At 45.3% G+C, this 72,089-nt stretch overlaps 1 protein-coding gene across 2 annotated transcripts; it reads left to right on the forward strand.

Annotated features, from left to right (window-relative positions):
- The first annotated feature begins 20,367 nt into the window (after positions 1–20,367).
- Positions 20,368–58,046, forward strand: rpusd1 (RNA pseudouridine synthase domain containing 1). 2 transcript variants are annotated; one of them, XM_084329354.1, is made up of 6 exons: positions 20,368–20,456; positions 21,140–21,330; positions 27,992–28,115; positions 42,579–42,681; positions 51,967–52,068; positions 56,626–58,046. In XM_084329354.1, exons 1-6 carry the CDS (start codon positions 20,382–20,384, stop codon positions 57,036–57,038), a joined length of 1,008 nt encoding a protein of 335 aa, XP_084185480.1. In that variant the 5' UTR covers positions 20,368–20,381; the 3' UTR covers positions 57,039–58,046. The 2 variants fall into 2 exon arrangements, with proteins under 2 accessions (XP_084185480.1, XP_084185479.1); XM_084329353.1 differs by having other exon boundaries at positions 20,371–20,456; positions 21,098–21,330.
- Positions 58,047–72,089: the final 14,043 nt, after the last annotated feature.

The following is a 72,089-nucleotide window of genomic DNA, read 5'->3' on the forward strand; positions in this document are numbered from 1 at the left end:
ATTCCAAATTTAAAATAGGTTTGTCATTTGAATGAAATATGCCTGCGTCTGCGAGATCTGTGGCCACACACTGTACATAGGACTTCATGCAGTTTTTTATTTTTATTTTTATTTTTATTTTTTTTATCAAGTCAAGTCCTGAGAGGTTGGAGTCCTGAAAGAGGGGTTAGAGTCCCCGGGTTAAAGTTCCCTGGTTAGGGGGGTTAGAGTCCCCGGGTTAAAGTTCCCTGGTTAGGGGGGTTAGAGTCCCCGGGTTAAAGTTCCCTGGTTAGGGGTTAGAGTCCCCGGGTTAAAGTCCCTGGTTAGGGGTTAGCACCTTTCCAACGTGGCCCCCGTCGTCACGGTCACTATTAGTTAGAAGGAAAGTGGTACGAAAAAGTTCTGATATGTGTGTTGAATTAATAATGTGTAACACATGTATGAAGTTCCATATGATGAGTGAAGCCATGTCTCCAGTCGAGTCAAGTGGATATATGAATATTCATCACGGGATACAAAACCGGTGCGTTATGTTGTTGATAAGGAGGCCATTATCATTATATTATAATGAATAGTGGTAGGGAGGCCAACCTATTATTATTAGAATAAATAACCTATTATTATTAGAATAAATATCGTCCATATTGCATTAGTGTGCTGCTCTGTGGTAGAGGGATGCGGCCGCGGCGCGAGGGAACAGGTCTCTCTCCACATTGCAGTTTCAGACTATGCATTGACAACCTAGTTGATTAAAAATAGGTGGGTATATATGCTCCGGGTCTGAGAAGGAGCGGGTGTTATATTATATTATATTATATGTATTATGTGGTGCTATATATGCAGTTGTGGTTAGTTTATAACCGCTCTGAACACCGCCGTGCGCTCTGCGGTGGGACCGGCGCTTTGCTTTCGCTCGCGCGGCTTGAGGGGTGGAAGCGCTTCAGAGACGTGCATGTTCACAGAAATACACTCGATATCTGCGTTGTTACCACAAATATGGATATTGGTAGAGGCAGAGCATGTTCACAGAAATATGGTTATAGTGCTGTTAAGGGGATGCGGACCAGTGATGGAGCTTTCGTCATCAGGGTCCCCGTTTTCATTTCCACATAATCATCACCATTATCATTATTATTTCGTTGGTGCCGCTTTGCTGTAAACGGTGCGGGACCACACGTAATATCACATGGGTCTGCACTCTGCATTGCTAAAGACACTTCACATTGATACAACACTGTCTTGGAGCGACGCGCGCCTCGGCCCGAATTCTACTCCCTCCTCGAGGACTACAACAACACGGCTGAACACTCTCTCTCTCTCTCTGTCTCTCTCTCTCACTCTCTCGTTCTCTACCCATTCAGAGTGTTCTCCCCCACTCGCACGCTCTCTCCCTCCCTCTCCCTCTCTCGCTCCCTTTTCTCTCTCTCTCTCGTTCTCTCTCTCTCTCTCCTTCTCTTTCTCACCCTCTCTCTCGTTCCTTCTCTCTCTCTTTCTCTCTCTCTCTCTTTCGCGTTCCCCCCTCTCTCTCTCTCTGATAGGTTTTTCAGTTCATTGATGACGAATATCCTCTATATATCTAAAGGCCTTAATGAAGAATATGCCTAGAAGTCTGTGTCTCTCCTCCCCCTACATCATGTAGCAGAACATGCAAAATCCTAGTTCACTCTCTCTCTCTGGCAGTTATACATGCAAAATCCTTCCTTTCAGCACACACACACACACACACACACACACACACACACACACACACACACGCGCACACACACACACACACACACACACACACACACACACACACACACACACACACACCCCCCTCCCCTTTCTAAGAGTGTATAAAGTGACATGTAATATGGACATTCTGTTCTTTTTTGTCGCCTGCTCTCTTTTGTCTACTGGTCGTTTTTTTTTTTCTTCTTTTTTCTCTCTCTCTCTCTCTCTCTCTTTCAAGGTAAAAGTGGCTATGGAGAGTCCGATGGCTCCTGATAGCAGTGCCGAGGGACTACTCGACGCGTACACCCGATGGGCGTTACACCCGATAGCCCCACTGGGGGCTATGGGCCTTACGTCTAGGTCAGGCATTATAGCTCAGCTACAATCAATGGGCGCAGAGAGATTTGTGTCGATGTCAATCCGTGACGTAGCATTTTTTAAAGAAGGTATGTTGCGAAATGGGGCAGGAGAAGGAAGGGTGATTACGTTTCCCCCCCTCAATCCCCATTAATCTATCTTGTGTTCCCTCTCTCTTAGGCCTAAGGGGGAGTGGGTGTAGACTGGATGTAGACTGGAATTAGCTGAGATTAGGGGTAGAAAGGGAGGAAGCCCTGCGTATTAGGCACTGTTTGTTTGCCTAATACGATACTAAATTCCAACTAAAACATGTGTGTGTGTTGGTACCGGTGTGAAAGGTTGTTGTATTTGAGTGATAGGTTTTGTTTGTCATGGTTCCTGGAGTATGGGTGTGAAGCGTATATATTTTATGTTTTTTTTTTATGATACTTCATAACCAAAGATATTTTTGAAAATATAAGTATATTGTATTTAAAATACCCGCAGGGGGAGTTTTATTTCTAAAGATTTCTAATTTTATTTCCTCTCAATTTGTTGTTTCTATGGCGTTCCCCACATGGACCGTCTGGTCGGTCACGACTCTAAAAAATCATAATCTCCATCATCACTTTAATCATGATGTAATTAGACGATACCAAAATACATAACAAAGTTGTTTTGTTACAGAGACTACATACACTGCAAGGGGAAGAGAATCCTCAACGTTCTCATGGTGTAACTAATAACAACTCTGACCAGGAAATATAATACAATTATATAAATGATACTGTCACGGTGTCCAATGAGCAGACTAGTATGAATGGAATCCAAGTGTGTTTCAAGTTGTTCGCATATTATTGTCTAATTACACTGTAAATACAGAAATGGAGGGGATGCTGGGTACCAGATGATGGTGAATGGAGGGGAGGCTGGGTGTGTAGGTGATGGAGAGGGTGGTATGTATGGTATGGACGAGTTGGAGGCCCTGTTGGGGGATGGAGAGGATGCCCACGAGACGAGTGCAGGATCCGTGCTCAAGGCACCGGCCTATGAGGAGCCCTTGGAGGATGCGCCGGCCGGCTCTCCTCCCCGTCTCTTTCCTGTCCAGCTGGGGTCCCCCGTGTCTGAGCCACCGGACTCTGCTGACATGATGGCATCCGGGGATGAGGATGTGGGGGAACCAACTGCAAGTTTCTATGAGGTCGTGGTAGGGTTGTGAGAATGGGGACAAGATTTTTTTTTTTTCTTTTCTTTTTATTATATACTCATTAGAATATTGTCTACTCATGGAATATTGTATACTCTGATGTGGGACAATGTGTGTTTTGTTTTGATTTGGTTTATGTGAATTTTAGTCTGATTTTCTAATGATCCTTCGGCATAGAGATTGCAACCATTGGAAATCATTGCATTTTTTTTTTTATGTATCTCTGATTATATCCTCTTTTTCATTTGTGATTTGGGTGATGGTGACGGAATATGACGCTGATATGCCCCAACTGTGAATCTGAAATTGAGTGGTTCTTTACGCATTTTTTATGTATTTCAATCAATGGGTGTTCTCATTAATAAGTCTGGATGCATTGTACTGGTTGTTGAGTAAGCTGTGTGGTGTTCTGTGTGCTTTGAATCTGAAAGCTGTCGGGTTGGGGAGAGGCTGAGCGACCATGGACGCGATGGGGAACGGTCAGCTGTCATCCACTTCCTTGGGGACGCTGTGGTCATGCTGAGAACCGTACCGAGGCCCTTCTCCGCCGGTGGTGGGGTGGAAATACAACCCCGACGATGTCACGAGCTGTTGCTCGCTGCTCGCCTGAAAATATATGGGCTGGTGCCGGATTGAGGGGGAGGGGCCGGCAACAGGACTTCGGCCTGAATTCAGTATGATGCAGTGTCCTCTGGGGGGGTGATGGCTGACTGACGAGGAGCGCTCTCTGCCTGATGGCCTGCGGGGGATGGTGTTGAGACTGTGAGATTCACAGTCTCAAAGGGGGATTGTGTGAACTGTGTGGACTCCACACAGCAACTGAATAGTGGACTCAACAACTGAATAAATTACTGAATTTAAATAATTAATTGAAATAAGAATATTAGAATAATAGATGAGAAAGTGTAAATTGATTGAAATTATGCAAAATGTGACTGAACTAAAACTGGACTGTCTTAAAATATGAGTGATATTGTGCAAAATAAGACTGAACTGTCTGAGCTGTCTTACATAGTATTTCAGGCATGTACATTATGCGAGAGCGGTCAAGCATCATTTCCAATATTTTACAGGTCCTGGTTAAGGTTAAATCAACGTCAGTTTATTGTTATTTTTTGTGTTTTCATTCCTCTATGAATATACAGTGAATCTTGATGAGTATATTGGGTGATTGTAATTAGTATTTCACGGGTTGATCTATGGCCTGCCTTGGATTAAGTGCAGGTCTGGTGTATTGATGACAGTGTTGGTGGTCATCCGATATGTAGGTATATGTCCGGAGATGTACTCTATTTGTTCCTGACCTTGGCCTTTTAACAGGTCCATGCTTAGTGTATGTCTTGATGAGTGATGGTTGTGTCATATTGTTGGGTGCACAATGAATTGTTGTGTTGACATATAGATTTATATGTCAAAAGGGGGATTGATAGTTTTAATTCATTGATCTGTTGTCAATATCTTCTTCAGGCTGTACACTGACGTCAGATGTCTCTGTGTAGACACAGGCCGCCCCATGAAACGGTCTCTGTGTAAACATAGGGCTCCATGAAACAGTTCTAGACACAGGTGCATGATGATATCAGAAGCATGCAAAAGCCCACACACACACCAACACATACACTTTAACACACACACAAGCACACATCACGCAGACACCAATGCACACACATAGAGAGAGATACACACCCCCCCCCCCTTTTTTGTTCAGCTAAACATGCAAACTCATGTCTCTCACTTTAACACACACACAAGCGCACATCACATAGACATCAATGCATAACACACCGAGAGACATACACACACCATCTGATAAGGAGAGCGGAGGAATCAGCCCCTCCTTTCCCCCATCTAAGCAAACACCAGCACACACACACACACACACACACACACACACCACACAGACATCAATGCATACACACCGAGAGAAATACACACACCATCTGATAAGGAGAGCGGGAGAAATACAGCCCCTCCTCTTCCCCATCTAAGCAAACACCAGCACACACACACACACACACGGACACACCACACAGACATTCATGGATACACACAGAGAGGGATACACACACCATTCTGACGAGAAATGTATTAAATGATGTGACGATGTATTGACGAAACCACCACTTGGCACTGGCTCGCTCGGTGTGCGGAGGTGCGTGGTCCGGATTGTGGTCTACTTGTGCTGTGACGGTTCAGTAAAACTCTGCAGACTGCCATCTGACTCTGTCTCGTCTCTCTGTTCGCCTCGCCGACATTCAATAAAAGAACTATGAGGGAATTCCTTTCAGTTCCCTTTTATACGTTTCAGCTGGGACAACGGCGCTGTGGCTTGCTTGGCGCTGCCCACGGTGCTGAACTAAACAGCAGAGAGGCAATTGAAAAATCTAATTTCTCTCTATCTTAAGAACATTCACTTATACAAAAACAGACTGAACGGATATATATAACAGACCTGCTGGGGCAGCGGACTGAGAGCAGGGGACACAAACAGGCTGGATAAGATGGTCAGGAAGGCCAGTAGCGTGGTTGGGGTGGAGCTGGACTCTAGCAGATAGGAGGAACCTTGCTAAGCTCCAGGCCATCAGGGAAAACCCCTCCCACCCACTATGCACAGACTTGGCTGACAGGAGGAGCATGTTATAGGCTCACACTACCTAAATGCAGCACTGAACGGCACAGGAAGTCCTTCATTCCGACAGCCATCAGACTATACAATGCATCACTGTGCCTCACTGCATCACTGAGCACAGAGTGACAGTTACCATCTTCCTGGACTCTTACTTTTTAAACAGCACTGTGCAATATTACACCTACTGTAGACTTCAGTATATTTTTACTTCATTTATTTACTGTATTTTTTATTCTATTTCATTTTATTCTATTCTTAGGCCATTTGTTATTCTTATTCGTGACTTGTTCTGTCTAAATGTTTAATGTTGAGTGATTTGCAGTGTCAAATTTCCCTCAGGATAATACATTTCTATTCTATTCTATTCTATATCTTTGAAAAGTCTCCATTTATTCAACACTTCTGAATTCACTGAAAACTGAACTGAACTGACAAAAATAAGGTGCATAAAAAAGCAAACAAAATTCCTCCACAGGCTACTCACCATCATTAGTAGAGCGGCAAGCGGCGTTTGGGGACAGAGTGAAATCTTCTTAAAACACTGCCCCTCCACTCATTCCTGAACTTTTTTATTAAGTCCTTCTCAAATGCCAACTGAATTAAATTGGCCTTGCGTCAATGAAGCATACTAAGGCGATGTTCTGTAAAGACGTTCTTGAGGGTAGAAAACTAATTCTCACAGAGTGCCGTGCTAGCTTCAGTAGTGTTGTTGTTGACATCAGTGCCCACTAGGGCTGTCCCCGACTAAGGATTTGGATAGTTGACTTTGATTGACAATTTTTATTTTATTTATTTTTTTACCAGGGTGGGCACAGCTGACTCTGTGGGCGGGCCCGGCCCCCTAATGCCCGCCCATGGCACCGGGTCTGCACACTGCCATGAGAGAGTAGAGCTGTTTCTATTATATCCTTTCTACAAGATATTAGTTAATTTTCGCAAATTGTTTTAAAGCAACAATTAACTTTCATTACGCTACTCTGCTAAAACGGTGGGGTTATAATTATCTTGGGCAGGATGTGACAATTGCATACAGGTCATTAAAAATGTCTTACGGTCTCAGGAGTTCATCTCTTGCAGCCAAAGTTCCCTCATCATCCAAACCAGTCGCCACTGTCCTGCCCTTTCCATGGGAAGTGCTACATTTTTATTGTATAGCGCTTTTCAATGTATTCAAGTACACTTTACATAATTTAGAATACATATTACAAATATTATATATTAATATATTGCGGTCACCAACCCCGGAGATGCTAGGATTCGCCTGTTCGAATCCAGCTCACAGCTCCGGGGTTGTCACCAGCTTGGCTGGCCGTTCACACTAATACAATTGGCAGTATTAGAGGGTGGGAGAAGCTGGCGGGGTGGGTCCGGGTCGTTGTAAAGCGCTAAGCGCGGATAGGATCTAAGTGGGATAGTGTGATCCTTCCACACGCTACGCCCTCTCGGTGAGAATCCGCACTGCCAGGTGAAAAGAAGCGGTTGATTGGCTGGACGTGTGTCGGAGGAAGCACGTGATAGCCTCCACTCTCCCAGACCGACTGTGGGGGGTTAGTGCGCAGCGACCAGGAAGGGGATTGGGAATTGGCATAACGACTAACATTGGGATGGGAGAAAAATCGGAGGAAAAAGGAGGGGGGAAAAGATAAAAAAAAAAAAAAAAATTACAATATAGGCATTCAATTATAAAAACTGCACAATATACAGAACTTAGATACCGTAAAGCAACACAATATTATTACTGCGTAGAATGTAGTGGAATCGCGTTCCAGTTAACTGGTCCACAATAAAAACGCGTAACCACCCCCTACCCAACCCCCCTCCACCCCACCTACCCAACCTCCTCCAATGTACAGTTTCTATGTCAAATGTATACTCTCTTTTCTGGACTCTTTTCGTATCACAAACAGTACTGTATTTGTAAATCTGGTATGTCATAAATGTATAGATGTAGCAGTAGGCCTACTGTCTATCTGTATGTCGCGTGTGTCATATATGTTATGATGAATTGAAAATGGGGGACCCTGATGTAAACAAGACGAAAGTCTTTCTCTGGTCTGCATCCCCTTAAAAATTGTGTATTGAGCTGTACTGTACTGTACCATTCTGCAATCTGTTAATAAAGTTTTCAACCAATCAATCAATCAAACCCTAGTTATTCTATGTTGACAGGGTTTGAATGAATGAATGAATGAAAACTTTATTTATTACATTTGTGACATATACGATATTCAAATATACAGTATTGTTACCCATAGATCCTGACAGAGTATATACATGGGGAGGGCACTGTACATTAGGAGGGGGTGGGTGGGTGGGTGGGAGAGAAATATACATACGGTGGGGAGGAGACTGTACATTTGGAGGGGGTGAGTGGGTGGGAGAGAAATATACATACGGCGGGGAGAGAATATATACATGCGGTGGGGAGGAGACTGTCTATTAGGAGGGGGTGGGGGGTTTGGACATTTACGGTGGCCAGTTTCGAATTGCAGCCTCCCGTAGGTGCTCTTTAAGAGCGGTTTTGAATGTGGGTAGGGATTCACATTCCTTTACAGCTTTGGGTAGGGCGTTCCACATTGATGTGGCATAATTGCGAAACGTGTTTAGTCCCTTGTTTGAGCCGAATATGGGTTTAACATGATTTGTTGAGCTTCCTCTGGTGTTGTGGTCGTGGTATTCACTGACCTTTGGGAAGTATTTTGACATGTACATGGGTACCTTAGTCGTATAGTGTATCTTGTAGACCAGGCCCATTGCAAGTTGCTGTACTCTGTCGTCTACTCTAAGGCTTGCCATCCTAGGTTGTCAAAGTGGGCAGGGGTGAGGTGGGTTCTAGGGGTAAAGTCAAGTAGAAGTCTGACCAGTTTGTTTTGTGATGTTTGTAATCTTGTTTTTAGCGCCTTTGAGGTGCTTTGGTACCATGAGGTGCAAGCATAGTCGTAGTACCCTTGAATGAGTGCTCCTGCCAGAGTCTTCAGGGTATTCTTTGTTAAAGTTAGAGGTTCTATGTAGGATTGCAAGTAACTGTCTAACTGTATTTAACTGTTTCCACTGTCTGTACATAACTGTTTCCACTAGAGGGCGCTATAGGCGGAGCCACTAATGCTACCACCAGGTGGAGAGTATTTAAGGAGATGTCTCCTCCCTCTCTACCTCTTTCCCACCTGCCTCTCACGGAGAGGAGAACTCATGTACTGCTGCCTTACCATGCAAATAATAAACCACGCTGATTAATGGCTGAAGGTAGAAACCATGCCTCTTGACCACATTATTGTCGCCCCATAGCCAGACTGTCAACAGGTTATGGGCCCAGATCACACAAGGGCGAAATAATAAGGTTAGCGTGGCTAGAAGCTAGGCCAACAAGAGCTAAAGCTACACCTACCATCAAACAAGAGGATGGCGACCAAGGGAAGGAGCAAATGGCCCTCATTCAATGGAAAGGCAGAGGACTACGAGCTCTGGGAAGAGCGCATGTTATGCTGCATGCACGGTGTGGGACTGAAGACGACGTTCTTGACGGCCCCCACAGGAGACCTGACGGCGGAAACACAAGCCCTGGACGACAAACGTAATGCAGACGTATACTGTGAGTTAGCGCCACTGCTCGATGACAAGCTTGGGGCTGATATTCCGCGAGACTAAAGACAAAGGCAGAGAAAGCCTGGGGGTGCTGAGAGAACATTATATCGGGCAAGGAAGACCCCGAGTCGTGGCCCTCTACATAACACTAACAGCACTGAAGAAGGGGCAGATCATGACGGCATTGAAGAGTGCAGGAGAAGCACAAAGCGATGGGCTATTGATGGCGATGGTGATGAGGGGGCTACCGGAGCTATACAAACCGTTCACACTCCTGGTAACACACGGTTCAGCGGACATGACGCTGGGAAAGTTCAAGGCCAAGTTACGAAACTTCGAGGCCTCAGAAGATACCCACCCAGCCGTTGCGGAGGCGGGAGAGAGGGTGCTGAAGGCCCAAGCGACGCCAAGGGAGAAGACCAGGCCCACGACGGAGCTGGCGTGTTGGCGATGCGGAGAGAAAGGCCATCGGAGATGTAACTGCACAAGGACTGTCTGGTGTGGCTTCTGCAAATCCACGAGGCACACAGACAGAGCGTGCATGAAGAAACGCGACCAGAGCGCGCGATACGTGCATGGACAAGATGACGGCCATGGACGAGACGGCGGCTATAGACAAGATGGCGGCTGTGGACAAGATGGCGGCAGCGGACAAGATGGCGGCGACGGTCGACGTGAGACGAATCGAGACGACGCCCGTAGAGTAACGGGACAAGAAGACTTCGCCTTCGGGGCGCGGACAGCGTTCGTCGCCAGGCCGGCGCAGCTGCAGCGGGCCCAGAGGAAGGGACTGATCATGGACACAGGTGCGTCGTCACACGTCATCAACGACAGGAGTCGGTTCAAGAACTTTGACAACACTTTCCACCCGGAGAGACACAGCATGGAGCTGGCAGACGGGAAGCGCACCTACGGGTTGGCGCAAGAGAGAGGAGACGCACAGCTATGCCTCACAGACAGTGAGGGGCGCCAGTGTACAGTGACGTTAAAGAACGCTCTCTACGTACCATCGTTCCCACAAGGACTATTCTCTGTAATAGCTGCTACTGCGAACGGTGCCAAAGTATTCTTCGATAAAGGTAAAAATGTTCTTGTAGAGCCTGACGGTACACGATTTAACATAAAGATGTACCAGAGAATGTATTATCTGCAAACAGAGTGTAATGACAACGACAAGTGTAATGATAATAATGATATGTGTAGCGTGACTGTCAGTCACGATATGCAGACATGGCATGAGATTATGGGTCATTGTAATTACGAGGATTTACTGAAACTGCAAGCAGTGACAGAAGGCATGCACATTGGGGGGATTGAGGGAAATCTGTGGTTTTTCAATGTATGTGATGTATAGATTGGGGGGAGATGACCACATCTAACGGTGCCGGGTCAGAGAGATCGAAATGTGCATGGTTTGCCTTAGAAGAGGGTGGTGGAAGAGGTGGTTCAGAGCAAGCAGGAGTCACTGAATAGCAGCACACTGAGCAGGGGATGTTGACATTCCAATCTGGAATACAGTGATAACAGTGAGTGTGGACGCAGGCGATGGAGGTTTTGACAGTAATGAAACGTTTAAAATGTGTGAAAGGTTATTAGCAGTTGTCATGACAGCACGTCGCATGACAACCAGAAGAGGGGCGGGCTATCGTTGCTATGACGAAGATCCTATAAAGCGGACAGTGGTTCCGGGTGTAAGCCAGACCAAGAGCGGCTAAGGGCAGACTACAATCTGACTAGGACTGAGAGACTCTCTCCTCTCATCACGGAGAGGGGGGGGGGGAGGAGGAGGAATGACACATCATCATTAGCTTCAGCTAACGGGAGAAGGGTTCTGGCTACGACCAGGCCTGACCACCATTGGACTGAATAGACGATAGACTGAACACACCAAAAGATCATTAGAATAGATTTTACAAGGACAATACGAATTGGTTCCCATCTGATTATGAGGTTTCTGTTTATGAAAATAAACAATGCTTTTCCTTGTAAGGTAGTACGTTGTCGAAGTGTCGAATTCTTACGAAGGTGGAGGATTATTATGGTTTGCGGATCGCAATAACGGGGAGAGATAAGGATTGTATCAGCCAGTATATGAGACGTCAGGACCATTCAAATTACACAACGCAGAAGAGTGGATGGAGAGCCAAACAGACGAAGACGTGATACTGGCCAGATTGATCAGAATCTAACAACATTGAAGGTGAAAAGCGTAGACCTGACAAAGAATGTGTAGTGTGCATAAGGGGGAAGTTTACTCAATCGAGAAACAGAAATCCCACAGGAAAAGTAAAGGTACCACTTGCGCTAGTTAACACAGATCTAGCCGGTCCAGTAAGCAACGAGTCCATAGGAGGCTTTAGATATGTACAGTCTTTTACAGATGTGTGCACAGGGGCAGTGTTTGTTTACTTTCTCAAAGCAAAGAGTGACACACTCCAGGCCACAGAGAAATTCCTGGCAGACGTAGCCCCTTATGGTAACGTAACATGCTTGAGGTCCGACAACGGAACCGAGTTCACAAACAGAGTTCCAATCACTGTTGAGAAGGAAAAAGATAAGACACGAGACGTCATGTCCATATTCCCCACACCAGAACGGAGTGGCAGAGAGGGAATGGCACACTCTTTTCGAAATGGCTAGGTGTAAGCTAGTAGACAGCAACTTACCTAAGAGTCTATGCCCATTATGCGGTGCAAGAAGCCGCTTACACCAGAAACAGGTGCTTTAATAAGCACACGGGCACCACCCCGTATACAGCACTGACAGGAAAGAAGTGTAATCTAGCTAGAATGCACCAATTTGGATCAGTGTGATTGATTGATTGATTGAAAAGTTTATTAACAGATTGCAGAATGGGTACAGTACAGTACAGCTCAATACATACAATTGTTAAGGGGATGCAGACCAGAGAAAGACTTTCGTCTTGTTTACATCAGGGTCCCCCATTTTCAATTCATCATAACATATATGACATACATGACATACAGATAGACAGTACTGCTACATCTACACATTTATGACATATCAGATTTGCAAATACAGTACTGTTTGTGATACAAAAGTGTCCAGAAAAGGAGTGTATATACATTTGGCGTAGAAACTGTACATTGGAGGAGGTTGGTTGGGTGGGGTGGGGTTGGGTGGGTTGGGTGAGGGCTGTACATTGGAGGTGGGGGGGGGGGGGGGGGGGGGGGGGGTTGGGTAGGGGACACACACACATTTTACACTGTACATTGGAATATTGACAAAGCCTTACTTGGTCATTTACTGTACAACTAGGTTAGGACATTTGTAGGGGCCAGTTTCGAATTGCAGTCTCACGTAGGTGTTTTTTGAGAGTGTTTTTGAAGGTGGGTAGTGATTCACATTCCTTTACAGCTTTAGGCAGGGCGTTCCACATTGATGTGGCATAATTGCGAAACGTGTTTAGTCCCTTGTTTGAGCCGAATCTGGGTTTTACATGATTTGTGGAGCTCCCTCTGGTGTTGTGATCATGGTATTCACTGACCTTTGGGAAGTATTTTGACATGTACATGGGTACCTTGGTTGCGTAGTGTATCTTGTAGACCAGGCCCATTGCAAGTTGCTGTACTCTGTCGTGTGTCATGCTTACCTGCAGGACAGAGGAAAGCTCGAGTCCAGATGTGAAAAAGGGCTCTTTGTAGGACACGACAAAGGAAGCCCCGCTTTCCTAGTTTATCATCCCGGTAAAGGGAGAGTGCAGAAACACAGGCTAGTCAAGTTTGTCACAAAGACAACATGTGAGAGCGAGACACAGACAGAGGAGCCAGAGCTGGACTCCAGAGTAAGGTGTGAAGAAACAGAGACACCTCAGCCCAGTGTACTTAGCACGGTCGTGCAGACAGACAGTCAGCAACCCCCAGAGGGCGATGACGAGGAGCACCCGAGGGTGAAAATGATGCAAATAATAAACCACGCTGATTAATGGCTGAAGGTAGAAACCATGCCTCTTGACCACATTATTGTCGCCCCATAGCCAGACTCTGTCAACATTCTTGTTTACCAGAGAGGATATCCGGTACAAGAATCTAGTTTGTTGGTTGACTTTCTTTATTACATTGGATGCCATTTTGTCACAGGAAAGATTTGCCTCTAGGATGGAACCCAGGTAGGTAATTTCATCTTTCCTTGTGACAATATTGTCACCCACTGTAACTGAGAAGCCGTCGGTCTTGCTGAGTTTGTTATTTGAACCGTTTCAGTTTGAGATGCGCGATCGATTCGTGTTCGTCTTGTTAATGCACCTATATCCTATGGGATAAATGTAATAGCTGATCTGCCTGCAACAGTTTGCAATTGTTTTTAGTATTTTCCTCCATTATTCTGCACTTTATCTGTCTCTATATTTGATTATGTCTTATGTTTACCGTGTAAAATGATTATATATCAATGTTTATTATATTTTTTTTGTTGTTGATAATTTGTCATTTCGACGACATTGGAAATGAGGGTGACTTCAATTATCGTTTCGAGAATAAATAAAGGTTTGAATTGAAAAATAAATATTTTAATAATTGCAACTGAAGCTTTAGCTCCCAAATGCAAAATGCGCATGCGCGTCTTCCGGGTTGGCAAACGCCAATGCAGCGTTATTTCTTTCCGTAGCTGCTCTCTGATTGGCCACTGACATGTGCGCCCAATCGCGTGACGAGCTGTGTCTTTGCCCATTTCCGGGTCTAACAGCCTGCAAACTACCTAACGCCTAGTTTATCACTGGTTAAGCTTAGGCGACTCTTTCGAAGTTGGTTAAGGTTAGAGTTTGGAATCAGGGCTGGTGTTCTATCGCCCTGCTCTAAGACAAACTCTAACCTTAACCAACTTCGAAAGAGTGCCTAAACTGCGTGATTACCAAACCTAGCCGCATTTCTGGCAAACGCTCTCAGATTGGCAAACGCCAGTTTCTACACTGGTTAAGCTTAGGCACTCTTTCGAAGTTGATTAAGGTTAGAGTTTGTCTTAGAGCATGGCGATAGAACGCCTAAAACCTAAACCTAAAAACCAAATTACAAACATCTCAAAACAAACTAGTCAGAAGTGGCGGACTGGCCATCGGGACGTTCGGGACGAATCCCGATGGGCCGGGACCAAAGTGGGCTGGTCCAAAAAAAAAAAAAAAAAAAAATTATATATTTTTTTTTTTTACTTTTTTACTTTTTTTTTTGGGCCAGTGTGTGGGCCAGTGTGTGGGCCACTAATGTGGGCCGATGTGTGGGCCAGTGTGTGGGCCAGTGTGTGGGCCAGTGTGTGAGTCGGTGTGTGGGCCACTAATGTGGGCCAGTGTGTGGGCCGGTGTGTGGGCCAGTGTGTGAGTCGGTGTGTGGGCCACTAATGTGGGCCAGTGTGTGGGCCAGTGTGTGGGCCGGTGTGTGGGCCAGTATGTGGGCCGGTGTGTGGGCCGGTGTGTGGGCCAGTGTGTGAGTCGGTGTGTGGGCCACTAATGTGGGCCAGTGTGTGGGCTGGTGTGTGGGCCAGTATGTGGGCCGGTGTGTGGGCCGGTGTGTGGGCCAGTATGTGGGCCAGTGTGTGGGCCGGTGTGTGGGCCAGTGTGTGGGCCAGTGTGTGGGCCACTAATGTGGGCCGGTGTGTGGGCCGGTGTAGTGTGTGGGCCGGTGTAGTGTGTGGGCCAGTGTGTGGGCCATATGTGGGCCGGTGTGTGGGCCATTATGTGGGCCGGTGTGTGGGCCAGTGTGTGGGCCGGCAATAAAACAATAAACAAGTTGCATAAACTAAATCAGATTAAAAATGATCACAGTTCTGGTTTGCCTTAAGATGCAGTTTAAGATGGGTCTTGAACATGGAATATGTAACGAAAAGGCACCTTACAGTCCCCTCTACTGATGGCCCTGGTGGTAATGCCAGTGTCTGCTTTCTGTTGGATGAACTCATTCAATGGGGGAGGGGCAAGTCCATGCAGAACCATGTACATGAAGCAAGTATATTTGAAAACTTGGAAATTCTCGAAAATTAGCATGTTATGTTTTTCTAAAACATTACAGTGATGAAATGAAATTGGTTTCCTATCAAATACTTTTATGGCTTTTTTGTAGAGTAATTATATTGGTGTAAGAGTAGTGACATATAAAAGAGACCAGTTGATAAAACAGTAGGCCTACTCGATGTGTGATAAAATCATTGAATGCAGAAACATCCTTGCAGCATTAACTGGCAGGCAGGGCCTGATCTGCCTGAAGTTTTCGATGTTAAACTTGACTGTTTGTCACTTTCTTCACATGACTTTTTGAAGGTCAATGTAGAGTCCAATGTGACCCCAAGATACTTGAATTAATGTACAATGTCCAGCTCCGCCTCTCCCAGAAACACATTAGAGTGAGTGACCTCTACTGGTGACTTTGTGAACATCATACACACTGTTTTATTGGTGTTAAGTGAAAGACATGCTTTTGTTAGCCAGTCTTGAATGAGACATGAGACATCAGTGAATGAGATTCACGTTTCCTCCCAACCGCGAGTAGGCCTAGAAGCGCAGAAATGGAGAATGCAAAAAAAGAAAGGGTGGAGCTGAAAAAGCTAGAATTAAATGTTTACCCGCTGCTGCTGCTAATGATGATGAAGTTCAAGTGGAAGGAACCAACAGTAACATGACAGGTGCATGCAGTAGCCTAGTGCATATTCTACTGTTGGTGTCTGCCGGTTCATGAGGGCTAGCTAGCCTATACTAGCTCTTGCAGTGATTTCAGTCATTCTATTACAAGACAATGTGCTTTCCGTATTCCTGATTCCTTACAGCACGTGGACGTAAGTAGTTGTGACTCGTGACGTTTTTTCTCTGACTAAAAGTTTAGTTAGCAATGTTAGGACTAGTGCCCACCACAGCATCAGAAGCTAAAGTGCTAACCTAGAGAGCCAATCAGAACCTAGGACGGGCTGCAAATTAATCGGCTACTAATATTATAATAGTAAATACTAAAATAAAATACTATTATGTTCCCTTCCAAATTTTCATGTTGATATAATATTGGTAATCTAATTGATTGAATTGATTAGTTGCCATTTTACATGCTTAAATAAGATGTACCTTAGAATTCCCAACTGTTAGCCATGTTCTCGATCTGTATATGATTAGTCTCATCTACATGTTTGTAAATAACCACAGCTAACTAGCTTAAGCTAACAACTAGGTCAACTACTACCCCGTAGTTAAACATATGTGATTGCATATAACAGCTAACTGCTACAGCTAAGTTGGTAGTTAGCCTATTCCATTAATGTTGAATGTATTTATGAAGGTTGTTGATGGTGGTTGGCGCTGATTAGCAGACATGATTCCGTCAGTCTGCCACAGGGCAGCTGTGTTTGCTGATGCTGCTCACAACCACCAGTAGTGTATGACTGTGTGAGTGTGAATGCTTGATGGTTTCTGTGAAGCGCTTTGTGGAACAATGCTGATATACAGTTAAGAATGAGTAATTCGCTTTTGGTTTTTAAGAAAAATTTGTAAAGCTATTTTTGAAAACTACAGGGGTGAATAATACTGTTTTCTTTTGCTATTTTCTTTTTAGAATACTGTTTTGGAGTCTTAATTTTTTTAATTTTTGTTTTTTTTGTCCACTTTTTCTCCCATTTTCTACATTTTCTCCCATCCCAATTTCGTATCATCCAATTCAACCCTCCCCTGTCACGAACGCTGTTTCTTGCCTCCCACAAGCCGGCTGCAATGTGGACTAAGTCATACATAGCACAAGTCCCCTCCGGTACTTGAGGTAACAGCAGTCGCATCTTTTCACCTGCGCAGCTCGATCTCTCAGTGGCGAGGGAGTAACGCGTGGGAGGCTCACGCTGCCCCCGACACTTCCTGATTCTACTGCGCAGGCACACCAACCGACCTGTAGGAGTCGCTGTCCACAACGCCCAATCCCCACCCATCAGTTTCCCACCCCCCTAATACGGCCAATGTGTATTAGTATGAATGACCAGGCTAAACTGAAAGCAATGTGGAGCGTTGGGCTCGAACAGGCGAGCCCAGCGTCTCCAGTATTTGTGGCGAGCGCCTTGCCCACTACGCCACGTAGCCGCCAATTTTTTTTAATATTTGTTAAGAATATAGGACAGGCATATATAAGCATTATGCTTCAGTCTGTACCTTTTCAGTCACTGTAAAATCAAATATTGTTAAATGATGGGGTATATTGTATTGTGTGAGATGATGACTGAATAAACTACTACTACTACTACTACTACTACTTTGGGTGTTTTCAAAAGGCTGAAAAACGCTGTATGAATTCAAGCCATTATTATTGATTGCTGATGTTCTTCTTATGCAGTTGACTCTGAGGAAAGAGAGAGCGCCCAATCCAGCACAGCTGACCCTGAGGGGAGAGAGAGCGCCCAGTCCAGCACAGCTGACCCTGAGGGGAGAGAGAGAGCCCAGTCCAGACAGACAGACAGACACACAGAGAGAGAGACAGAGAGAGAGAGAGACACAGAGAGAGAGACACACAGAGAGAGACAGAGAGAGACGAGAGAGAGACACACACACAGAGAGACACATGACATAGAGAGAGAGAGAGAGAGAGAGAGAGAGAGAGAGAGAGAGAGAGGAGAGAGAGAGAGAGAGAGAGAGAGAGAGAGAGAGAGAGAGAGGAGAGGAGAGGAGAGAGAGAGAGAGAGAGAGAGAGAGAGAGAGAGAGAGAGAAAACAGGCTCTTGGAATGGGGTGTCTGGGAGGAAGTGGGGGGTCTTTCAATGTTGATTAAACGGCAAGCAACTAATGTCATGAGTGCCAAATTAAAGGACAATAAATCCAATCTAACTGAAATTGTGTAGCACAGACCTTTCTATTAGGGGATGCTCGATATTGGCTTTTTTACCGATACCGATATACCGATATTGTCCAACTCTTAATTTCCGATACCGATATCAACCGATATCAACCAATACCGATATATGCAGGGTTTCCCGCCCCAAGAAATGGAATAATTTCAGGTAATTAACATTACATATCTCTTGTTGTGGAATTAACACAACATTATGCATACTTTTGACAATAAATAAAATCAGATTGGTTCTTACTTGCTTGCCTGGGTAAATAAAGGTTATAGAAATGTAAATAAAATATTATTTCTTTAAAACCGATACCGATATTTTTTCGATATCACATTTTAATGCCGATATCGGCCGATAATATCGGTTAGGCCGATAATATCGGACATCCCTACTTTCTATGGATCAAAACCTCAATATTATTATGGTGTAGTTAATACTTCATGTATCCTTAATCCCTAGGCTAATGAAGGCACTAAGATGTTAGTAAAAAAAAAACATATGCCAATGACGGGAAGTAACGGTATATGTATGTGTGTGTCTGTGTGTGTGTGTGTGTGCACTGTGCATGAGTGCACATCTAGGGGGCGGTGTGTAGATTTGGTCTCCCTGATGTTGACTCCTTAGCCACAGCCTTGGGTTGTTTAATACTGGACTGAAGTGTTTCATAACGCCTGTTGTGTGGGCCGGTTTCGGGGCCGGTGCGTGGGCAGGTGCGTGGGCCGGTGTTGTGGGCTGGTGCGTCTGAATGTCCCGGCTGAATTTGTGTCCCAGTCCGCCACTGAGTCAGACTACTGCTTGACCTGACTCCTAGAACCCACCTCACCCCTGCCCACTTTGACAACCTAGGATGGCTTAGAGTAGACGACAGAGTACAGCAACTTGCAATGGGCCTGGTCTACAAGATACACTACACTACACGACCAAGGAACCGTATGTATATGTCAAAATACTTCCCAAAGGTCAGTGAATACCACGATCACAACACCAGAGGGAGCTCCACAAATCATGTTAAACCCAGATTCTCCTCAAACAAGGGACTAAACACGTTTAGCAATTATGCCCACATCAATGTGGAACGCCCTACCCAAAGCTGTAAAGGGATGTGAATCACTACCCACTTTCAAAAACACTGTCAAAAAACACCTACGGGAGACTGCAATTGTTGTAAACTTGTACAGTAATGACCAAGTATGGCTTTGTCAGTATTCCAATGTACAGTGTCCCCCCCCCCCTACCCAACCCCCCCCCCCCCCCCACCTCCAATGTACAGCCCCCCCCCCCCCCCCCCCCACCCCCCCCCCCCCCCCCCCCCCCCCCCCCACCCAACCCCACCCCACCTACCCAACCTCCTCCAATGTACAGTTTCTACGTCAAATGTATATACACTCTTTTTCTGGACACTTTTTGTATCACAAACAGTACTGTATTTGCAAATCTGGTATGTCATAAATGTATAGATGTAGCAGTGTCTATCTGTATGTCGTGTGTGTCATATTATGAATTGAAAATGGGGGACCCTGATGTAAACAAGACGAAAGTCTTTCTCTGGTCTGCATCCCCTTAACAATTGTGTGTATTGAGCTGTACTGTATTGTACCCATTCTGCAATCTGTTAATAAAGTTTTCAATCAAGCAATCAATCAAACCCTGATGTAAACAAGACGAAAGTCTTTCTCTGGTCTGCATCCCCTTAACAATTGTATGTATTGAGCTGTACTGTACTGTACCCATTCTGCAATCTGTTAATAAACTTTTCAATCAATCAATCAATTAATCAATCAATCAATCAATCAATCAATCAATCAATCAATCAATCAATCAATCAATCAATCAATCAATCAATCAATCAGGTAGTTTGCAGGCTGTTCGACGCGGAAATGAGCAAAGACACAGCTCGTCACGCGATTGGGCAAACATGTCAGTGGCCAATCAGAGAGCGTCAGTCAGTGCCAATCAGAGAGCGTCTGCCAGAAATGCGGCTAGGTTTGGTAATCAGTGTACTGTTCACGCGCCTAAGCCTACGCGGTCTGCGTCGAAACAGGCGTCACACGATTGGGCGCACATGTCACATGAAGTGGCCAATCAGAGAGCGTCTCCGCAAAATGCGGCTACGGAAAGAAATAACGCCACCATGCGACCCATTCATCGCAGTTGGGTGGTTTGTTTACATCTGTATACACATGCCCGTGTTTTCATCGTCTTTAAGGTAAACTGCTTAAACGTAAACCGTATGTTGTGGTCGTCATGGTAGCTACAGGAGTTTGTCTGGCTAGTTAGATACATTTAGGACTGAGGCAATGTTAATGCATGATAGCTAGTAGGCTAACTGCGCTAGCATGCTAGTTGTGTCACCGCGTTTCTGTGTGTGTGGCATAGTGTGGTGGGTCTGTCTCCCTAACAGTTTCCTAGCTACACCAAAAACTATTTAAGGAAAGATCTCCAACTCCCTATTCTCTGATTATTAGAGCGCCCTCTAGCACCAGTAAGAGTGGTAAAGTAAAAGTGGGATGTCATGCATGAATAGGAGTGAGTGAGGCTCAAGACTGAAAGGCCACCAATTCACACTATGCAGAGTAAGTGTAGGATATCCCAAGATATTACATTGTCCCCTATTGGATCTCCCAGCGATGACCGATATCATATTATGGATCTAGTCTTCCTGGGTGTAAAGCACATCTCATCTAGACTCTGATCAGTCTTAAATTCTCTAATATTATGGGGGGAAATGCAGATATTGCATGATCTCCAATTGCGATATCAATGTGAATTGATATAATGGTGGTAGAGAGAGAGAGGCTTGAACGAGACTATTTGATGTTGAGAAGACGGACAACCTTCTTTCTCCAGGGCTGTGTTTGTGTGAGCTGTGTGTGTCTCTTTTCGGTGAAGATGGCAGCACCAGAGCCGGCTAGCCTGGACGGTCTACAGGTGCTGCACCAAAGTGACGACTACATTGTGGTGAACAAGCACTGGGACGTCCGCATCGACAGCAAGATGTGGTACGAGAAGCTCACGGTGCAGGCACAGCTTAAACACCACTTCCCCCTGCTAGCTGACCCCAACACCTACTATGGATTCAGGTGAGAGAGAGAGGGAGGGAGTGTTTTTTTTTCTTTTTTTTTAAGTGTCTTATTCAGTCATCTGTAAGCTTAAAGGACTCTCTCTTGCTCCTACTGTTGTACCAGAGCATTATTCATCTCCTACGGTTGTACCAGAGCATTATTCATCTACTACTGTTGTACCAGAGTGTTATTCATCTACTACTGTTGTACCAGAGCATTATTCATCTCCTACTGTTGTACCAGAACATTATTCATCTACTACTGTTATACCAGATCATTATTCATCTACTACTGTTGTACCAGAGCATTATTAATCTCCTCCTATTGATGTACCAGAGCATTATTTATTATTACCGTCCGTTACTAACGGGGCCAAACACACGCGCGTAACCAGCAGCACCTCTAACAATATGGCCATTGCACGCATTGCAACCTCAATATAACAGGACATCAAACTTCCACTCAATCACTACTTCACCGGGCTAAGATACAGAACACTGGGGTAGAGAACGGCTCGCTTTGTGAAAAGCCTGATCGCTGCAGACAGAAGGCCTCGCTGAACAGGACTGAGTGTGTCCTGCTGTCTGTTATTGTATGTTGTTACTGTGTGCTGTAACTGTATGTATTGTTTGATATGATGTTGTTTGTACTGTTGTTGTTTTAATTTTTTTTTTTATATATTTATATTTGTTTAAACATTGTTTAAGCCACCAACATTTACAAATGATATGTACTTGAAAGTTATCCATTAGGAACACAGAACGGAATACCAAGGACGACAGACATCAAAATAAAGTGACAGACAGACAGACAGACAAACACCCCCTCCGCAAAATAATTATTATATACATACAAATAAGGAAATTCATTTAAAAAAGTGAATACAGTGATTCATAGGTCAACCAACTCTGGTATTGATTTGAGATGTCGTGCTCATACCGAGCCTCTTGCATTGGCAGGTGCATCAAGGGAGATAATTTAAAGGGGAGGAAGGAGTGGAGAATGTACCACAGATATTATGTGGGTAAATATCAGTCTGGGACTACGGGGACTGTTGTCTGATGAGTACACAGTGATATGAAAAGGAATCCCCCCTGGCACAATAAAGTCTATGTCTATTCTGTCTCTAAATATATGAGACTCGTGTGTGTTTGGGTGAGTGGTGGCGGAGGGGGAATTTAGTAGCTAGTGGAGAGCCCAAGTGTCTCATTCTGTCTATAAATACATGCGATTCAGTCTGTGTGTGAGAGAGATCGGGTGGCAACAAACACTGCAGTACTGCAGTAATGGGAAGACCACTGCAGTGTTGGGCACAATACCACCATAATCCTTGATGTTTGATTCTACTTTATTTTAAATTTAGATTTTTTTTAGTTGAGTTAAGTGGAACCTTATATAATCCCCTTGGAGAAAACCGCCCTAACTATTTAGGAGCAGTGGGCAGCCACTAGGGGTGGGAATCACCAGTTTCATCATGATACGATATCGATTCTTTGGACAACGATACGATATTTGCCGATATCACAAAGTCTCTCACGATACAATACGATACGATTAGATTCAGGTGCCTGCAATCGATATGAGATGATATCATATGCCCATTTAACACAATCAGTAACATTTAGATTAACAAAAAAAAGGTAATGAAAATATCATTTGACATTTGTATTTTTGAGCTCTTCCAGACATTTAAAGGAAAATCAATCTATTGTTTTTAATACAAATAGACCTCCTGTTCACTGTAAAGTGCCACGTTTTTATATATTGAGCTTTAAACTTTAAGCTACATTTTTTGGAACTCAAAACTCACAACCTCCCTCTCCCAAACCGTTCCTACAACAATTTGTTGATGTTGCATGATCATGCATAGGCCTACATTTATTATGTATTATATTGTTTATGTTTAAATAACATTTAAACATCAAACTCCTCTGACCTCATCTGGTCTTTCCAAAGACGTGCGCACACACACACAGAAAGGGAGAATGCTATGCTGTAACGTCTACACACACGGAGCTACTGCTGTTGTTCTTGGGCGGATATGAGACTCGCCACAGGATTTTCAAAATAAGAGTATCGATATGAATCGATCTTATTACATCGCATCGATCCGATTCGATTGTTGATAATTACATCGATGTATCGATCTGGATCGATGTATTGTCCCACCCCTAGCAGCCACACAGTGCGGCGCCCGGGGACCAACTCTAATTGTAATGCCAGCACCTGGGTCAAGGGCTATGGCAGGAAACCTAGCATGCATGTCTTTTGGTGTGGTGGTTAACATGACTAGCAGGTTAGCATTACCAGTGATACAGAGGTGTGAGACATTATACAACCAAAGGATTTGTGTTGACTTTATTCATAAAAATAGATAATATACCCAGCAACCCTTTTTGATTTGAATGTGACGCATAGAATCACTCTACTGATGTAACAGATCCATCACTCTGCTGTAACAGATCCATCACTCTGCTGCTGTAACAGATCCATCACGCTGCTGCTGTAACAGATCCATCACTCTGCTGCTGTAACAGATCCTTCACTCTGCTGTAACAGATCCATCACTCTGCTGCTGTAACAGATCCATCACTCTGCTGCTGTAACAGATCCATGTCTCTGCTGCTGTAACAGATTCATGTCTCTGCTGCTGTAACAGATCCATCACTCTGCTGCTGTAACAGATCCATGTCTCTGCTGCTGTAACAGATCCACCACTCTGCTGCTGTAACAGATCCACCACTCTGTAGGGATGGGAATTGATAGGATTTTATCGATACGATTCCATTATCGATTCTGCTTATCGATTCGATTCTTTATCGATTCCCTTATCGATACCTGATCAATTTATAATTTAAATAAATAAATTGGAAATGCAACAGAACTACATTTAGTCATTTAGCTGACGCTTTTATCCAAAGCGACTTACAAGTTCTGTACGACAAGCCATCAGGAAGGGCACAACTCTATCAGCTGAGCAACAATGTTCATCAAAGTGTTGAGTGCTACAGTGTAGGTTAGTTTATTAGGACAAGTGCATGACAGTACGGTTAGTTAGGGTTAGATATATATTTTTTTATTCAGATAATGGTTGAAGAAGTGCGTCTTTAGTCGACGGCGAAAGATTGGACGTGATTCGGCTGTCCTAACTGGGGTGGGTAGTTCATTCCACCATTGTGGGGCAAGGACTGAGAATAGGCGACTTCTCTTTGATGACCCTCCCGGAGCTCGGATAGGAGTAGGTCTGAGGCGGCCAGAAGATGCAGAGCGTCGGGGTCTAAGCTGGTTAGAATAACAACATGCAACTTGACATTTCTGATTGTCATTTATTGTTGAGCCCCCATGTCAGAAAAATACAAAAACTGTAAAAAATAAAACATTAACTATAGCCTACACTTAAATAAAATAATGTATTTGAGATTCTCTTAAAATGTATTTATTTTTTTATTCTTAAACTAATTTAATCTATTGAATAACAGGTTGTTATTCCTCTGACTTCTGTCTCTCACTCACACTATCACACCACACCACACCACACCACACCACACACACACACAGAGAGAGAGCTCCCCGGGCCGCGTGTAGCTGTTTCGCAACAGTAAGTGACTTCCGGGGTAGGCCCGATTGGCCCCGACAGGCACGTGACGCGCAACTTTCTCTGCCGCGCGGCACGCTCCGCGGAGCCCTTACGGAATTACGTAACCGTCCAAATACGCCATGACTCTCATTCGGCGCTATAGCTCACCTCGCAGAGCAGCGGTCCTGCGATCCTGCGGTCCGTTGTTGGTGAGTTCGAATCCCATCAAATCTTTTTTTTTTAACGTGATTTTTTTTTTAACGTGTATTCTTTCGCCGGTTAAGGTTAGGCATGGTTAAGGTTAAGGTTAAGGTTAGGCATTGTTTCGGAGTTGGTTAAGGTTAGAACGGTTAAGTTTAGGCGCTGTTAAGGAGCTGGTTAAGGTTAGAGTTTGTGTTAGAGAATGGCAATATTCTTTCTATGGTTAAGGTTAGGCATGGTTAAGGTTAAGGTTAGGCATTGTTTCGGAGTTGGTTAAGGTTAGAACGGTTAAGTTTAGGCGCTGTTAAGGAGCTGGTTAAGGTTAGAGTTTGTGTTAGAGAATGGCAATAGACAGCCTATTTCCGCGCGACAGCTCTCAGCAGCCTCGTTGCGCGTCCTGAGTTTGCCGCGTCACGTGCCTGTCGGGGCCAATCAGGCCTACCCGGAAGTCACTTACTGTTGCGGAACCGGTACACGCCCCCGGGCCCCTGTCCTTTATGTATTGGCTTGTGTTGCTACACGGACACATTTGTATGTTGCACCACTGTACTTCCTGGTTTACAGACATGTAAACAAGCACTCACGTCTCTCATTATATGTGAACTAAAGAGTACAAGGTTTACACAACAGCCCCCACCTGCTGTTTTATTGTATTTGTACCTGTACTATCCGCTGTCAGCTGTTTATCTCTCTTTGTGAGCTTGATTAAATAGCGTTAGCTCACGTTAGCTCACGTTAGCTCCGCGGCTAATTTTAGCTCACCCTGATCTAAATCAATGACTAGGCTCTAAAGCATTCAAGTAGTTTTCACTGCACATAGAAGTAGCTAAACAGCGGGAGCATTTCGGGAGCATATTACCAAAACCCAGGCAATTTCGAGCCCTTAAGGAATCAAATAGAGTCTGCCATGGCCATGCTAACGTAACGTTATTGCGCAACTGTAGGCAGCGATAAGGGAATCGAAAGTCACAGGAGCCACACGGTTCCAGGCATCGGCCAATTAGGAACCGGTTCCCAATGGGAACCGGTTTTCGATTCCCATCCCTACCACTCTGCTGCTGTAACAGATCCATGTCTCTGCTGCTGTAACAGATCCATCACTCTGCTGTAACAGATCCATCACTCTGCTGCTGTATACGGCACGGTGGTGTAGTGGTTAACACTGTCGCCTCACAGCAAGGTCCAGGGTTCGATTCCCGCTTGGGGACCAGGTTTCCATGATGCCAGGTAGGTACCCAGGTGGGGGATCTCCCAGGCCTTTCTGTGTGGAGTTTGCATGTTCTCCCTGTGCTCACAAGGGTTTCCCCCCCGATAAGATAAACCCAATGGAAAAACATGCACAACAACAGATCGCTAATGCTGTGGTGTCCTTGGATTAGTCCCCGGGGCGCGGCTCACGTTGACGCCCTATCTGCTCCCGGCTGCCCATGGGGGGAAGGACGACGGGATGGGTTAGGCGCAGAGACTCAATCGCATCGGCGACTGAGAAAAAGACAATGCATGTGTGTGTGTGTGTGTGTATCCCGGTGTGTGTGTGCCGCTCCAATTGCATGTCCAGTTTGTTGCATGCCGAATAAAGACCCCCTAAAGAGGTCCTGCATTATTATATAGGGTTGGGTACCGTTCACATTTTAACCGATACCAGTACCAGTGTGAACCGGTACCCAACGGTACCTTTTTTCTGTACTTTAGTCTCTAAAAATTTGATCGACTCTACTCTATCTCAGTTGTAAAAAATTTGTTCAAACTTCAAATGATTTATCATTTATTTATTTAGAACAATTTGTTTATATATATATATATATATATATATATATATATATATATTAGAGGTGGGCATAGATCATTTTTTTTAATCTAGATTAATCTATCTGCAATCCTGGATTTAATCTAGATTAAAATGGCTAAAAAGAAGAAAAAAAACCTGCCGAAGGCATTCAAAATATGTGTGTTTTACCCAAATAATGACCAGAAGTAAGTCCTTACTTTTTCTTTCCTCCTTATGTTTCTCAGGCCAGGTGGCCCATTACACCATGAGCCCATCTCTCGTTTCCAAAATGCATTACAGACTGTTTGAAAAAGATGTTTTGCTATGATAATTGGTAATGAAATATCAAAATAATGTTCAATAAGATGTACTTGTGTTTAATAAGTTGTTTTATTCAGAAGTTAACACAAATAAATAATATTACCAGTACAGTACAGTATCTAGCACACTCTCAGGAGCAAAACAGAAAGAATCATTTCAAACTTGAACTATGTGACATGGCTTGAATCAACTGCTCCAGTGGAGTTGCTCAGTGGCCAATGGTGTCAACTGTGGTTGTACTGGGCAGCTCCCAGGTGTGAATGGAACTGTGTGAATGTGAAGCAGGGCGTTCCTGAAAAAGAGCATCTGTGCTCAGCGAACCTACCCTGGGTAAATAAAGGTAAAAAAATTAAAAATGTAATTTTTTTTTTTTTTTTTGATTAATGCGTTAATTATATTATCGCGCGATACTAGTATAATTAGTATACCAGCTCTAATATATATAATATTGCAGTGAGAGTTGTCTGCATCTAGCTTTGTAAAGTGTAACCACACTTGCGACCGTTTTCGGCTTGCCATTGCCCCGACTGCTTTGTTGTTGTTGAATCAAGTAAAATCCTAGGTAAGCTGTATTGTGCGCGTGAACCTTCACATGAACGTGCGGCACACTTCATAGGTTTTGTTTTGCGGTAAATCAAACGTTGACGTCATCAGACTTTTTTTTTGCATTACCGAAATGTGGCACCGGTGGATCTCACGTGAAGCGGTACTCGGTAGTACCGACGTGATTCGGTCGATACCTTTAAAAGTACCGGACTCGGTACCCATCCCTGCTGCTGTAACCGATCCTTAACTCTGCTTCCTCCCACCAGGTTTTGCCACCAGCTGGATTTCTCCACCAGCGGAGCTCTGTGTGTGGCTCTGAACAAGGCTGCTGCTGGACACGCCTACCGCTGCTTCAAGGACCGCACTGTCACCAAGGTCTACCTTGCCCTGGTATGAAAACACACACACCAGGGTTTCCCACAGCCCCGTAGATCAGGAGTCTGCAATTAGGTTTGGCCGCAGGCCAATTTCCCCCCAAGCCATTGTATGGCGGGCCAGAACCAAACACAATGGCTAATTTAATATAATGATTGTGAATTTTTTTTAACTCTTTTCAAAATAAACTAGCTGCATAGGTGGCATAATAAACTGTAAACGACATACATGTTTGCACTGAACATTATACCTTTGTCTTTTTTCTATTATAAAGTGCCTCTCGGGTGCATGAACAGATCAGTAGGATGGGCATTTGATTTTCATGCAGCACCACGGCGGGTGCTAGTGCATTATAAATCGAATGTATTATTATTATAACGCATGAACAGAACAGAATGCATGAAAAACACAACTCACCATAATGCAGCCCTGCCCTGGGCTTATTGTTTCTGTTTCGGTCCTCCAAAATCCCTGCTAATGTTTGAAACATGTCAAATGTCCACTCGTGTTGAATGCAGCTACTTTATCTTCTGCCAACTTGAACACAGTTGTCATGCTTCATTGCCTCATTTGCTAGCGTGTCGCCACATGTTATGCAGAGAGGACGTCAACACGTGAGAGTCACCTGTTGCGATAAACCCGTATTTTAAGTATGACTCCTGGTTTTGTTTATGTGTCTTGGAGGTCGTAGTTTCCTCTTCTGGCTCCTCAGTTGGTATTTCCCCTTTGCAAAGAAGCTATCCAAAGACGTTTATTTTTTGTTTTTACTAAGTTTAGCTAACGTTAGTTTAGCTAACGCGGCCCGGTGGGGGATCACTGCACTGGACTATTGAGAAACTATAAGAATTTTCCATTGGTTCTCCGAGTCCACGTGAGCATTTCTAGCATTTCAATTGGCTATAGTGACAGACATAGATAAAAAAAAACTGGCGTTTTTATTTCATGGATGCGTGTTTCCCATTTCAGCACCACACGCTGTCCACCTCACTTTGAGAAAGCCTATATACACGGTACATTGCACCTCACTGCCTATACCTGTTATTCACTTTTAACACTTTGGGGCCATTTGGATCCGTCTAAAATCACTCTAGGCGGCCAGCATTTCTAAACAGACTTGCATAGTCCGTGGGGCTGTTTGTAGAGCTAAATCTATACTTTATAGTATTGCTATCTGTCCATTCTCATTGTCAATTGAGACCATAAACCGTCCCTTCAAAATGGCTTAAAGAAATAATTTTTTCATCAATACGTTCTCATTTTATAGCATCTTGAATATAAGTGTCATAAGGGATTTCGGCTAGTATATTTCCTGGAAGGCGAGATACAGGCCGCTAAGCTAGTAACGTTAAATCCAATGGCTTTTCGGCTATACAGAAGCTGGAGTTAAAAATCAAACTGCATATGATCGATATGATGGTCCACCATGAATGCATGAAAGGGGGGGGGGGGGGCCTCGTTTCTGATTATTGATTACCAATAACCGTGTTAGCCTCAGTAGCCACATTCGCTGATCGGGTGGATGGCTATCATAACAAGGTCTGATCAGCATGTAATTTACGTGAAAAAGATCTTACCGTGGGCCGGTTGGATCCCCCAAAGGATTTCCCAGTTATCGATCGACCATCTGGTAGATCGATATGTCCATTGGCTGATGATATTATTCCTTTACTGCACACTGAAATCCGCGTCCCAAAACGTATTCCGTGTAACAGGCTATAGGCATCGCTTCATGTTAGCAGAAAACTACATTGGAGATCCAGAAAAAACAAGACATCTTCTGCCACAGGGAACTGCATTATCGACATAGCGCCCCTAAGAGAATGCACTTTTTCGAATTCAAAGAGTAGGGTACTTCTGCAGTGCTGCTCGATGACATAGAGTAGGTTATTAAAATGGAATAAAAAAATAAACTTTGCCACGGACATGTCCGTGGTTGGTCCTCAATTGTTGGATTCGAAACACGGACATCTCCGTGGCTGGGCGCTATTGTGTTAACATGGATAAAACATAAAGTATGCATATAATAAAAATTATATGATGAAAATAAAATAAATATCATATTCTCAAAATACACTGACGGGCCAGAAATGATTGCTGGCGGGCCAATTTCGGCCCGCGGGCCGCCTATTGCCGACCCCTGCCGTAGATTGACCTATCTCCAACCCGCCCTCTTTTCTCTTTCCTCCAATCACAACTGTCGCTTTCCTCCAGAGTTTGAGATGGGTCAATACAAACCAGACATGCAGTGGAAAATATGCAAGACGAGACGTTATTAACTCTTTCACTGCAACAATACAGAACGTTCTGTATACATAGTGGCTCCGCTCGGCGTCACTCATGCACTATCCTCGCATATGTGCACGCGCACTGAATAAAATTCCACAATGTACCTTTATCCCAGTATTCGTCTGACCACACCCCTCGTTAGCTTACCTTCATAAGCAGGTGTGTGGTCACCTGCTCTCCTCTTTTCTCGCTTTCACCACAAGGAAGTGCCTCGGTAGATCCCCACTTGACGTGATGTGATGGTAGGAGAAGAGTTGGAAAACAAGAGATACGTTGACATCATATCTTTATTTTCTCTCTCACTATTCTCGAGAAAATACGGCGATATTGTCTTCGTCACTGGAGTGTCTGGAAGATGGTGATCATTCTAAAAACCTCCACCGGTTTTCGTATTGGGAGCACGCCGCTACATGCCTCCCAACTGCAGTCTTCCTTGCTGTGGCTGGTTGCGGTAAAACCTTTCAGCGACACAGCTGGACTGTAGGACGCGCCGCTGTTGTGAGAAGCGGTGGGTTCCAGGTTGGTGAGTAATGTTTTGCTTGCGAGCTCCACTTGTCTGTTAGTGCTATGGGGGCTAGTTGACAATGTTTGCGGAAACCGGCCCCAGATTAGGGTCCTTTGTTCAGCCTTTAGGCGACGACGGAGGACCTTGGTTTGAAGCCCATTATAGCAACTAGTGGGCCACGGCCAGTAGAACTGGTGATCCCAGGATCTCTGGACGCGTGGGTACTTCTCTGTCACCGTATAGGCCCCGTCTCTCATATGCAAATGAGAGTTTACCCTAAACGAGGAAATGTGAGCATAGATGTTCGTTATCGGAAAATCCATGTTCAAGTCAGCTACAGCCCAGATGGGAATTGTGCTGGCTCTGCCGGATGTTGGTAAAATCACCGTTGTAAAACTGTGTTAACATCTCGTTTCTCTTTTCTCTTAAAAGGTGAGGAGGGTTTCAGAACGGCGGCCTGTCTGAGTGTGACTTGTATCGTTGTGTACGAGTTCAGGTGGTAGCTGCTTAGCTTGCGTGCTAGTTGTGGCCTACTGTGTTAGCCAGTCAGCTGTTAGCTGCGGCGCTAGCTCGCTGTGTTTACCAGGAGCCTGTTGTGTCACTAGGCTAGATAAATGTTAGCTTGCTGCTATCGGCCGAGAGCGGCCGTTAGCTTAATGCTACACTGTTGAACGTGCTGTGACTATAACATGTTTTTAACACTCTTGACTACAACGTCATCTTTGACAGAGGATGTTCGTCGAACCTACCCTGGGGCCAGCCGGCGAGGACTGCGTCAACAAGGAGCACCGTAGCGGCGGGTTGGAGCAGCGAGCTGCCCGTGTCGTCAAACACAGGAGGCTGTGTTTACTTCGGTGCCATGTTAGAGACTGCAATTCGCTTGATCTGCGCTCCCGGTAGGCAAGGTCCTGACCAGACCTTGAACACTTCTTCTTGCTTTCCCTTCTAAATGTTTTGTAAATAACGATGTTTTCCAAAACGAGTGTTGCTGCACTACATTTAGGATATGACGCGAGTTATGTGTGAATTGTCTTGTCACTGGTCTCCATGCAAATCGGGTTATTGTTACAGATGTGAAATGATCTGGTTTGTTGTGTTGAGACACATTGTGTGTTCATGTATTGTGTACTCACAACTAAGGGGGTTAAACTAACCTATAAAGCTATGCTTAGTGACATATGAGTAAAGAATGATTCTTTTCTCAGCCTGTAATGACAATGAACAGTGTGTTCACATATTAACAGGTTTACCTGTTTAACTGGCCGTATTAAGGGTAAAGTAGGAGGGTTGTGTTTCCCCCCGGTTCCCTGGGGACTTCTTCATCCTCCTCTCAGACATGTTGTTACACTATGTTGTGTCACTGTGTGGTAGGGATACGATGTAACCCTTGGCTTAGTTGTTGGGGTTGTGCTAACCACTTGAGAAACTTTATTTTCCTAAAGAAAAGATTGTTTGGTAACTTTTTCATGTGTGCTTAGCAAGGCCTGTGGCCGATACTAATCGAGAATTGTGTATTCTCTCATTATGAAAAACGGCGTTCCTCTGTAGATTGTTTTAGCCATTTTTTGTAGGTGATAATGGGTTGTGTGTGTCGTGTGACCTACAACTGGGTTGGGCTGGCCACAGAAGCACATGTGTAAGTCTGGTACCGGGGCTCTTGCGAGGGCCCTCTCTGTTCTGTGTTTTTTCCTTAGTAAAAATCAGATAGCAGGTTGGCACATGCGCTGTGTGAAGCTGTTAGACGCTTCATGGGGCTGACTATGACTGCGTCATACTCTTTTTTGTCATTACATCGTATCATGGGTGTGGGGTCGTAAAGGGGTGAACTGGTAACCTTTTCTCCCCCTTTTTTCTGTTGGTCAGGGGTAAACCCACCTGTCCTTCAAGGTTCCTGTCACGTTGCGGTTCGGCACGTTACAGGGTGAGGGGGGGGGGGGGGGGAGTTTCCTGGTCCCACGCCCTGGAATATTGGGCGTGTGCACCGCAGAAATTCCCCCGCCATAGAGTACGCCACTGTGCGCGTCTCTGTTGGTAGGACTTCCGTGTGCTGTTCAGGTCCATATGATGGATCTGTTTCGGGGGGTGGTCAGGGCTCCTCACAAAGCTCCTATTCGGGCCTTCTGTGAGTTGGGACTCTCCTTCCATTTGAGGGAGCCTCCTCAGAGTACAGAGCCTCCTCCTCAGATTGTCAAGGTGAGTGGAACCTCAAGAAGGAGTCCTACTCTATTGTGTGTGTATTCGATTCAATTCGATTATTGAGTATGTATGGGTTCAGTGCCTCCTCCCCGGAGAGCCCTAAAACCAAACTTTTACATGGCTCAAGGTGCAATATATTCTTTTCAATCTGTACAGCTCGCGTGGGAAGTCTCTCTGGGGATTTCCGTCTCCTCCCTATGGGAGGGTGGTGGGATGTAAAAATGTGAAATTTTTTTACCCCCGGCTGTGTAGACTGGGATACATACTGTTGGTGCTTCCTTCTTTTCTATTAAAAAGAGTTGGAGTTAGGAAGCATCACACCCCTCTTGTCGTTCCCCTGGGCGCCTTGGGGATTCAATGACAGGTCTAAATAGCCTGTTCATTGATGTGGTTGTGTCCCGACGCACGTATAGTGCTAGCTCGGGGTGTTCTGTAATCAGGCGACTGACTGGCACGCCTTGGTTGCTTGAGGTTAAAACGGCGTTTTTATAAAGCAACTGGGATGGAGGTTTTTCCTCTTCCGACGACCTGTTTTGGTTGTCGACGGATTCTCGTTCATATCTGGGGGATGATGACAGAATGGATCTGAACATATGTAGAGCGGTCTCACGCCCTGGGGGTGGGCCACCGGGCGCGGTTCGCACCGAACGTCTGGGTGGCGCCTTCTTTTCATGTTTAAGATCAACACGCATATCTGCCCCTTCTCCTGGAGTAGGCATGTCGGCGTGGTTAGGGCACGGGACTGGTTCTGGTCACGCTGGTCCGGATCAGTTAAACCCGTTGTCCGCCGGGGATGCAGATCTGAGGTACCCTGAGAAACTTGGGCTTTTTCAGGGGGAAAATGCCAGGTCGGTCCGGGTGTCACAGGGTTAAGCGCTATGGAGACCCTGGTTGGGTACATTTTGTACTCTGCACTGTTGTAATGGCTTACGGCCATGCCAACCTGTACACGCTCGATCCCGTCAGATCTCGGCCGCTACGCAGGTTGGTCCTGGTTAGTGCTTGGTTGGGAGACCGCCTGGGAATACCAAGTACGGTGTGCTTGGGGCTGGTTCTCCATTCTTTTCGCTCCTCTCTCACGCATGGCGAAGAGGGGCCTGTTGGGGTGGTCTTTGACCTCCTCTGGTGATCCTGTGCTTCCCGTATCGCCGGGCCCGGTCCGAAGTAATGTTTCGTCGACCCGTAGGCCTGGGTTAACCCTTTTTTGAAAACTGAAACACTTGTACTGTAAGGCTGAGCCCGAACGTTCGAACGTTCGAACGTTCGTTCGTTACGCTGACATTCGGACTTTAATTAATAGGTTCGAACGTTCGGTGAAAAAAAAATAAAGGATGCGCACGGGGTTGAGGTGATGTGAATGCGAGGCGCTCGGCTCAACCAGTATGGTCTGCCGGGCTGCAGCGGGATACTATTTTTCAACCAGAGCTCTATTTTGATTGACAGGCGATTCTGCCAATTACGTCACACCGCTTGCACCCGCCTCTGCTGTTACCACCAATCGGCAAGACTTACCGTAGCTACCGGGGAGCCGTAGTTAGCTCCCCGCCGAGGAAGTAATCGGTAACAAGGTTTCCGTAGGTGAACCTGCAGATTAGGATCATTAATGAATACCATCCTTTTTCGGCGCGAGCTTCATGGCGGGAGGTGGTTGCATTGGAAACAACAGCAGGCGCACGGTGGACGGGTCTTACCTCGGAACGGTGGTAGGGCGGACGGGCGGCAGGCGTGTTGGGAGGACGGTGGACGGGTCTGTTGAGCCGAGGCGTGCGCCTCTCCTCCCGGCTCCCCTCCCCGTCGACCAAGAGTGAATACAGGTCTGTTATTGAACGTGTAACACTAACTATATAACGCTAATGCCACAAAACGAATGCATTTGTTTATCTAGCCCCTTACGTGACTGCAAGGGCTATTGTTTATCATACTTTGATTCAGTAGCTTGTTTATTTTCTTCTGAGTGCTTTGTTTAATTACATGTTTACATGAACAGCCACCACTGTAAACAACATGTTTTTCACCAATAGACTATGCAATGCCGCCCTCCGTAGGATCTATAATAATACAATAAAAAAAAAATTATTATTAAAAAAAATGAAAAAAAAAATTTATTAAAAAAGTTTTTTATTAAAAAATTTAAAAAAACCAACGTTCAAACGTTCGTTCGATAAACCTGGCGAATGTTCGAACCCTAAAAACAGGGTTCGGGCTCAGCCTTATTGTACTGCGGTATAGCCGGTGTATACCCGCAGGTGTGTTTTGGAGTTTTTTTCTTGAGGGGTTATAGGAACAACCACCGCATTGGGTAACACCAAGGTGGTTGATTCCCTGGTGTGTTGGAGCAGTGTCAACTCCCGGGTTACCCGGTTGAGGGTGCCCCTGCACGTTCATGACGTCTGCCAATCGTGTCAGCCTTCTCTGCCTCAACCCCTCTGGGTGGGTTTTCTTTAAATGGAGGCTTGGTCATGCAACAACGCCAGCATACGCCCCTTCCGCCGGGGCGGCTGTGTTCAGCTGTCCCATCTGGCGCCTGTCTCGTCCGCAGTCTCCAGGCTCGGGTTAACAGCCTGTTGCCTGGTTTTTTCCCCGGTGCGCTGCCTGCTTCCGTGGTAAGTCTTGTTATTGCGGCCGTGCTGACTGCATGCATTAAAGCATTCCGTCTCCAGACGGATTTCCGTCAATTTGATTGGGGAGATCCGTCCATTTGATTCGCAGTCTGACGGAAGTATTTGCATGATTTGTAGATGCATACAGATTGAAACAAAATTGAGCCAATCAGAGGCGCCAAATATGGAAAAGGGCTTTTTTTTCCTATCGCGCCAAGCAGTCATCATCACTCAGCGACTCGAGAGACAGGTCGCCTTTTTTTGCAGCCTCACGCGTCAACTGCTTGTTTACCAACGTCACAGCCACCACGCTGCTTGCACTCGCTGCTATATACCGATTAGCTAACGTTAGCTTAATAGCGTCTGTTAAATGGAAGGAGTAAGCCGGCCACTAAAAAGAGAACCCACCGCGGGGTTCTCAGATGAAAATGATCAGCGGGACCACCTAACAAAAAGTTTCGAGAGGAGAGGACGTTTGAAGAGACTGGCTAGGCAGCGCTACTGGGGGCTGTAGTGGTGAGTTAACTTGTTCCGTGTGCCGCAACGATGTCAAAAAGAAAAACAGAAACAACACGTTTGTCATTGTCGTGTTACTTCACAGTACAATATGTGAGTCCCCTGCTGTGGTTGTGAGTATACGTTTATTAGCTTAACTCCGTAGCAACATCACACAGGTGTATCTGTAGTCAGTCTCCTCCCCACCGTATATATTCTCTCTGTCAGGATCTATGGGTAACATTACTGTATATTTGCATATCGTATATGTCACAAATGTAACAGTACTATATACCTGTAGTATGTCCCTATGCCATAAATGTCATGATGTCAATGTCATGCATGTCATAAATGTCACTGAATTGAAAATGGGGGACCCTGATGATGTAAACAAGACAAACGTCTTTCTCTGGTCTGCATCCCCTTAACAATTGTGTGTATTGAGCCATACTGTATTGTACCCATTCTGCAATCGGTTAAATATTGATTGATTGTTATAACGGATTGCAGAATGGGTACAATACAGTACAGCTCAATACACACAATTGTCAAGGGGTTGCAGACCAGAGAAAGACTTTCCTCTTTACATCAGGGTCCCCCATTTTCAATTCATCATAACATATATGACATACATGACATACAGATAGATAATACTGCTACATCTATACATTTATGACGTACCAGATTTACACAGTATTGTTTGTGATACAATAAGAGTCTAAAAAAGAGAGCATATACATTTGACGAAGAAACTGTACATTGGAGGAGGTTGGGTGGAGGGGGGGGGGGACTGTACATTGGAGGTGGTTGGGGAGGGAAGGGTTGGGTAGGCGGGGTGGGGGGGTAACTGTACATTGGATTATCGACGAAACCGAAACAAGTAGGCTCCCTTAAAACGCCAACGCTATTAAAAAGAAATACAGTGGAGGTTAAAATAAGAATATGACTTGGCCTGAAAAAAATTTCAGTCAGGAGATTTTTTTTTGCTTTAATCCCTGTGACTGGCTGTACTGCAGGGTCAGTGTGCCAGGCGGTGTACTATTGGGGGGACAGGGCCCACTCGGCTGAGGGGCCTTTGTCCGAATATGCTGGCGATGTGTGGGGCGGGGTCACTAAGTGCCCACCTGGTGGGGTCTTGATGCTGGCATCATGGACTTCTCCGGGGCCCCGTTCCAGGGGGTCCAGTCCCTTTGGTGGGTCTGGGCCTTCCTTCGCGCTCCGCTGCTACGGCCTTGCCACGGCCTTGCCACGGGGTTGGGTTTGCCCTTGACCCCGTGATTCTGGGGGCAGTAACGAGGTTGTTCCCTCCGTTCGTTCCCGGGTGGCATGCGGGTTGTGCGTGTGTGTAGTCGTGGGGTCAGGCCACGGTCTGCTTACCCTGTGCGTTGAGTTGCTTGAGTGCCTCTTCGCACGGTCGGGTCCGTCGCCCTCCCGGGAAACCTCCAATAGGGGGGGTGCCCTCCATTAGGGGGGGTCGGGGGGGCTCGGCCCTCCCTGTTCTGATGGTTGTGGGGGGCCTTCAGCGGGGTGTATTTGTCGGCCGGTGGCTCCCGCTCGGCCTCCCTTGTGCATGAGTGACGCCGAGCGGAGCCACTATGTATACAGAACAATAGGTTATGACTATAACCATGTTCTGTTAATAGTGGTGACGCTCGGCGTCCGACGCCGCTGCAGCCCTTGATCTCACCTTGTGGTGAAAGCTTGGGAAGGAGGAGAGCAGGTGACCACACACCTGCTTATGAAGGTAAGCTAACGAGGGGTGTGGTCAGACGAATACTGGGATAAAGGTACATTGTGGAATTTTATTCAGTGCGCGTGCACATATGCGAGGATAGTGCATGAGTGACGCCGAGCGTCACCACTATTAACAGAACATGGTTATAGTCATAACCTATTGTTAACCCTTTCACTGCCACACGACAAAGACGGTTAACCGTCTGTAGTGTGGTAGTGAAAGGTTAACCTTCTGTAGTCAAGTCAAGTCAAGAGTTTTAATTGTCACGGCATACAAGTATACAATGAAATGCGGGTGGTCTTGCCCGCGACGATGTGCAATACAGTGGTACAACATATAATAGAATCCAATAAAAAAACAGTGGTACAACATATAATAGAATCCAATAAAAAAACAACATTGTGCAATAAACAGGTAACAGGTAACATGGTGTGACATCTCGGTATCTGTACATAGTATTTACAGAGCATATAGGACATGCTAGGTAGCTTTAGTAGTGCAATACACTGTTCCTGTTATACTAATTTAAAGTGGCCTTTCCTCTTGGCCATAAGTGTGCGTGTGTGCGGCGTGAGTGTGTGCCCGCTCGTGTTAAAGTGGCTGCTAGTGTGTGAGCGTGCACAGCGTGCGTGTCGTGTGTGTGCTCGTGTGTGCTTGTGTGTGGATAGTTCAGTGTTCTGTGGCACTCAATGTTCATTGTTCAAGGCTCTGATGGCCTGGGGGAAGAAGCTGAGCCTAAGCCTCTCTGTCCTAGTAGCTGGGGTTCGCAGGCGTCTGCCTGACCTCAGCAGCTGGAACAGGCTGTTATTGGGGTGGTGGGGGTCTTTCATTATTCTGCAGGCTCTGGATTTGCACCTCTTGTTGTATAGAACCTGCAGGGGAGGTAGCGCAATACCCGTGGTACGCTCGGCTGAGCGCACCACTCTCTGTAGGGCCTTCTTGTCCTGTGCCGTGCTGTTTCCATACCAGGCAGTGATGTTTCCGGTCAAGATGCTCTCTACAGCTCCTGAGTAGAAGGACTGGAGTATCTTCCCCGATACTCTGAACTTCCTTAACTGTCTCAGGTGGTAGAGGCGCTGCTTCGCTTTCTTTACTACTGTGTCTATGTGTGTTGACCATGTCAGATCCTCTGAGATGTGGACCCCCAGGTACTTAAAGCTGCTCACCCTGTCCACGGTAGCCCCGTTAATCATCAGTGGTGTGTGTGTCTCCTGCTGTCCTCTCCTATAATCCATGATCAGCTCCTTGGTTTTACCAATGTTCAGGAGCAGGCTGTTGTCCTGGCACCAGCGTTCCAGTACCTCAACCTCCTCCCGGTAGGCCTTCTCGTCATTGTCCGAGATCAGCCCCACCACCACCGTGTCGTCTGCGAACTTCACTATGGAGTTGGAGCTGAACTTGGCCACACAGTCGTGTGTGTAGAGTGAGTACAGCAGGGGGCTTAGAACACAGCCCTGGGGGGACCCGATGCTCAGGGTGATGGTGTTGGAGGTCTGACCCCCCACCCTGACCGCCTGGGGTCTTTCACTCAGAAAGTCCAGTATCCAGGCGCTCAGGGCGGAGCTCAGACCCAGCTCGATCAGCTTGTCCACCAGTCTGGTGGGGACTATGGTGTTGAACGCTGAGCTGTAGTCAATGAACAACAGTCTCACATAGCCCCCCTTCTGACGGTCAAGGTGGGAGAGAGTGCTGTGCAGTACCTGGGAGACCGCGTCGTCAGTGGGGATGGGTACCTTTCACATTTGAACCGATACCGGTACCGGTACCGGTACCGGTACATCGATACCGGTACCCAACGGTACCTTTTTTCTGTACTTTAGTCTCAAGAAATGTAATTTACCTACCTCAGTCATAAAAAAAGAAATCCAAACTAACTACAATTTCGACAGTTTTCGGCTCGTCATTGCTCCGACTGCTTTGTTGTTGAATCAAGTCAAATCCTATGTAAGCATATATTGTGCGTGTGAACGTTGACATGAAAAGAAAAAAGTAAATTTTTTTTTTTTTTTTTTTTTTTTTTTTTGGTTTCTCACTTGATTCGATACTCGGTAGTACCGACGTGTTTCGGTTCGGTACCTCAAAAGTACCGAATTCGGTACCCATCCCTAGTCGTCAGTGGACCTGTTTGTCCTGTATGCAAATTGCATAGGGTCCATATCACTGGGGAGGGAGGCACAAATGTGGTCCTTGACCAGCCTCTCGAAACATTTCATGACCACAGAGGTGAGTGCCACCGGTCTGTAGTCATTTGGACATGTTGGGGAGGGTTTCTTCGGTACAGGGATGATTGTAGACATCTTGAAGCAGGCAGGGACCACTGACTCCGCCAGGGATTGATTAAATATGGCGGTGAACACCGGGGCAAGCTGGTTGGCACAGGATTTAAGTATGCCCTCACAGTGAGCTGTGGTGTTCCACAAGGAAGCATACTAGGACCGCTACTATTCCTAATTTATGCAAATGACATGTCGTCAGCTTGTGACTGCAACTTGTTCCTGTTTGCGGACGACTCAGCCCTGCTGGTCTCTGACAAGAACAAGTTACAGGTTGAAAAAGCCCTCAGCTCGGAACTAGGCAAAATCTGCATATGGCTCGCCGACAACAAACTATCATTACACATGGGCAAAACAGAGTCCATTCTCTTCGGTTCAAATAACAAACTCAGCAAGACTGACGGCTTCTCGGTTACAGTGGGTGACAATATTGTCACAAGGAAAGATGAAATTATCTACCTGGGTTCCATCCTAGAGGCTAATCTTTCCTGTGACAAAATGGCATCCAATGTAATAAAAAAAGTCAACCAACGAACGCGATTCTTGTACCGGATCTCCTCTCTGGTAAACAAGAATACCCTGAAGACTCTAGCAGGAGCACTCATTCAAGGGTACTACGACTATGCTTGCACCTCATGGTACCAAAGCACCTCAAAGGCACTAAAAAACAAATTACAAACATCTCAAAACAAGCTAGTCAGACTACTACTTGACCTGACTCCTAGAACCCACCTCACCCCTGCCCACTTTGACAACCTAGGATGGCTTAGAGTAGACGACAGAGTACAGCAACTTGCAATGGGCCTGGTCTACAAGATACACTACGCGACCAAGGTACCCATGTACATGTCAAAATACTTCCCAAAGGTCAGTGAATACCACGATCACAACACCAGAGGGAGCTCCACAAATCATGTAAAACCCAGATTCGGCTCAAACAAGGGACTAAACACGTTTCGCAATTATGCCACATCAATGTGGAACGCCCTGCCTAAAGCTGTAAAGGAATGTGAATCACTACCCACCTTCAAAAACACTCTCAAAAAACACCTACGTGAGACTGCAATTCGAAACTGGCCCCTACAAATGTCCTAACCTAGGTGTACAGTAAATGACCAAGTAAGGCTTTGTCAACATTCCAATGTACAGTGTAAAATGTGTGTGTGTCCCCTACCCAACCCCCCCCCCCCCCCCCCCCACCTCCAATGTACAGCCCTCACCCAACCCACCCAACCCACCAACCTCCTCCAATGTACAGTTTCTACGCCAAATGTATATACACTCCTTTTCTGGACACTTTTGTATCACAAACAGTACTGTATTTGCAAATCTGATATGTCATAAATGTATAGATGTAGCAGTACTGTCTATCTGTATGTCATGTATGTCATATATGTTATGATGAATTGAAAATGGGGGACCCTGGTGGAAACAAGACGAAAGTCTTTCTCTGGTCTGCATCCCCTTAACAATTGTATGTATTGAGATGTACTGTACTGTACCCATTCTGCAATCTGTTAATAAACTTTTCAATCAATCAATCAATCAAATGCGTCCTGTTATACCATCTGGGCCAGCAGCCTTCCTGGTGTTCACCTGCATAAATGCTCTTCTCACACTGTGTTCCGACAACGAGAGAGCGCCCCCGCCCCCCCGCGGTTGCCCCCCCCCCCCCCTCCACAACAGCCGGCGCGCCAGTGACGTCACTAGCCAGAGGGCTAGCGGCGACACTGTCTACACCGAACGAGCGTAGAAGGAGTTTGTCCGCGAGAGAGGCGTCGTCGCTCCCCATTAGTAGTGTGGTAGTGAAAGGGCTAATGTGCTATTGTATCAGTTTGGGAAATGTATTTGTGACGGGCCTGTTTGATATTGTGGTGGGCCTGTTTGATATTGTGGTGGGCCTGTTTGATATTGTGGTGGGTCTGTTTGATATTGTGGTGGGTCTGTTTGATATTGTGGTGGGCCTGTTTGATATTGTGGTGGGTCTGTTTGATATTGTGGTGGGCCTGTTTGATATTGTGGTGGGTCTGTTTGATATTGTGGTGGGTCTGTTTGATATTGTGGTGGGCCTGTTTGATATTGTGGTGGGCCTGTTTGATATTGTGGTGGGCCTGTTTGATATTGTGGTGGGCCATCACCGGGGATAAATCTATGTATGGGAAACACTGCACACAGTCCAAACAACCAACCGACCAGCTGCCTTCGTCTTCACCCACAGTGATGGCAAAGATTCCTGGTGGGAGTGATTCCGTGTGCTTGATTGATATTGTTGTATGTTAATAGTTTGGTCTTTTGAATGATATTTCTGGCTACCTATACATATGAAACCGCTATAATAGTAGTAATAATAATAATATGTATTATTGTTGTTGTCATTCTATCCTCCAGGTGCGTGGCTGGATGGAGCAGGAGACCAGGACTCTGGACTTCTCCATTGGAAAGAACTCCTCGGAGGGCAAGACACACATGATGTGTATAGAAGGAGCTGAGGGTATTTGAACCTATCACTGCTGTGTGTGTGTGTGTGTGTGTGTGTGTGTGTGTGTGTGTGTGTGTGTGTGTGTGTGTGTGTGTGACAGTGTGTGTGCGCGCAAGAGAGTTAAGTGATCCGCACACGGCGGGCGATTTTTGTCAGGCGACCGATTTTTTAAGCGAGGCGACCGACAGAATTCTATCGCCTCCATTGTTATGAATGAGACAGCCCACACGGCAGGAGATTTTGAAGCGACGGTAAGGCCTTGCTAAAAATCGCCTCGATCCTATTTTTTGAGGCGACAGCAGGCGACACAGCAAGGACAATGAGGAAATAACATGACTTCTACAGTAGAAGTAGTACAGAAGTTCTACTGGTGTATCATTTGTACACCATTCATTTATCAATACATTCATTGATCAATAGCCTACGTATTATTACCATGCTACTTATGTTAATTATTATTAACAGGAACAATTTAAATAAATAACGTTAGTTGGAGAAGCTATAGTGGCCGCTTGTCATTAACTAATAAATGAACAATGCGTCACGATGCACCTACTAGTGTTTTTATACTCGGGTAACAAAAGAAGTCGTGGATGTTGACAGAGTTTAATGTCCAGGCTGCAGCTGATGTAGTTTGTAAGGTTTATTGTCCAAAGAAAATGATGGTTGAGAACAGAACAGTTTGCGTCTTCAGTGAAAAAACATTCTCTCTCAGCAGGTGCATAACAATACTTGTCCAATCGGTGCCTAGTGAACGTATTGTAGCGATCAGTCATGCAATCCATTTCGAGTTGATTTGAGTATAGTCCGACAACTGGCACAAAGCACAGAGCACAGCAGCGTCAGGCTTCATGGAGGCAGTAGAGACAGTCGCATTTCTCTCCTCTCCCCAGGCTCCTCAAGGCCGTTCCTACCGCCACCTCTACTGTCTCCATGAAGCCTGACGCTGCTGTGCTCTGTGCTTTGTGCCAGTTGTCGGACTATACTCAAATCAACTCGAAATGGATCTAATCAGTGGATTGCATATTTTCGTCAAGGAAGCAGAATAAGGCTAACCCTCTCTGCCTCTGCGACATTTCAATCGGGCTACCAACTTGAAGTCGTGGACATTTGGATTATCGAAGCTTTTGGGATTGCAATAAGAAGATTTTGGATCTGTTTACCGTGCACAGGACCTACCAAAATGAACTGATTAAGACACTTGGACTAATGCATTCAGTCATTTGGACAGAGTTGTTAAAACTCACTCCACTCAAACCAATAGAGTTATAATTCACTCTACTCAAAATCAAATTTAAATCGACGTGACTGGGGAAATGTTGCCAGTCAGTCAGCCAAAACAAATTCCTGGACGACTCCAAGGTCGAACTGAGAGCTGCTGGAGTCGAAGGCCCTCTTGGAGATAAGAGTGGCATGCGGCCCCCCCCACCCCCAGCCCCCTCCCCCCCACCCCCCCTCCTACGTGTATGGCCCAGCGCCTCACATTGGTGATGGCAGCTAACACGTATGCATGCTGGAGGGGGGAGCCAAGGCTGTCTCGTCAACCCCCACAGCTAAACAGAGCGACACATAGCTTATTATACCTGAACGGTCGCCTCTGGTGTGGGGTGCTAAGCGATTGTCATTGAGCGACAGGCGATCGCATCGCCAGGCGACGTCGGTCGCTCGCCGTGTGCGGACCACTTTAGAGGTGCACAGATCAGCCTTTTGTCATCCCGACTAGCCTGCCATTGCTAATAACTAGACTGTATGTAGCAAAGCTAAACCTGCACCCATGCATACAAAATGCATTCTAGTCTACCTTTTTCCAAATCCTTTCTGCCTCTGTAGATCTACAACAGTAATGTGTCTACCCAAGTAATGTATTATATCATGTATTTAACCATGTCATGGTTCTTCAGGTCATCTCGTACATCATGTGTGTGTGTTTGTGTTTATGTGGTGAGAGATTGTATCATATGTCAATAAGAGGCCTTTCGTGTAATGTTTACAATGCCCATTTATCTACCATGTTGGAAGAAAAAACAGTTGCTACAGTATGTGTTGATATATGAGAAATATGTCAACAGAAGTTTTATATTTGTATCTTATTACTGGATTTTTTTTTCTTTTTCTTTTTTATATGTTTTAAAATAGTACACTCATTTGAGTAGTGGAAAAGGGGTAGGATTAAATAAGTGTATACTTCTTCCTACTCCTTTTCGAAGATGTAGATTGAGTTGTTTTGCTTTTGTTATTGTTTGTTTGTATTCATTGCATGTTCGAAATAAAGATTTCAAATCAAATCAAAATCTTGTAAACAAGTCACAGTAGAATAGTAACATTGTGCTTTTCCAGTGTTTTACCTACTCTACCACTGCACAGACATTAGAAAGTGGTTACCAATGGTTACATAATGCCATGTAGGAAGAAAGAGAACTATACAAACATTCCATGCAAGGCCTATTAACAGGTTCAGCGCCAGAGGTCGCTGTGAGTATATGGCTGTGTGTGCCAGCGCTGTAATGAATGGCGATACATGCCGATGTTTGCAGTGCTAAAACTATATAAAATATTATAGCTATGGATCTAATAATATAGTCGATTGTCATTGAGTTTCTTCCGGTCAAGATGCAAAAAACGGGGGCGGCTAAGTGGCGCAGTGGGCAAGGCGCTCGCCACTAACGCAGGAGACGCTGGGTTCGAGCCCAGCTCTCGGCGTTGCTACCAGCTTGGCTGGTCGTTCATACTAACACAATTGGGGTTAGGGGTGGGAAAGCTGGTGGGTGGGGATTGGACGTTGTGGACGGCGACTCCTACAGGTCGGTTGGTGCGCCTGTACAGCAGAATCAGGAAGCATCGGGGGCAGCGTGAGCCTCCCACGCGTTACTCCTCGCCACTGAGAGATCGCGCTGTACAGGTAAAAAGATGCGACAGCTGCCTCCTCGTGTACCGGAGGGGACACGTGATGCAAGGCTTGGTCCTCACTGCAGCCGACCAGTGGGAGGCATAGTCTAGCAACGTTCGAGACAGGGGAGGGGAGAATTGGCGAGGCGAAATTGGGATGGGAGAAAAATAGAAAAGAATAAGGAGAAAAAGTGGATCAAGATGCAAAAAACTTTTTTCATCCATACATTCCCGTTTTATACCGTGGTGAATATGAGTATAGTTTTAGAGTAATTCTGTGTAATCCCAGGAAACGCCGCTAAACAGCGTTTTAGTGCATTTCATTAGGAATCGTGCCATTCCTCGCTTGGATCAACAATCGATCTGAAATCAACGCTAGATTATCGGTATTATGTTTCATCATGCATGCATGAAAGGGGGGGGGGGGGGGTTCTATGCTTCGATCGTCACCAACGGAATACGTTACACAGTACATTACAGACACACGCTCCGATCACGAGGAAGGAATTATTGGATCAACGCAAGATTGATAGCATATAGCCCTTACCTTGTCTAGTATGATGTACTGCAAAAAGAATATTCCAATTATCTGATCGCCATTCCAGGTATTGATGTCGGTCATGTTGCCAAGATAATCCACCAAAACATATGAACCGGTGGTGCTCGAGTCTCCCCAATCCATGTGTTACAAACGCTTGTCCTGCCCGAGAAGGAAAACCCGGACTGGACTTCTTAGATCGACACACAGCCCAAGCCAGAGGGTTTAGGCGTTAGGCAGCGGTATTGGACATTTGCGATCTCAGACCCATTCCCAATGATAACATCAGGCTGGATGGATAGGAAATATCGAATAAAAGAAATAATGATAAAAACCCGACTTTTCTCGGGTTTGGCGCCCAACGTTCGGCGAGTTAACCCGCCTTGTGTCGGGTCTGGCGTCCAATGTGTTAAAGGGAGATGTTCTCCCCCCTCTCTCTCTGGTTCCTCTCTTCTCAGGCTGTGAGAATTGATTGATTGATTGATTGAAAATTGTATTAACAGATTATAGAATTGCAGCCTCCCATATGTGCTCTTTTAGAGTGGTTTTGAAGGTGGGTAGGGATTCACATTATTTTACGGCTGTGGGTAGGGCGTTCCACATTGTTGTGGCATAATTGCGAAACGTGTTTAGTCCCTTGTTTGAGCCGAATCTGGGTTGAACATGATTTGTGGAACTCCCTCTGGTGTTGTGGTCGTGGTATTCACTGACCTTTGGGAAGTATTTCAACATGTACATGGGTACCTTAGTGGTGTAGTGTATCTTGTAGACCAGGCCCATTGCAAGTTGCTGTACTCTGTCTGCATCTACTCTAAGCCATCCTAGGTTGTCAAAATGGGCAGGGGTGAGGTGGGTTTTAGGAGTAAGGTCAAGCGGTAGTCTGACCAGTTTGTTTTGTGATGTTTGTAATCTTGTTTTTAGTGCCTTTGAGGTGCTTTGGTACCATGAGGTGCAAGCATAGTCGTAGTACCCTTGAATGAGTGCTCCTGCCAGAGTCTTCAGGGTATTCTTGTTTACCAGAGAGGAGATCCGGTACAAGAATCTTGTTCGTTGGTTGACTTTTTTTACTACATTGGTTGCCATTTTGTCACAGGAAAGATTTGCCTCTAGGATGGAACCTAGGTATTTAATTTCATCTTTCCTTGTGACAATATTGTCACCCACTGTAACAGAAGCCATTGGCCTTGCTGAGTTTGTTATTTGATCCAAAGAGAATGGATTCTGTTTTACCCAGGTGTAATGATAGTTTATCAGCGAGCCAGGTGTAGATTCTGCCGAGTTCAGAGCTGAGGGCTTTTTCAACGTGCAACTTGTTCCTGTCAGAGACCGCGTGGGGCTGAGTCGTCCGCGAACAGGAACAAGTTGCAGTCACAAGCTGATGACATGTCATTTGTATAAATTAGGAACAGTAACGGTCCTAGTATGCTTCCTTGTGGAACACCACAGCTCACTGAGAGGGGGGGGGGATAGAACTAGGGCTGGGCGATATGACGATATTATATAAATATCGGGTACAGTTCATTAACGATACACTTTTTCAACGTATCGTGGATATCGTGATGTTTTGCCCAAGAGGATTGTGTCGCGTCAATCTGTCCACACGTTACTCGTTCATATCTCAGCCTGTGCTGAGATATGCCCATTCCGCGGTCTGTTAATAAAGTTTTCAATCAGACAGATGTATGGAAAGGCTTTTATTATAACATTCGTTGTAGTAAAATCATTATGCCTCATTTAGTCATTCTGTGAAGCACTGGTCTCCTACTCGACGGCCGCGGGGAGCTAACGTTAGTAGCTTTGTTGATGTTCAGCACACGGGACATTCAGGAAGTCAAAAACGAATAACGCTTGCCGATTGGTGCTAAGAACAGCAGGGCGGGTGCAAGCGGTGTGACGTCATTGGCAGACTCGACTGTCAATCAAAATGATTATGTTTCCGTCAGAATTGAATGAATGAAAACTGTATTAAAAGGTTGCAGAATGGGTACAATACAGTACAGGAGGATGAAGACCAGAAAAAGGCTTTCGGCTTTTTTACATAAGGGTCCTCCATTTTCAATTCATCAAAACATTTAGAGACATACATATATACAGTAGTTTCATAAAAATGCTAAAATGCTATTTATTGATTGATTGATTTAAAACTTTAACATATTGCAGAATGGGTACAGTACAGCTCAATATATACAATTGTTAAGGGGATGCAGACCAGAGAAAGACTTTAGTCTTGTTTACATCAGGGTCCCCCATTTTCAATTCATCATATTTCATATCTAAATCATATAATATCTCATATGCAATATATAATCTAATAATCTAAATCTAATATAAAAATGCTAAATGCATGGGTATTTTATTTTGTCTTTAATTTTAGCTTGCAAACTCAAATACTGTCTTGGTAAGCCTCATAATGAATTGTTTGGGGTAAAAAAGAAAAACATTGTGATGTGTATCGTGTATCGCCGAAAGGTCAGAAAATATCGTGATATCATATTTAGGCCATATCGCCCAGCCCTAGATAGAACCCCACGCCTCTATTAACACATTCCCTGCCACGCAATTTGAGCATCTTATACCATTCTCTGCCAGCACTGTAAGTCTATGGAGATGTTCACCTTCTTTGCAGGGCTATAACTTTTTAAATTGTATTGCTAAATTGACATTAAACATCGATTATCTATCGTTCAGGATGTAGGAACGTTTTACTTTTTCATTCATACATTCATACGAAAATACCGTCTAGAATATAAATATGTTTTTATCGTTTTCTGCAGTAATTCCTAGAACGTGAGATATAGGCATAAACGCATATATAGATGATCAAATGCCGTTTATTGCCGATCCACGCTATATTAAAAATGTCAACTGTACATGATCCTAAACGTTATGACTGATCATGCACGGATGAACTGAGGGGGGGGGGGGGGGTCGTTTATAATTCCGTGATCGTCGTTAAATGCTTTATGTAGTATGGGTGATATATTGATCAGAGCAGTTTGCATGGATAATAATAAACAAACAGGCTGAAAGTAACGTCAGCGTCCTCTTACCGTTGGCCGGTGAGACTGGAGCAAAAAGATCCCACTTATTTGACGGCGATCGCCTAAATCCATTTCCGGTTTGTATAATCATAATACACGGCCAAATTGTATCGATTATTGCGTTATGGCAGCGATTGCTACACACGGACGTGTGTCTACAGTCCCGCAACAATATGCGAGAGGCCGGACGCATTTCGGAGACGCACCGAGATCGACTCGGCCATTTCCGGTTTGGCAACTCGCCGATCATCCACCAGGGGGCAGTATTGAAGCATTGCAGAGTTGTGCCGGCTCACACTGCATCAGACCAGGCTCCGTGAGGGAAATATGAATAACATGGCATGAACTTGAAACACGTCGTACAACGTGAATGGCGCAGGATGTGTTAAAGGGAGATGTTCTCCCCCTCTCTCTCTCTCTGGTTCCTCTCTTCTCAGGCTGTGAGAACCCCAAGCCTCTATTAAAGGGAGATGTTCTCCCTCCTCTCTCTCTCTCTCGTTCCTCTTCTCAGGCTGTGAGAACCCCATGCCTCTATTAAAGGGAGATGTTCTCCCCCCCCCCCCCCTCTCTCTGGTTCCTCTCTTCTCAGGCTGTGAGAACCCCAAGCCTCTATTAAAGGGAGATGTTCTCCCCCCTCTCTCTCTCTGGTTCCTCTCTTCTCAGGCTGTGAGAACCCCAAACCTCTATTAAAGGGAGATGTTTCCCCTCCTCTCTCTCTCTCTTTCTTTCTCTCTCTCTCTCTCTCTCGTTCCTCTCTTTTCAGGCTGTTAGAACCCCAACCCCGAACCCCAACCCCAAGCGGGGACGCTCTCTCATTGACGGTACACAGTGTGAGAAGAGCATTTATGCAGGTGAACACCAGGAAGGCGGCTGGCCCAGATGGAATAACAGGACGCATACTTAAGTCCTGTGCTAACCAGCTAGCCCCTGTGTTCACCACCATATTTAATCGATCCCTGAAGGAGTCAGTGGTCCCTGCCTGCTTCAAGATGTCTACCATTATCCCGGTACCAAAGAAACCCTCCCCAGCAGGTCTCAATGACTACAGACCGGTGGCACTCACCTCTGTGGCCATGAAATGTTTCGAGAGGCTGGTCAAGGATCACATCTGTGCCTCCCTCCCCAGTGATATGGACCCTATGCAATTTGCATACAGGCCAAACAGGTCCACTGACGATGCGGTCTCCCAAGTACTGCACAGCACCCTCTCTCACCTGGACCACCAGAAGGGGGGCTATGTGAGACTGTTGTTCATTGACTACAGCTCAGCGTTCAACACCATAGTCCCCACCAGACTGGTGGACAAGCTGATCGAGCTAGGTCTGAGCTCCGCTCTGAGCGCCTGGATACTGGACTTTCTGAGTGAAAGGCCCCAGGCGGTCAGGGTGGGGGGTCAGACCTCCAACACCATCACCCTGAGCATCGGGTCCCCCCAGGGCTGTGTTCTGAGCCCCCTGCTGTACTCACTATACACACATGACTGTGTGGCCAAGTTCAGCTCCAACTCCATAGTGAAGTTTGCGGACGACACAGTGGTGGTGGGGCTGATCTCGGACAACGACGAGAAGGCCTACCGGGAGGAGGTTGAGGTACTGGAACGCTGGTGCCAGGACAACAGCCTGCTCCTGAACATTGGTAAAACCAAGGAGCTGATTGTGGATTATAGGAGAGGACAGCAGGAGACACACACACCACTGAGGATTAACGGGGCTACCGTGGACAGGGTGAGCAGCTTCAAGTACCTGGGGGTCCACATCGCAGAGGATCCGACATGGACAACACACATAGACTCAGTCATAAAAAAGGCGAAGCAACGCCTCTACCACCTGAGACAGTTAAGGAAGTTCAGAGTATCTGGGAAGATACTCCAGTCCTTCTACTCCGGAGCTGTAGAGAGCATCTTGACTGGAAACATCACTGCCTGGTATGGAAACAGCACGGCACAGGACAAGAAGGCCCTACAGAGAGTGGTGCGCTTAGCCGAGCGTACCACGGGTATTGCACTACCACCCCTGCAGGTTCTATACAACAAGAGGTGCAAATCCAGAGCCTGCAGAATAATGAAAGACCCACACCACCCCAACAACAGCCTGTTCATGCTGCTCAGGTCAGGCAGACGCCTGCGAACACCAGCTACTAGGACAGAGAGACTTCGGCTCAGCTTCTTCCCCCAGGCCATCAGAGCCCTGAACACTGAACTCTCCACACACAAGCACACATGAGCACACGCACAACACACTCACTGTACACGCCCACACACTAGCAGCCACTTTAACATGAGCAGACACACACTCATGCTGCACACGCCCACACTTATGGCCACCAAGAAGGGTCACTTTAAAAAATAGGATATTATAACCGGAGATTGTATAAATTAGCATGTACAGATAGACACTACCAAAGGACCCAGTATGTCCTCCATGCTCTGTAAATAACTATGTACATATACCGATATGCCCTAACATGTTACTTGTTTATTGCACAATGCTACTTGTTTTTGCACAATGTTGAATTCTATTATATGTTATTGCACATCGTTGCGGGCAAGACCACCCGCATTTCATTGTATACTTGTATGCCGTGACAAATAAATCTCTTGACTTGACTTGACTTGAAGCCTCTATTAAAGGGAGATGTTCTCCCTCCTCTCTCTCTCTCTCTCTCTCGTTCCTCTCTTCTCAGGCTGTGAGAACCCCACACCTCTATTAAAGGGAGATGTTCTCCCCCCCCTCACTCTCTCTGGTTCCTCTCTTCTCAGGCTGTGAGAACCCCAAGCCTCTATTAAAGGGAGATGTTTTCCCCCCTCTCTCTCTCTGGTTCCTCTCTTCTCAGGCTGTGAGAACCCCAAACCTTGCCAGACACAGCTGACCGTGTTGGAATATGGAACATATGATGGGGACCCCGTCACCAAAGTGATTCTGCAGCCACTCACTGGTAACTACAGTCATCTAAGATAAGATAAGATATTCATTATCGTATACACAAGGTACAGGTGAGGGTCCGTACCCTATCTGGCATAATATACGTTATTAGGGGTGGGAATCACCAGAGGCCTCACGATACGATCAGGGGCAGGGCTTCAGGGGGGGCTGTAGGGGCGGTGCTCCCCGGGCCCGGGACGGTCGGCACCCAATGGGGGCCCGTCGCTGAGGCAGCAGGCTCCGCCCCCAAGATATTTGCAGGCGGGCCCTGCTGCCTCACGCCACTGAGTGCACTGACGTTTGTGGTCATATTAGGTATAAAGCATCGTAGCCTATAATATGAGTTGAACTTGTGCTGCTATTTTCACACTCACATTTAACATTAAAACATGAACAATTGCAAGTGAATCCCTTCTATTTCCTCCATCTCCAAATGTATTTTGGGTAAAATCGTCATCAGCCGTTCATCAACATCATACGTAAATGAACGTCATCATCAATCACTTGTCAACAGAGCACTGCCTAAGCATGAGCGGGAGCAGTTATAAACACAAAAGTGGAACAACAAAACGCAAAGAAAAAGATAAAATGGACCAAGGAAAAGACTAATTGTCCAAGCTAGATGTATATTTTTTCCGCCCTACTCTCCTCCTGCGGGAGGAACCTGAAGTTGTTGAAGAGCCCCAGCCCGCCAACAACGTTAGTGGGGGTGAGCCAGATTTACAGGTGGTAGGCTACAATCACGGACACACACTGTCAACAAGAAAACGTGAGTTTGTGGTAAATGTTGATATGGTTGTTGTTACTTCGTGTAGTATCACATTAAAACGCTTATGTCGCCATGATGTGCTTGTTGCGTTAAGGCACAGATATGGAGACATTATAAAAGCCCTAGTCAAAATATCCCTTACTAGTGACAAAAAGGATGAGCGCAATGAAGCAAGTGCACTCAAGAATGCCATAAGCAAATTTCGCTTTCTATTTTTGGTCAACATGCAGACCAAGATTTGGAAAGCATAAATTGTGCTTCACAGTTACTGCAAGCAAAAGACGCGGATATTCTCAAAGCATCTACTCTACTGCAAAATGCCATCAGTGTTTTGGTGGAGTAACCTATAGGGGACAATTTGATGAGGCGAAGTCCGCCACTCTTGCCCTGGCTACTAAATGGGGAAGTCAAACACAGTTTGAAACAACGCAGGGCCAGGAAAGTTAAGCGTCACTTTGATGAACTTTCTGTAGACAGCCGCCTCACTGACGCAGAGAGCAACTTTCGGGTGAACGTTTCAATGCATCTCTCGATATAATCATCCAGCAACTGTCCCAAAGATTCACCAGTTTAAATGCAACTGTGAACATGTTTGAGGCAATTCACCCCAACACACTACTGCAAGCACAGGAGAGCACTATAGTCGGGACATCGCCGCCAGCTTCCCTGACCAGCTGCTTTCTTTCAGAACCTGTTTCAGGGACCAGATACAAAAACTAAAATCTGTTGCGGATCTGGTAAAAATGCTCATTGTTTACAACCCAGCAGTAACATCTACATTCAGTGAGGTTTACACACCCTTCATTTTATTTCTTACTCTATGGGCCGCCTTGCCAATTTGACTACTGCTCTGTGCTCTCGTGGTGAATGGTGTGTCAGAAATGTAGTCATTTTATGTTTTCGTTGTTCTTGTAGTTTGTTGGCTTTATGTCATGTTATATCATTATCTGTATATATTTCGTTTCTATACCCTTTATAGAAACGAAATCTTAAATATTACACCTTTTCTTTGGTTAGTTTTCTTTCAAACATTGTTTTAAATTGTAATCTTAGACTGTTTGCGACTTTTTATGCACAAGCGTCAGATTACCACCCCGGACTCCCGATATAATGTCAAGCTTTATTGGGTTTAAAGGGCCCGGTCATGTGGCCCCGCCCCCCGGCCCGGGTCTGATAGGTTCCGCTACTGGATACGATACTATCACGATACTTGAGTCACGATACGATAGTATTGCAATACTAAATATATTGCGATATGCTGAGTATTGCGATATTAATATTGCGATATATTGCGATTTATTACCTTTTTTCAACTGCAAAGTAAAACGTTGTCAACATGTTTTATCTAATAAAATAAAGTTCAGTCTGTTCATCTCACTTCAATCATTTTTATTGCAGAACATGGTATTTTGTCAAGCAGACAGATGTAAACACTAGGGGTGGAACGGTTCACAAAATCGACGGTTTGGTTCGTATCACGGTTTTGGGCTAACGGTTTTCGGTTCGGTTCGATATACGTTGTTTTTTTATAAAAAATAAAGAAATGTAACACTCAAAAATCTAAACATGCTTCTCATTTATAAAAATAAATAAATAAATAAAGGTTTACAGTGGTTTGCCTTAAATAAAGTTTGGCACACAAAGACCGAACTGACTGAAAAATATAGGCTACATTTGTCAAAGTATTAACTTAGTGCAAACAAACAATATGCTCAGCCAGTACTAGATTAGACAATGTTTAAATTCCCTGATTGTCAGTTCTTAATGGAAAGATTAGTTTTCCGCTTGAAATTAAAGTGCAGTATTTGAAATACAATGAAAGGAATATGGCTGGATTTCTTATCAAAAGGAAAAGTGTCACTGTTATTTAAAATAAATAAACAAATTAGAAGGCCATCAATATAAATTGCAGCATACATCAAACTAACACACACACACACACACACACACACACACACACACACACACACACACACACACACACACACACACACACACACTGTACTGTTTCAAAACAACACTGCTCTGTTCATTCTATTTTTAAAATACGTACATTATCTGTCTACATTTATTTTAGACTAACATTATTTATATTGAGTGCAACTGTGGTGGATTAACGTAATTTGGTGAGTTGGAACTATCTATGGGTTGGGGCACAGACGATTTAGCGCCACGGACCTTCTCGGCTCTAACGTTAACGGAGTTGATAACATGCAGTGGAAAAGCGACAATAGTCCCGGTTGGAGTTAGTAAACACAGTTGTATGTTAGCCTTCTTGGATGTTGAATAAACGCCTATCATTGTCTTTCAACACCCCGCCTCTCAGACTCCCTTTTTCTCCTCTGCTAGCTAGTAGCTACGGTAACATTTCATTGACTGTATTAGCTGGCGGGCTACCATAGTTAAAACGTGCGTTGTGTTGTACAAACTGCTAACGTTATGGCAAGATGTGCCTATGCAATGTTAATGGCTATGTTTTTAAAGTCGTAATGAAGATTGATTTATATTTCGCTTGCCATTTCCACAAACTGACTAGCACCTGCTGCAGCCAGCGCGGCACCTCTCTCGCCTCCGTGCCAAATGAAGTATTTTTTTAATTTGCGCATCCACGGCCTGAACCGTACAATACACAGACGCCCCGAACGGTGTACGGTTCGAATGCGTATCGTTCCATCCCTAGTAAACACTGTAATCTGTGTTGCATGTACCTGACAAACTGAACTGTTTGTATTACAGTCATATTCCAACTTAACCGAATGCACATGTGTGCGTGTGTGTGGACTACTGTACTATTACAGGTATTGAAATGAACAATGCAACTTCCTTATACAAAAAAATAAAAATAAAAAACGATTTTATATTTTTTTAAATAAATAATTAAATATCGATACTTCGCATCCCTGTATCGATACAGTATCGCCACGCAAAGTAACGCGATACTACTACGTATCGACTCCCCTCCCCCACCCCTATTGTCCGTGCAGGTTTCGGGTATGAATGAGTGCAGGTATGAGTCTGTGGTTGAACATGCTCTTCATCCTGGCTAGCTCCTCAGAGGGGGTGGGAGGGGTTCTCCAGGATAGCGGCCAACTTCTGTGTCCCGCCATGAGTAATTAAATACATGAGCTGGCTCTGCATTCTCCATGCTACATACTATATTTAATTTTCATTATGTGATCTGTTGGTATGGAAATAATGTATGCAACAGAGATTTATATGCACACCAAAAGTACACACACAATAATTTCAATCCCACAATTCTTTGCACCAGGTTACTTCTGGTTCCGGATCAGCAAATACATTTCTTCAAACTTCAAACTTCAACCTACTGGCCAGCTGTGACTAATTGTTTTTCTTTTGCTGCATTTACAATAGGTAATTTCCACCTGGGTATGCAGGTCCTCCAATGTTGTATGTCACACATACTGCACACCATGTACTGAATAGTAAGCTCCAACAGTATGATGTACTGTATGTATGTAGTAGATACAATACATTGGGAAGCGGTGCATGTGCACTGTGGAGTACATTTTAGTGAGGCTCAGAATAGTTCAAAACAGCTTTATAGATTATAGAGATTTGTTATAGACATGTAATAGCCTAATTATTGACCTATTATGAATAGGTTGTGTCTAGTTAATGCAAATCATTAACAAATAATAATGATGAAATTAGTGAAAGTATTGATTATCTCGACTGTCTTGTTTTATGTTTTTTTTTGTCAATGGCTTCCTGAAATCGTATGTGTTCTCCCTCTCCGTGCCCCCCCCCCCCCCCCCCCCCCCCCCCCCCCCCCTCCAGGCCGGACCCACCAGCTGAGGGTCCATTGCAGTGCGATGGGACACCCCATCGTTGGAGACTTCACCTACAGCTTGGGAGAGGACGACGCCCCCTATCGCATGATGCTCCACGCACACCTCCTCCACATCCCGCTGAAAACCCAGCCCCTGCTCGTCAGCTCCGGAGACCCCTTTCTCCCCGCCGCCGACCCCAAGTGGCTTCCGCAGCGCTCGCTACGAACACTGGAGGGCGTCGTGGAGGCCCTGCTGGAGCACAGGAGGGAGGAGGAGGAGGAAGAGGAGAAGAGGAAGAGGAGGGAGGTGGAAGAGAAGGAGAAGAAGAGGAAGGAGAAGAGAGGAGAGAGGAGTGGGGAGGAGGGTGAGGAGCAGAGGAGACGATGCCAGGAGTGGCTCAGTGAGTGGGCTGGAGACTAGTTCTACTGTCGGGCACATCTGGACACAAAGAGAAGGACAATGAGAAAGAAAACAATATCTATACACTTGCCTTGTGGTTTATATCTTGCAACAGAACCAAGGAATGTCTTTGGGTTATCTCAAATATAGAGGTTTTATTATGTCCGGTCCAACATCAGACTGTCGGGCCAGTTTGAAAAACTTGGCTGAGGGAGTGTGAATTGACCATATTCAAACGGTGGCCATTTTGCTCTTAACAGAGTGGAAAGGAATCCCAACCATTACATAAGAGCAAAATGGGCGCTGTGGCAATATAGTCAATGCTCTCAACTTCTACTGTTGGAGTGTCCTTGACCCCGGCTGTTCTAGTGGAACTTCACCTTGATGATCAGAGCAAGGCCCCAGCTGTTCTAGTGGAACTTCACCTTGATGATCAGAGCAAGGCCCCAGCTGTTCTAGTGGAACTTCACCTTGATGATCAGAGCAAGGCCCCAGCTGTTCTAGTGGAACTTCACCTCGATGAGCAGAGCAAGACCCCAGCTGTTCTAGTGGAACTTCACCTCGATGAGCAGAGCAAGACCCCAGCTGTTCTAGTGGAACTTCACCTTGATGAGCAGAGCAAGACCCCAGCTGTTCTAGTGGAACTTCACCTTGATGAGCAGAGCAAGACCCCAGCTGTTCTAGCGGAACTTCACCTTGATGAGCAGAGCAAGACCCCAGCTGTTCTAGTGGAACTTCACCTCGATGAGCAGAGCAAGACCCCAGCTGTTCTAGTGGAACTTCACCTCGATGAGCAGAGCAAGACCCCAGCTGTTCTAGTGGAACTTCACCTCGATGAGCAGAGCAAGACCCCAGCTGTTCTAGTGGAACTTCACCTTGGTGATCAGAGCAAGACCCCTGCTCTTCTAGGCTCCCAGGTGTGTGTGTGAAGCATGGCATTAGCCAAGTAGGCTGGTAAGATAACTGAAATAATTGCTCAAATCTCTTACCTCACCAATACCTCAAGTGAGTATGCATTATTTATCAAGTCTTAACATCTGTCACATAATAAAATATATTATGATCTTCAGATGTATCAGTATTTTATTTACAACACAAGATACTTGTGCCCTAAGGATAAGCGCTCAATGAAGAAACCCACTCCCATTACTAAAAGAAAGTCTTAAAGGAACACAGCAGCATTATGGGGCTTACCGTCTTCTCCAGAGTCAGACAAGAAGATAGATACCCATTTCCTCTCTGCGTTCAGTAGAATGCTATCTGGCTGCAAGCTTAGCACAAATGCGGATATGGACCGCTAGCCTAGCTTAAAACTCCAGGAGAGGTGTTTTTGGCCCACAGCTAAGCTAGCTGGTCCGTATCCGCTTGCTTTAATTTGTGCTAAGCTAGGCTAGTTTGCAGCCGGATATCTTTCTACTGAACGCAGTGTTAATGTTGCCGTCTTCAGGGTATTCTTGTTTACCAGAGGAGATCCGGTACAAGAATCGAGTTTGTTGGTTGACTTTTTTTTATTACATTGGATGCCATTTTGTCACAGGAAAGATTTGCCTCTAGGATGGAACTTAGGTAAGTAATTTCATCTTTCCTTGTGACAATATTGTCACCCACTGTAACTGAGAAGCCATCGGTCTTGCTGAGTTTGTTATTTGAACTGAAGAGAATGGACTCTGTTTTGCCCAGGTGTAAAGTTTGTTATCAGTGAGCCATATGCAGATTTTGCCTAGTTCCGAGCTGAGGGTTTTTTCAACCTGTAACTTGTTCTTGTCAGAGACCAGCAGGGCTGAGTCGTCTGCGAACAGGAACAAGTTGCAGTCACAAGCTGACGACATGTCATTTGCATAAATTAGGAACCGTAGCGGTCCTAGTATGCTTCCTTGTGGAACACCACAGCTCACTGTGAGGGGGGGAGGGATAGGGTACCGTTTACCTCCACCATCTGTTCTCTCCCCTCCAGGTAGGATTGCATCCAGCTCACTGATAGACTATCAAAACCAATTGCTTTTAGCTTGTCAATCAGAATGGTGTGATTGACAGTGTCTTTTGTAGGTCCAGCATGATCATGCCGCAGTATTTGCCCGCGTCCACGAAAGACGAACGTTTTCTCTGGTCTGCATCCCCTTAACAATTGTGTGTATTGAGCCGTACTGTATTGTACCCATTCTGCAATCTGTTAATAACATTTTCAATCAATCAATCAATCAATCAATCAATCAATCAATCAATGTGGTATAAGATGATTCATGTTATATTATCATACTGGCCAATCGCGTCTCGCTCTTCGCCATTATGAGATATCTCTTATCTCCTAGCACATAATGTGCTCACGAAACAACAAATGCACTCACATTCACGTGACCAGGTCGCCCACACCCCTGCGTCCCACTATATGACGCCGGACATGGTCACACTCCACCTTCCTCTTTTTGTTTCCAACACGGAAGTAGCAGTGAACTAGCTGTTATGAAACGCAGGGAGAAATTACACAATGTTGGGTATTCGCCAGAGGTTCACCAGCCCCTGGAATCTTCTCGGCACATCCTAACAGCGCATCGGGCCTGTCCTGGGTTTTCCTCGTCTCGTGACAGCGGATCGAGGGACGTCGCGCGACGGTTAGCAGTCGAGCTACGTCGTGCACAGGTAGGGCCTGCGCTAACAGGCATTGATACTAGCATGAGTGATACTGCTCGTCCCATGAGACAGCCGAGTTATGTATTGGCGTGAGGGGCAGGATATTTGGGAAGACATGGTCGTCATGACTCTGTTTTGGGTGTTTTCCCAGCTATCCTGGAGCGTGGGGCTAATGCTACAATGCTTTGTTCCCCGCCGTGGGCTGTCGCCACTCTTCCCTCCTCTTAACCGTTTCATTGCTGAAGGTCAATCGGTGTCTAATGTGGGGGGTTTTGCTGAGGCTTATTTACCTTTTATACGGGTGGATGGGCTGACAACAGGGCGCAAGACAGGTGTGCCGTGGCTAGAGGGCCAGGTAGCATCGGTCCTTTGCCCTGGCATGGTTGAACGGTGTCCCACCTGGAAGCCGACGCCAGAGGGCGAGTCGGCCCGGCAGGTGGCTGTATGGGCTGATGAAGTTTATACTGCCGCAGGACGGAATTTTGCGGCGACCAGTGTCATTGCTCAGTTGGCTGCTTTTCTGTCCACAATGGTGTCGGGTAGTGGGGCCTTAGGGCCAGCCGACGTCGAAAACATTGCACGTGTTTTTGAGGTTATACAGCTTTTAACCCAGTCGCAAGCTATAACCGCAGGGAGGACTAGGATGCTGTCGACGCTTGTTCACAGACATCTTTGGTTGGAGCAGTCTTCCTTTGAGAAGGAGAAATGGCTTCTTCTCCTCAGGGCTCCCCTCTCCACACAGGGACTCTTTGGTCTTTCTGCAGGAGTGCGGGCGGTATTTGACCTAGGCCCCACACCGCCTCGCACCACGCAGCCAGAGGTGAGGGCGCGGCCTCGCCAGCGACTGTGGCGAGGCCCCCGACCAGCGGCCATGTTTCCCCCGCCTGAGGTACCCTGGACACTAAGACAACAGGTAATCACAAGGCCGACAGCCTTGGCGGCCAAGGGATCGGCTACATTAGATGAGCACGCCCTAAAAAAACGTCGCCGTCTAGCTCGCTCTCCGGTCACCCCCCCCCCCCCCCCCCCCCCCCAACACCAGCGGGATACGGGCTCTGATTTGTCCCCTTTGGCTGCGGGCCGCATGCCTTCAGCAAAGCGCAAGCGGCCCCACGTTTCGGTTCTCATGGGGACAGGGGCTGACACCCAGTTGCTGGCTAGGCCTGGGTCTGCCTATGAGAATGCTGTGCTGTCAAGCGGCTCCCACGCCACATGTTCTGCGTCTGTGTTTGGTGAGCCTGGTGTTGTGTCTGTCAACGACGAAGGTTGTCAGCGGGGGAACTCGAGGCCCAGGGGGTCGCAGCGTGAGTTCCCCCAGCCCCGCCCTCGCCAGGCCGGGTATCACGTTAGTGCCTCCCACGGCCGGAAGACCGGCGGTGGTCAGTCAGGCACGCGTGATTTGGGTGGTAGTAATATCACTGCAGGGCTACGGTGTGTAGGAACCCACCCTATCGGGCAGTGTGGGGACCACACGCCTTGCATGTCCAGCTGCAGAGCAGGCTATCCTCAGCAGTCCATGCCGGGGAGATGTTCAGTGGGGGAGCTTATGTCACCCAGTGTGATGTCAGCTTCCCCCGTATCAAACCGGCCCTTTCTGTCGGGGTCCCCCCTTGGGTGCGATTGCCTCGTTGGTAGTGTCAGGGCTCCGCGAGACGCCCTGCTCGCGCGGTTGGCGAGTCCAGGGTTGGCAACGCACAGCGGGTGGGACCGGGCCGCCTATCTACGGTTCCTGGCGGACCAGCGCCAAGTGGCGACGGGTGCGCTTTGGGTTTATCATCACATATGGCTACAACAGTACGGCTCAATACACACAATTGTTAAGGGGATGCAGACCAGAGAAAGACATTTGTCTTGTTTACATCAGGGTCCCCCATTTTCAATTCATAGGGACATACATGACATATAGGTATTTAGTACTGTTTCCGGGGTTCTGGTACTGGTAGTTTTAGTACCATCCCGGGGTTCTGTGGAGCAAGAGACTCAAGCTGCTACCTCGTACATCACACAACCGGAAGTCAAGTCAATATCTTTCAATCAATATATTACATACTCCAAAAAGAACAATATTTAAACTTAATGGCCTTAAATGTTAACCACTTAATTGTCCCTACAGGTAGAAAAACTAAAAAATCATCTTCATAATGTCCAAGAAGTATGTGTAGCTACAGTATATATTTTCCTGACCCTATTTAATAGCGTTTTCTATGATTTAACAGGTAAAATCAATAAGGGATTGTCGTTTTCAACTAGTCAGTATATTTTGTGAAAATTAAGAAATGTTTATATAGCACTTTAAACCCAACATTAATGAATCCTTCACATCCTTTCAGGACTTAGAAAGAGGAACATGATAAATGAACCCAAATCAATGGGTTGGGTTGGGGGTTTTACATCCACTTCTCCATAATCCATGTCTCAACCCAGCATTAAATAATTACCGTACTTTTCGCACTATAAGCCGCACCGGACTATAAGCCGCAGCAGCTAAATTGAATGATGTGTACATATATAAGCCGCACTGGACTATAAGCCGCATGTGTTTTAATGTTTAATTACCATATGTAAGGAGTGGACCCTGCGTCTTAATTTAACTCAACACGGGAAACCTCACCCGGCCCGGACACGGAAAGGATTGACAGATTGATTGCTCTTTCTCGATTCTGTGGGTGGTGGTGCATGGCCGTTCTTATATTGAGCCTCTACAGAGAATGACTCCCACATCTACAGAGAATGACTCCCATTGGGACACAATACTGTCGGACAAATAACAAGAATTAACTCATTTGTATTAAGTTTAGCAAATAAGGGAACAGATAAATAACATTTCAATGCAGTAAAAAAAGCAATATTTCGATTTTCGGGGTTTTGTCCACATATAAGCCGCACCGTTATATAAGCCGCAGGGTCGAAAAATGGGGGGAAAAGCCGCGGCTTATAGTCCGAAAAGTACGGTAGGACAGAATGACCAGCATTACAAATTAGTCAGAAACCTTTCGTTTTGTGAAAAGAGCAGGTGTTGCTAATGTTTTGTGGTCAAGTTAAAATTGATTAGCTCTAAAAAAGTTTTGTTTTTAATATAAACAATGGTAATGAACAGGTCCCCATGTCTAATAATACCTATAATTCATAGCAAACTGATAAAAGTCGACAATCGAATATCGAGAACTACAGAATAATTGACCACCAGATTCTGGAATTGTGCGCATCTCTACTAACTGCCAGGGCCGTTTAGCTGTACATAATCTGAAAAGAGCTGGATATATTAAAGGCATCACTGGAAGCACCATAGAAGGTTGAAGCTAGATCGGACAGGGTCATTGGCATAGGGCTCGTCATGTTTTGGCCAAACTGCATGTCTTCAGTTGTATATAAACCCAAACCCAAACCAAACCATTCCCACTACCTATTGTAAAATAAATGTAACTATTTTCTTCAGGGTCGTCCACTTGCACATGCGTTCCACAAAACATCCTATGTGAGAGTGACCATGGCGGCAGTCCAGTCACCCCCACTAGCAGCTTTAAGCGATGTGAGATTGCCAGTGAAATCACCTAAACAGATTCAAGGAGATTACCTTGATCGCATGTACTGTGTCTTTTGCAGTCTATGCTAAATATTAATAAGGTGTGAGTGAAGGCATAAGTTGTAAAGCACTTTGGATAAAAGCACTATATGAATGCAGTCCTTTTACCATTTGGTCAGAATTGTTACCTGAAAAGTCAATACTTGTTCAAAAGATGCAAAATATTGGACCATATGAAGCCCACCACCACCAAATCATCTCAGGTCTTGATTTGCAGGGCTTATGACTATTGAATTAAAATCACAACACAATTATTCATAAAAGTATTTGTATTTACAGAGGTCACTCCAAGTTACACTTAACACAGTAAGCTCATGGGGACTAAACAACAGGCGCAAGCATGTACAACAAAGATCAACTGAGGTTGTGTTAGGGATGTTTGGGACTGATCTTCAATATGGAATATAAGGGGAAATTATGGCGTTAAGGTCAAAAACATTCACATAGTGTGAATGAAGATTAAAGGCACAGTTCCTGCAGCAGGTCCTCCTCTCCCATGCCCAGGTCCATATCCTCCTCGTGGTAGTATAGGAACATCAGCTCCTCAAAGTCGTCCACTATGGATGAGGTGGAGGTGGCGGCGGCGATACTGGTGGTGGGAGGTGCGCGGGAAGCGGCCGTGCTCAGCCTCCGCGTCCTGGACTGGGTGGGAGACTTCATGACGGGGCTGAAGGGAGAAAGGGGTGATATTTATTAAGTGTCAAGTATGACTTCATCTCTTCTCATTCTTCCAACTAACTTGTGATGTTTAGTGTTCTAATACAAATATATATCACTCTAGGTAATATAAAACCAACAACCACATATTTCTAGAGAACTTCTGGGAAAGACTTGACTATTATGTGACCTACCTCAAACTAGGGCTGGGCGATAAAACGATAACGATAATTATCGCAATATATTTTAATAATCGATATCGATTGAAAAATATATATATATCAATACTTAAAAAATAATAAAAAATTAATGCAACAGGGCAGTTTTAAAACCAGAGACAGTGGACAGACTTGTCTTTCTTACCTGCAACTTAAAGTAATGGCTTTGCTTGTTCAAATGACAATACTGACCAAATTGAGATTTCTTTTTCTCTTGTCCATTTATTTTGTTTTCTTTCTAATTTAAAATACAGTTTGAAACCGTCTGTACACAGTAGGCTATGTGTGCTAGCAGAGGTAGTCTCCAGTCGCGAGTCACGGTGCACATGTGCGGTGGCTTGTCCACCAAAAAAGCGCCAAAAGATAGAAAAGAAACTAGCAGAGCCAGAACTATTCAACTCCCCTGGAGCCACAGCCAGCAGAGAAGCCTGTTTACTTTCGCTTTCAAACCAGCTGCAGCCTGAGAACTGGAGTGTGAGGGGCTGTAACACTAAAGATGGCGGCAACGACAAAGAATTGCTGCAAAATAAACATACTTTTAAAAAAAATAAAATAACGTATAATAATATCGATAATTATCGATATAGAGTGATATAACATTATTATATCGTTATCGTGATATAATTTTTGGCCATATCGCCCAGCCCTACATCAAACCATGCCCTCTATTCTTGATCCTCCAATCACAACTGTTGCTTCCACATCACAACAGTTGTGATTGGAGGATCAAGAAAAGAGGGGTGGAGTTTTGAGATAGGTCAATACTGCAGCCCCTGCAGTTAGTTTCCTGTGCACATAAGGAATCCATCCTTTACCTTTGAGGGACGACACTGGTCTCACTGGCTGCAGCTGTAGGGACAGTGGACAGGGCTTCGACCAGGCTGTGCTGGACAACAGGGACCGTCTGGAGCTCCTCTCTCAGGGGGCTAGCGTTGCAACACAAGCCTGACAGGGTGGGGGGGCTCCTGGGGACTGCTGCGTTCACCTGAGACTCTGTGCTGCTGGATGAAGAGGGGGACATCTGTGGAGGAGCCATCAGTGAGGATCAATATCAGTTAGTTGCATTACAATTCCCACAACATTTCCCTGCCCCTTTCTGCTCTACCTACAGTAGGATCTATGACAGGAAACACGAGTGCGGTGTCTGTCAACTGACCTTTCGTTTGCAGGGAAGGTCCTGCAGTGGCTCCTCCACTGTAGAGGCGCTGTTCAGAGGTTTGACTGCAGCAACGGCAGACTGCTTTGCCGCCTTCCTCTTCTGGCCCGGTTTCACCTGCGCTGCAGGCTTTATCATAGAGGGCTTCACGTTCAGTTTAGGCCTCACTGGAAAAGACAATCAAGGGGTCAGATGTGTACGATATAAGAGGAAAATACATGTATGACGACACCTTCAGCCTTGTTCAGTCCATTAAATGGCATGTGGCCTTGTAAAAGTTGTGACACATTTTAATCCAAATAAACATGGCTGAGGTGCAGCAGGGTGAAACAAGATAGGAACATAATAGGGATTGTGATGGGGACAAGAAAGGTGCTCCCCAAAATCTTTATACGACACAAAAGCCCCCAGTAGAAAGAGATCATTTCATAGCCCCGAGTGAAAGGAAGGTACCTTTGGGTTCAGTAGTTTGTCCAGGGGACTTTTTCTGTGTAGCATGTTGTGCCATATCAAAAGGAGGCTCCCCTACAGAGGGCCCAGGAGATGCTGCTCCTCTGACATGTTTGGCTGGTGGCTTGAGCCCTGGGCCGTTCCTCTTCCTCTTGCCAGGGGAGACCGTGGAGATGGTGGGGCTGCAGGAGGCAGAGTCTGCCTCTGCCTGTCGGGGTGGAGAAGTCTGCTTGGGAGAGGTTGAGGTGATGGCCGGAATGTCGGTAGTTGTGCCGTTCACAGGTTCACAGGCAAAGCGGCCCTGGTTCGGAGGCTGACCCGTTGGTTGACAGGACACTTTGGAGCCTGGGTGGGGACTTCGGAGACAGGACTAGGGGAGGAAAGCGGAGCAGCAGCTGGGGGCGTCACTCTGGCTCTTATTATCTTCCTCTTGAGGGTGGGACCTGCCGCTGGTTTCTGAGCTGGTTCTGCTTCAGTGGAGTCTTCAGAATGGCTGGTGGAAGAGGCTTTCACTTGTTGCTTGCGTAGGCGCTTCTCGCGCATGATCTCCTCAAAGGTTTTTACTTTAACACCATTGCTGGAGTTGGAACTGGGCTAAAAGACCCACAAAGAGAAGATTTTTCACAATCACCCACGGTAAATATTTATCATCTATTGTAGGTGTAACTGAGGGGTACAATTCCCTGACTGTATTGAATAAGTATGGTATCATTAAACCACTACTGCGTTATGTACATTACTACTGGCCATACAGTACACAGGTATATGTGATGAACACCCCCACAATAACACGGCTTAACAAGAAAGTACTGTTTATAATAATATTTATTAGAAGAGCACCAAGATTATCTTACATTATTTATTAAGAATGAGAGTTGCGCTTGTAAGGCGAAGAATGTGCATGAATAGGTCAAGAGCGTAAGTCCATGAGCATACTACGAAGGGGACAACTGATACCACCTGTAGCACAAGAATTATATATGGTACACTAGTAGGTCAGCTGGAGATACTAAGGGGTTCCCTCCGGTTGTAAGCCAGCAGGGGGGAGGAATGTTCGAATGCAAAGTCTGGATCAACGGGGAATCAATAAGCTCCAGCTACGGGAGGCGGTACATTACTCCCTTGATCGGCAGACGAAAGCAGCAGCTATAATCCAAGTATGCGCGACAGCATAGGTGAAAGCCAGCCAGCCTCCTCCTAGAGACGGGCTCGAGTGATGCTCCTCACGGGTAAATCCCACACAGCAGCGGGGTAGACGGTTCTCTGATCCAGCAGCCACGGTACCAAAGCAATATAATAATCCAGCCGGAAAAGGCTCTGCATTCACCGGTGTAGATTCTCCTGTGCACGGTACTTCACATTAACTAGGTCGAACTTGACGTTATTTCACTAAGCTCTGACACTTTTACTATCCTATTCGCACGCGGTTCTAAGTGCTCTATTTAGATGCAAGGTTGCTCACTTCACTTGGTCGTTGACTCGTGATGAAGGCTTTAACGTTTGAGGGTAACTAAGACTAAGTGCTTCTGTATCCACCTGCGACGTATTTATACGTAGGGTGAATAATCTAGTGCCAACCTCATTTCTGTCTCATATTCCTGCGCAAAACTGGGCATGTTGAGACAAGCCTTGGCGGTGGCTTTGAACTCGGCATTGGGGGTATGGCCGTGGCGCCTACGGGGGTCGCTGTCCAATAGGAGAACGAATATTATGGTCTGGCCTGTACCTAGGTAAAGGGATATTCCGTGTATATGTACAAAGAATATACAAGGGATATCAAACGATATACAAATATTATACATGGGATCTCAGGCAATAAATATATATATTCGGTTTAATCTGACCCTTTGTAACAGTAGGCATCAACAGAATATCGATGTCAGTCTCACCTCAGCAACAGTCGTAGTAGGTTTTAGAGTCTTCTCCGTCGGCTCAGCAGACCTCTGTGTCGTGTTTCCAGCTGCTCAACGTGAAATGTTACGCGTTAGAAGCTTCAGAACATGTCATGGTAGTTACAGAAGTCAAATATGACAGGAATAAAGCCAAAGCACTAATTAAACTGAAAAACAAGGAATACTAAAGGTCAGAATGCAATGGAGGACATGGGGAACTGATCAACTGTTTAAGACTTTCCTAGACTATTTTGTACCTGGTTTAGGGGCGACGACTTGTTCAGACCATACTGGGCTCCACTGTCTGCGCCCTGTTTGTGCGCGTTACAAAATCTAAGAGGATAGTCTACAGTGGGGGCGGGGCCCCCTAAGCTCCGGGGCCCCCCCGCACTGCGGGGGTGGCGGGGGCCTCCGCTACGCCACTGATGCTATGGGCTAGGGCTGTCTTAAATACTTCGAAGCTTCGTTCGATGGGCATGGGATTCGAATGGGAAAATAAAATTTGAATATATATATTTTTTAAAGCAACTCTGCCTCTCTTTGTTAACTACAACAAGCAATGCTGTTTGTTATTTAAGATGAGGTCGGACTCGGCACTGACAGATTTGTGTTCATTGTGCTGCCTTTATAAAGCCTCAAATGACGGCTTACAATATTTCATGAAAGCAAAGTGTTTCGTTTGTCTAAGATTTAAAAAGGTTTAAACTTTACGGCACTGACAAAGTTGAACAAAGTGCTGTAAAAGTCCCACAACATAAAATATTTGTTTTAAAATTAAATGTATGTCTTGCCCCTTCATCAACGGAATACACATCTCATGACATCCTGCGCTGGTATAATCGTGAGTCAGACGAGCGCAAAGTGCCACGACGTGCGTGACGGCCCATACACATCTCGGAACAGCTATAGCTTTCTTTCAGAAAAACGACTTTGGAGCAGAGAAAACTGCAACCAGTCAACGAAAAAGGACTACATGCTTTGTTTATTGTTGTCAATTGGATCACACTGGATTAAGAAACTCCGTTTATGGCACTCCAGGATAATCAGCTGAGATTTTGGGGTATTTACTCTGCTTGATGGCTTTTTGTAGGAACAGAATGTTGCAAAACAAAAATTGAAGCCACATAGAAGGGCTCATTGAACAATTTCTGAAAAAATTTCCCGAAAGAGAGCACAGCCAATTTGGCCAACTCGATCCAAGATCTGTTCATAAGCATGACGCAACAGGTCCCCCACTGTCTGAGCAGGAGGCGCCGATTGATCTTTCGTGTGATGAGCTACTGAAAGTCAAGTTCACTGGACAGGCCCTCGCAAAGTTCTGGATATCAGTCCGGAACGAGTACCCAGTGCTGTGTAATGCTGCGCTGAGGAAGCGTGTCCCCTTCGCATCAACATACCTCTGTGAGGCCGGATTTTCAGCACAGACATAAACTTTTTTTTTAAATACAGATCTCACCTCAGAGTAGAAGCGGATTTTTCTCAGCACAGCATGGAACTGTGTTCAAATGTACAAGCACACCCTTCCCATAAAGTCTATTTTTTTTTATTCTTAAAGCGCATGTGAACGCATTTAAAAAAATATATATATATGTTCTGGCAACATGTTTTGGCTAAATATTGTTTTATAAATGTGTATACAGAAACAATTCCGTTGCTTTTGTTGATAATATTCATTAATTTCATTGATAACAGTGCTGTCATTTCATTTTCTAATAAATATGCATGATCAAGTTCAACGTGTGCTTTTATTTTGATATTCCTTATTTCCACGTTGAAATTACGAGATACATTAAGTGTGGGGTCACCAAAAATATTTCCTAAATAAAATGGGGTTGTGGTATAAAAAAGTTTGAGAACCCCTGGTATATAGTATATATACTATGTATAAATTCAGATTCCAAGTGTTTTATTGCCCATATTTATTGTAAGATAATATAAGTGATAGGGCATACAGACCCTCATCTGCACTTTTGATTACACTGTTTACTTTCTTGAGTGGTGGTTCTCCCACGGCTTGAGCATCTACAGGGCCCCGTTCCCTGTACCTGGCTAACTGAGTTAGCCGGATAATTTTCAGCATAGCTTGACTTAAGCCAGACCTTTCCGTTCCCCGAAGTCGGATTTTCTAAATCACCATGGTAACAGATCAGAAAGTTTGAACCTGGTCCGGAGCAGGGTTAAGTTCAGTTAGCTGGATGAACCATGGCCACGCCCTCGCAAAGAAATGCCAGCTCGCTTCCTGAAATATTTCTCACAGTTTAGATCCCATTATACCATTCTGAATTATGTTTTTGTGCTTCGTTTTCCTAGAGGGGGCTTTTGAAATGTATAATAATAGAACTAAATGCTGATAATAAATCATATTCAGCCTATAGATTTACTTTGTCCTGAATAAAATAATGCACGTCATATACGGCGCTCGGAGTCGCGATACACGCTGCATGTGGTTATTTTAATAACGGCGCATTGCAAATGTGAATCCTGCTGGGATATTTTTAATGAATGAAACCTATCGGCCGTTTGGCTCTGATTAGTTTCATATATTTTCCGCTGTAGATTGCTTAACGGAGCGCCCGGATTGTGTTTCATTCAAGCATAAAATTTAAGTGTCTATGCGTGGATTGTGGTCTTTGTGGATTATGAATTACGAGGAATCTGAGGATTGTTGAATTGTATCATCACTCACGTTATTGTGATATTGTAACTGGGATTAAAATGTCTGAGATGCGCTGTTTGACGGATTTGAGCAATTGAATGAGCCGTTGACGTCACATTAATGCATTTGAGAATAAAGAGATAAAACTTCATTCAAAAGAAAAATATTCTAAACACGGGTCTCTTGTCCATTGATGGATATATAATGGATATATTTTGTCAGTGGTGTAATGGTTAGTGCTCATTCCTGTCAAGCGGATCACCCGAGTTCGAAACCCCGCGTTTCTAATATAATTCTTTTTGGAATATAATATTAATGACTATACGCAAAAGTAGCCTAGTTTTAAGTTAAAATATTATAAATCTACATGCATTGAGGATGTCATTCTTTATATAGCTCTCAAAGTGCACCAAATTGAAGCATTTACATCCCAAAAAGAAAAAGAAAAATTCGAAAAAGGGGGGATTCGAACGCGGGTCATCCGCGTGAGAGGTATAAGGACTAACCATTAGACCACGGTGCCAGATAAATAAAATATCCATTATATATCCATTAATGGAAAAGAGAGCCGTATCCTTATTCTGAAAGAGTTGAACTAATTATTTTCGCTAGCAAGATCTCATTTGATTATTCATTCCATAAGCCTACTGCCAGCAGGCACGTTTAAAGAAATATAATCTGATTGATTGGGGTAATGAGGGATTTAAAATTAGCCTATAGATTATGCATTTAACTTGTCGGCGAGGCTATTGAGCCGTACTGCATTGTACCCATTCTGCAATCTGTTAATAAAGTTTTAAATCAATCAATCAATGCCGTTAGAAAATCAGGATTTCTGCGATCGACACCTGCTGTCTTTTCAGCTGAGGCGGCCGCGCGCAATTATCCTGAGTCTCAAGTCTGGTTCGAATGAACGAGACTGAATCAGCGTTCGAGGAACAGGAAAATCCCGGATTCAAACATCGGGTTAATTGAATCTGGATAATGGGACTCTTGGTCGACTTAGTTGAACCAGGTACGGGGAATAGGGCCCAGGTAAGAAGCAGGTTGTAAGTAAAAACCAATATCGCTAGCAATGAGAAATCCTTCTAGATATGACAAATTAAAATACGAACATACAAACATTTAAAAAAAAATTTGAATGATCTTTTCCCCCCTTCTTTTTCCGTTTTTCTCCCATCCCAATGTTAGTCGTTATGTCTTGGATGGGAATGTGGTGGGAATTGATGTGTGGGGTGTTTGGGGGACTGGCTGTTTCCGGGGGGGTTCACATGCCTTCGAGCAACATTGTACTTATTTTATGCCTATTCTTATGTCTGCATGTTTACGTTGCACTACTTTTATACCTCTTCTTATGCCTGCAATTTATCCATTGTTTTTTATTCTGTCAACTATATGCTGATTTTATGCCTATGTTCATTTTATACTAATTGCTGTGAGGCACTCGATCTGGACTGCGGTCCATGTATGAAAAGTCCTATATGAGTTATTAACACTTTGGGTGCCGGAAAACGCTTTACAGCGTCATTCCCGGCCATGCTCAAGTTGCCGAAGGACGCTTTACAGCGTCTTTAATATCAATATTTCAAAAATCTGTGATCGGATTCATATTTCCCCTCCGCTGGCCTGAGATCCACCAGGAGGACCCACTGAGCTCTCTGGCGGTTCAGGAGCGCCATCTGGTGGCCGATCGGCGCAATCGCCAAACAGGAAGTGCTGTGGAGGTTGTGCTGGTCGGCCATATTACTTCCAGGCACTCGGTTTGGCTCCTGGCACTCTGGCTCGTCACAATATATATATAATATATATAACTCGATAAACAACATGATTTG

This window comes from Notolepis coatsorum (genome assembly GCF_963971535.1).
Source record: "Notolepis coatsorum genome assembly, chromosome: 14".
NCBI lineage: Eukaryota > Metazoa > Chordata > Actinopteri > Aulopiformes > Paralepididae > Notolepis > Notolepis coatsorum.

Excerpts from the sequence above, each read along its gene's own strand:
- rpusd1 (XM_084329353.1), top strand. The coding sequence starts at position 20,382 with ATGCGACCCATTCATCGCAGTTGGGTGGTTTGTTTACATCTGTATACA. Across the intron at positions 28,116-42,578 it reads CCAAGGTCTACCTTGCCCTG|GTGCGTGGCTGGATGGAGCA; the intron begins GTATGAAAACAC and ends TCTATCCTCCAG. Across the intron at positions 52,069-56,625 it reads GATTCTGCAGCCACTCACTG|GCCGGACCCACCAGCTGAGG; the intron begins GTAACTACAGTC and ends CCCCCCCTCCAG.